Here is a 72,089-nt window from a genome sequence, read left to right on the forward strand (position 1 = left end):
GCTCTCCTATATGGAAGAATTTAACTGAAGTAGAAAGGCTTGATGGTCTAAAGACAACACAGCTAATAGTTTTATTTTTTAAAAAGATTTATTTAACTTTTTTTTTTCATAAATTAATTTTTTTTTCAATGCTGTTTATTCAGGAATATTGAACAATCCTCGGACCCCGGGGAAAGCCAGCCCACAGCTTAAATAGCCTCTGGGTAGCCAACCCAGGCATGCCATGGGGGCAATGCAGATAGGTCCACATACATGGAAGCAAGCCAGATCCTCGGCCTTAGCCAAATGTGGAGTTGTTCGTGACAGAGAGCACTCACCATCAGGAAGGTGGAAGGCGGAAACCAGCTCCATCTTTAAGGCATTTAACTTTTACAGTTATGTTAATATATGTTTATCTGTATCTGGGAGTGTGAGGGTAGGTGTCCATGGCATCTAGAGAAAGGTGTCTGGTCCTTTAAAGTTGGATTTACAAACAATTGTCACACACACATTGTGTGTGCTGGGAACTTACTGGCATCTCCTGAAAGAGCAGCATGGGGTCTTAGCCCCTGAGCTATCTCCAGCCCTCAATGATTTTAATTTTATATATTTAAATTCATATTTTATGTGATTAAGTATAGCTTTTCTAGTTATAGGTTTTCTGTCTATAATATTGACATTTATGTACTTAAGAATTTTATATATTTCAAAACATTCTTCCTCTCATGCACCTCATAGCACATGTAGTTCGTAGTAATGTCCGAGTCTTGCGGCACTCATATAGTGTGTCTCGTGAACACTTTTCCAAATAGCTCACCATAACTCCTTCTTAGTTGTCACAGTTCTCTCTGAGGAGGAAATGATAAGGGCACAAAGTAAAGGACATTTGAATTAATTTCCATAATACACCTAGCAATGGTCACAGTTGGCAATGAAGTCTAGTCAGCAGTGATGCCAGATCTAGAGTCTGAACTTTTGAGCAATGCTGTCATACTTGTCTACCCTAAATGAAGCTGCACTGCCACCTTGTCATCAGTGATAGCACCTGCAGAAATTCAGTCTGTCTGTCAACAGGGGTACCAGTGATGCTTCTCCCACCCCACGCACATCCTGCTACCTTCTAACCACACAATCCTGGGAGCTGTCGGCTTGGGCCAGCAGGCTAGAAGCTTGCTTTTCTAGCAAATGCGCCAGTTCCTGGAGCTGCAGTATTTTCACTGGAAAAACAACAGTAAAAATTCCCAGTTTTTATATTTCTCATAGTTTAGGAATGAAATCAGGAAGAAGGGGCAAAGGCTTTTATAAAGCACAGAACAAGTTGTGCTTGTACAGTTTCAGTTATGCGTGGTGATGCACACCTGCCACTCAGCATCTAAGAGGCTAAGGCAGAAAGATGGGGAATTCAAGGAGAGCCTCGGTGCTTATATACCAACATTCTCCCTTGAAAGAAAAACAGAAAAAAAAGGCACACATTTTCATGTAGTGCTAATTAAATATGTAATGTCCTAAGAAGTTCTTTCAGGCAAGGCTACAGGATGGATCCTATTCCTTCAAACTGCCATCTACTCTAAAAGCATCCTTCAAAGTGAGATGAGTTTCTGAGAGAATGATTGTTAACATTATAACATTTATAATAGAAATGATACCATTTGCCATATGCTTAAAATATCCAGACTTCAGGGACTCAGAGCATTTGCAAACATGGATCCAACAGGAGCCGCCCTAGGCTGTGTTTGGTCTTGGCTGCCTCTCTCTTCTCTCAGCCCTTTCTGGGTATTCCAATTCTCTGAGATCTGGGCTGGCATTTGGTGTGGTGCCCTGATTTGTAATTGTATTAAACTGGTCAGTCTTCAAAATACCCTATGTCACATTCTCAATACTCATTTCATAGCTCATTTCATAACCTGATAAATGTCAAAGATTTAACAAATTGCCCCTATTGAGCTGAACTGAATAAGGCATTCGTGGGAAACCCAACTTTAATGTCATCATTTCCTAATGACACCTGGCACAATTAGAACTTTCAGAACTTTCCCCAGACATGGGAATGGAAAGTCCACAATCTGGCCTACAGATGCTTATAGGTCTTAAAATCTAGTTTAGATATTGATTAATGGTCCACATTTTAAAATATGGAGTTATAAAGTTCTGGACACCCGACTTTGGCTCAAATGTCAGGACCCTGGCTTGCAGCGATTCTGGGTCTTGTGTGGCAATGACAGCAGTGGCCAAGAAATAGCTGGCTCCCTTAAAGAGCAGGCTGTGCTTAGCAGATCAGGGGCCTCACCCCTTCCAGTTCATCTATTTATGTCATCTCTCTGGACTCTGTAAGACGTGGGTTTGCGACTCTTGGTGCATTCACAGAACTCATGCCAGTAAATCTCATCTCACAACCAGTTAGTCCTGGGCGCAGTCATGAACAGATGGTTTAAGGCGAACATATGTTGTTGATCTGTTTCTCTTGTTCCATTAACTGTTTTGCCAGCATTTTAAACAATCTAATCATGTGTCACAACCGGTAAGGAGAGGCATCAGTTTATAAGAAGAGAAGCTAGAGTTTTGTTCAACTGTTTATTTTCAAATGCCAGATGAAAGCTGCTTTGAGGTTTGATCTGCAGCTCAAGGAACACTGTTGCCAACTCAGAAAATGAGGATTTTATAGACATTCCAAATGCTGTGCCTGACATATCTCTATCATGTCAAAATAACAGGAAGGTCATCTCCAACCACATTAATTTACAGAGAGGGAAAGGTCTCCAATAAAATTCCTCAATGAGTGACATAAGAGGAAGGGGACCTGGAGAGGGTAGAACTTTAATGCTTTTAGAGTTTTCTGAAGGCTTTAACCCTTTCCCCCTCATTCTTTATGCTGAATGTAAGGAATGTCTGTATGAATACATTTATGAAAATGAAGTCATTAATAGCTAGGGGCATTTTAACAGAAGGACGATACTATGTACTGTTTAGTCTCAACTCCATCCTTTTCCCTTTTGAATTCTGGAGTTTTTCTTCCATCAAGTGAGAGGGTTAAGTAGAGATGTGAGAGGAAGATCCCCAAGAATGGCCCAAGTAAACATCGTGTACAAAAATTTCACACTTGACACAGAAGATAGTGGAGGTAAGGCCCTTATACCATCTTAGAAAGTGTGGTGTAAATTAGGGAAGCAAAGATGGATAACAGTAACTTTTAGGAGGCCTAGGAAAAGAGGGACTGCATAACATGAGGGAAGTCATCTTTTCTTGACAAACTCGCAGACGAAATACATGGTAAGGTGGCACTCTGTGTCATTCCACCTGCCTGAGCTCAGCATCTCCACACAGTCCTCATGGCCATAGGGGTCACTAGGCTCCCCCTCCTTCCAGTTGCTGTAGTTCTGCAATGGAGTGTTGTCTGTGAACACATACTGCCCCTCCCTCTCAAGGTCGTTAACCCCAATGAACACTCTGAAGAAACCACTCTTGGCGACGTAGTCAGCAATAAGGGTGTTAACGACTTCATCCTTTGGCATGGCCAGCATCCCTCCCCGGATCCTGCAGTGGGTCAGCGATTCCCTGTAGTTCTTCTCCTCCTGCACGATGTAGTAAAATTTCTCTTCAGTTTCCCGGATCCCTGCTATGACTGTAGGGTAGGGAGGAAGAATATCATGATATGTCTCAATACATACCAATATAATATGATCAGATTTCTATGTAGTCACTCAACAGCCAAGAGCTGTTTTGCAAGGTCATAATGAGATAGTTACTCATTTAATTTCTTCAGTGCCTTTCTGTTTATCAGGTAAGAAACGGAAGTCTACCATTTGCTCTCCCTCTCCTTCCCCCTCAGCTTCCCACACATCTGTCCAATAGCAGACCTGGTAACAAGGCCCAGTTAACATGAGTTGCTCCCTGGAGCAGCTCACCATTTTTGTATCAGATAATGAGGCCCCCTTTCTTTCACATCCACACCATTGGGAAGACTCTGCTCATCTTTTTGATGACAGCGAAAATGAATTTTCCCATATGAAGCTTTTCCAATGCCTTTTACTGGACATGGAATCTTCTATGTTCCCATTGTCCCTTCTAGTCTGCATTTATATCACCTAGCAATCCCATTCTGATTGCTTGTGTATATCTTCCCTTGAACTGAATGTCAGTGTTAATGTCTGACAACTCTTCAACCTGGTGCTTAGAACATTCCAAGAAATGCCAACTGCCTATCAAAAACAAATTCAATGAACAATATGGGAATAATAAATAAGTTTGGCTACTTCAGGACAAGTTTCTGGACTATGGACACGTGCAACAATTGAGATTATCCATACAGCTGTAGGGGAAACTTAGCTACTGACTGAGTTTCATGATACAACTAGATATGAAAAATCTTTTTATTTATGATTATTTGTGTATATCTCTCTCTGTATAGGCCATGGTATGTTAGGGTGCCCACAGAAATCAGAAAATGGTGTCAGATCCTCTGGAAGTGGAATTACAGGCAGTACATGCATGCTCAGAACTGAACTGGAATCCTCTGAAGGGGCATTCCAAACTCTCAACTGCTGAGCCATCTCTCCACCCCCACGCTTACAACTAGAACTTAAAACCAATTAAGTTGCTTAGTTAAGCTTTGGTATTTCCTATGCCTCTATCATTACACAGTAACTCTGAACACAAGATGGCATTTGTTTGCCTCCGGTAATGAGTAACACATACATCTGTGTTACACTAGTATCACACTTAAGTGAAAGTTCAGGTAGACGAAATCAGCCATAATAGTCCCTGCATCAGTTCCTTCAGTAAAACTGTCTTAGCAAAGCCCTTTCCAAGTTGAGATTTTTCTACTCATTAATGTGGGAAAATGAACAAAGGGCAAGAAAATTTTTTAATAGCTGAACAACTTAAAGAAACACATAAGACCTATATTGAATGTGTTATTGGAAGAGGAGTCAGGAAAACCCTATTTTACTATTGGTGTGTAAGGGCATTCTATCAGCTGTTGTAACATAATACAATGAAAAACATTAAATGCTATATTGTTCATAAAACCCTAAATGCTGTATTGTACATAGTTATGTGCTATCCCAAGTAGTCAAGGAAGTAACCATTGCTACTATCATATTTTCAGAGTGGCTGTTTCTGTTTGACCCTTGACTCCCTCTATTCTCTTGGCTCAGCTTGCCCAACTCTTCTTTTCTCTCCTTCTGCTTAATGGATCAACCTGACTCCATATTAAGATTAAAAAAGCCACCTTGTTACAAGGTCAAAATAAGTTCATTCCTGTTTCTGTAAAAGTTGAATTTGATCAGGTCTTGACCCATTTTCTGGAATTTTACATGTTCCCCACATTAACTCTTGACTCCTTCCCTGATAAGATGCTCTGAAAAATAATTGTGAAAAGTTCTCCTAACTTCCTAAACAAACAGAAACTCTTGGAAACCGCCTAGTCTTGCAGTTTTGTGGACTACATAAGCCCTACTTTTTCTTATGTTCGATCCTTTTTTCTCAAACCCTTTTAGGGAGATAACTTTGTCTGACAGAAAAAAAAAAAAAACAAAAACAAAAAACAAAAAACAACTTGCCTAATTTGCCTAAAGAATTTGGGTAATGGTCTCTACTCCCATTTGGTGGGATTAACACCTACTTTTAACAAAGTCCCCTTTCCTACTGACACACCACACGCTTATGATTGAATCTGTGTGATGAAATTTAAAAAAATTTGAAATCCGAGATGATAATCAGTATTTGAGAGGTTTTTGATACTTTGACCCAAGGCATTTCTTGCTAAGAAATGTAGTGTTGAAAGACCAGATCAATAGATACGAGCCATGGCAAAGAGGTAACTGTTTACCATTCTTGATGAATTTCATTGATGTCTTAAGACGAGCAACACTAAGATCCAGCTGTCCAACCACTTTCCTGTATCTCCCGCAGTCACAGATGGTACCTTATAAATGACAAAACGAGAGTTCTTGGTGAAGCACACAGAGACCGGTTGGAGCAGACCATTTCTCTCTTTTCAGTACTTTCTATCATTTTTCTACCTTGGTCACATCTCTCTATGAACTGAGATATATTTAACTTTTCATTTAAAACAAAGGTTTCAAATTTCTTTTATCTTAAAAAATAAAGCATCTTTTAGAAATGTTTGAAATTAATTATAGCCAGAATCTCGAAACAACCTAGATATTCCTCAAAGAACAGATAAAGAAACTGTGGTGGTACATTTACACAATAGAATACTACTCAGCTATTAAAAACATGGAAATTTTGATGTGCTGGAGGGTGTTGGTAGGGGTTGTTACTCCTGTTCTGAGGAGTAGGGGAGAGGGTATGGGAGAAGAGACAGGAAGAGATGGGACGGGAGGAGAGGAGGGAGGGGGCTAAGATCAGGATGTCGTATGATCAGGATGTCATATTTATTTATGTGAATAAATAAGTAAATAAATAAACAACAAAACAAAAAACAGCTCTAAATGAGAGTTTTACAAAGAATGAATGAGACGAACCGCTGCACAGACATCGTGAGCCATTTGGCATTTTTGTCGAGTATAGAAATGGCCTGCTCAATTTCAAAAGAAACTTTTTACAGCTTCCTTAAAATGTATTTGCAGCCAGGCCTCTCTTCTCTTACTGCATTATTCACAAGCTTACGCAGCTCTCCCAAGATAGAAGAAGCTTCTCGTGATTAAATCACATGTTAACTCTGATTATCCATATAAAGTACAGCTGTCAAGTTTCAAAGACTATGTTTAAACCTTGTGAATATATGCAGTTTAAATTTTATAAGGCAGCTGTCCGGTTTATGGGTTAACTATTATTTTAATTCGTTATGCAGTTCCCTTTGCTCACCCAGCTTTCTAACTGCCTCCTGTTGTAGTGAGGAGAAGCAGCATCAAAGAAAATCGTGGTAAATTCAAATGACTCTTTTATTTCTGTTTAGTGGTGGATTCCGACAGTTTTCCATTTCTCTACTGCTCGGCAGTATGAAAAGTTAAACTGATTTTATTAGGCAAATGGAAAAATACCCTGTGCTTTAACTGATCCATGTACACAGATAAGCACAGGGACTATAAGGCAATTCTTTGAATGAGTCTTCACTAAATCACTGTGAATAGAAACAGCTGGAATTTTCCCCCTAACAGCCTACTTGCTTCCTCATATCAAACATTAGAAACAGAGTTCTATGAAGACTCCCATAGCTCATGCAGGACAGACTCTGTAGCCAGGTGACCTTAAAGGATCAGCAATGGGGGCCAGTGTGTGGCTCAGATATTCTGGACCAAAGGCATGGCTATGGATACATATTCTGGTGTGGACTTTCCTCTCAGTTCCAGCTCTCCTCCCTGATATGCTGGGCTTGCTTCTCACAATGAGCATTGCAGTGATGGAATGTGCCCTCGCTTCTTCCCCCAGGGCTTGGAAAGTCACCAGCGTGCAGACAGGAAAGTTCTCTTCCTCTCTGTCTTCTATCCCAGAGATATAAAGTTGAATGCATAGAAAGAGATTCTGTTTTCTTCAAAAAGAAAAGTGGAGTTTTGAGCTGGAAAGGTAGAGTAGTGTTAGACATCAATGGAAACACAGTGAGCATATCATTCATACCTGCCTTGCCTTTTTCTCCAGGAATCCCAAGTAGACCCTTTTCCCCTTTGTCACCTAAATAGAACAGAAAAAAAAGCACAATAAATAAATAAACAAACACTAGTGAGTTGTTTGAAGCTGACAACATCCTGTACTTCTAAAACCAGAGAAAACAGCTTCCAAATTTTTATTTTCATTATCTCAAACTAATATCCAGTGGCATTTTACAAACTCATTTGCTTTGGGTTGTTCACAGGCTTAATCAATCAGATGAGCCACAATTTATTTAAATTGATCATTGAAATTCTGCAGGATGTATAAAGAATATTAGAACTTACGGTACTTGTCTCACTGATAATACGGCCTTTGCATTAACAACAAGGCCAATACAATGTGCAGCATGATTTTAATTTAAGAAACACAATTGCTTTGCAAATTTGCATCTGCTAGTTAACATGCTAACCTGCCTGCAGTTACTATTTTTCAGGTCATTGTATGTGGCTTTGACCTTGGCTTCTTTAAAAGAAAGAAAGAAATAAATGCACAGATGAGTTCAACAAATATTTACTTTCTGCAGTCATAACCGCTAGGTTCTTGGAGAAAATATACAGAAAGACAAGATTAAACTTTAGACTTCAAAGCATTTCCAGTTTTTAGAAAAGAAATGACACATGCAAATATCTGCTCTGCAGAGTCTTATCACAGTAGACTGAAATGTCAACCTCAGTAATTTTTCTTTCTGTTCTTCTTTCCATGGAGCCATTATCTTACTCAGTCAGAAGGCTCCAAAAAATAATTCTCAAAGAGGCAGGGTCTTTGAAACAGAGGGAAAGAAACAAAAAAAAATAATAATGCTTTTTTTTTAAAACTTCAAAATAACTCCTGAAGCCCACATCAGACACAATAATTGAAAGGGAAAGCTTTTGATTTACAAGACAAAATGTTTGGCTGAAGTACTTGAGGATCAAAAGAGAAGAAATTGAGAGGAGTGAAATGAAGTTTCATGCTTTAAAGGTGATCTGGCAGTATAAAAGAAAATATGAAGGATATAAACAGGCTGAAGGTCACCCAGGCTGAAGGGGTAGGAGGACTACTCCTATCTGGATTAGAACTAAGGAAAGGCAGGAAGTTGTATAATTCTATAGTTTTGGTTTGATGTCACCTTCCCCCAATCAAGGCCATTGTAGAGCTTCTAGGGTCCCTTGCGTCATTTGCTCTGAGGGTGTCATTCATTATTTTTTTTTCATTTAATTATCTGTATTTAATTTTATAGTCATTAACAAGTAATCTTTTGGTATATTCTACAGAAAAAAATATAGGAATATTAGAAAGTAGATGAGTCACTGATAGTCTTAGTTGTGATGCCTGTTTGTTTCTACCTTTTTTCTTCTTTAAAATCCAACTGTATTTATTGATTTGGAAACAAGAAGCGTTCTGTAAATAAGCTTTTAGATAACATAAGAGGCAGAGAAATGTGGTATAGGAAAAAATTGGTTGTTACCATAGTGGTCAAAAAATAATTTAAAAAAAAATAGAAGAAAGCAGGTTGAACGGAGCTATGCCTAACACGAAATTTTTCTGGGTAAGTATGTAAAATGGAATGATAACTGAAGGCTAGATGGGTAGACTGGATTTGAGAAAAGGCTGGGAGTAGGTTGGTTCCGTGTTTTAATGACTGTCCTCAAGTTCTTTGATGGATATGCTTGACTCAGTCCCAGGTATGCAGATGGTCAGTACAGCCGGAAAGAAGTGGGAAGGTTCCAATGAAACATTTCATTTCCTATGGTTCTAAAATTCCTTGATAAAGAACTTGGTGAGAAAAGGGAAGAGGAGGAATGTTAATGTCAAAACTACAACAGCAATTTTAAAGCTATGTTTGTAAATGCCAAAAAAAAAAAAAAAAAGTTGAACAGCTGTGTCTGCCTTTGGAACTGACACAGCCAGCTCCCAGGGGGAGCTTCCCAGAGAAAGTGGCCCAGCACAACTAAAGGTTTACCAAGTAATCAACTTCAAAGAAGTTACCTTAAGAACTATAGTTTGTCTCTTACAGACGAGCAAAATGAAACAAAATCTTCTCAATTATCCTTTCAAGTATTATATTTAAAAAATGTATTCTGAGTTATCCTTGAGTTTTCAGAGGCACCAGATCAGGCTGTCATGAAAGTCAGAATGAACCAAGAAATATTAGATGCACACAGGAGAGTCTATACACCGAAGGATCTGAAAAATCCTAAATCTCTTCCAAAGAAAACACATTTATATGCCATAACATGGGTGTATAATTTTCCAAAGGACTAATTGAGCAAGTTTGTTTTCATTCTCCAAAGCTAAGAGTCTTCCTCAGTGGAGTGGTGTCATTCATTATTATCACCACTGTCTGCTGAGTGCTTCTCACTAAGAGATTTTCTTAATGAAGAAAGTATGTTTAATGTTTAATGGGATCCCATGGATTTCTCACACCTTTGTAAATCTATCTGTGTGGACACTTTCTTTAGAGTAATGTCAGCCATTCAGGTGCTTGGCTACCAGAAGGAAAAGAAAGAGCCCCTTGAAAGCAGAAGCCTCAAAACTTGTACTTGGATGATCACATGACAAATCAAGCCTGGGAAAGATCCTTCTAACAAAGATGATTAACCTAAGAGGGAGTCAGAAAAGTTGGAACCGTAGTAGTTAAGCCTGCCTACCAAGAACTTCAGCAGTATCAGATAGAAGGGTATGGACAGCATAGAGGTAGTGAGGAAAAAAAAACTGCCTTGCTGAGGAAGATTGCTCACATCTTAGTTGTCCCCTGAAGACTCTTTATTTCCTCTTACTGTAACCTACGGTAAGTTACAGTAAGAATATGTTAGTAGAAGGAAGGGGACATGCATTTACTAAATATAGATAGGTTGCCAAACATTCTTCATGCTTCACTCATGGCATTAAATCTTTATTTTACAACCAAAGGGACTTGAGTTCACAGAGACAAATTACATGCTCAATAGTTTGAGTGGTAGTGTTGGTATGCAAATCCAACCATTTCTGATTCCCCTGTTTATAATGCCTTGCAGATGAGTTGGCTGATGACCTAATGAAGCAAAATAAAGCAAAAATGTTATCAAAGTGAAGTAAGCCAGGTACAAAAAGACGGAAACCCCATGATCCTACTCATATATGGCACTGAAAACAACAACAACAACAAGAAAAACTCACTCCTGTAGATACAGACAGTATCATAATGGTTAGCAGATGCTAGAGAGGGTAGGATCTGGAGAAGCTGGAAAAGGCTGCTCCAGAGGAATAAAGTTAGAATTAGTAGGAGAAAGCCCTGGTGTTCTGTTGCACTGCAGGGGATTATTGTAGGTAGTAATGTATTCCTACTTCCAAATAGCTAGGGGAGATCTTAACTATTTCAGTGCAAAAAAGAAGTAAGTGTTTAAGGGGTAGGTATGTCAACTTCATTGGATCGTTTCATGATGTGCATATGCATCAAAATATTATAGCCTACCCACGAGTCTGATAATGAAGTCAGGTAAGAATCCCTTCACAATAGCCACAAATGACATAAAGTACCTTGGTGTAACCCTAACCAAGCAAGTCAAAGACTTGTATGAAAAAAATTCAGGTCTCTGAAGAAATAATTAGAAGAAGATATCAGAAGATGGAAAGATCACTCATGCTCATGGCTTGGCAGGATTAACATAGTAAAAATGGCCATTTTACCAAAAGCAATCTACAGATTCAATGCAATTCCCATCAAATTACCAACACAATTCTTTACAGACCTGGAAAGAAAAATTCTCAACTTCATATGGAATAACAAGAAACCCAGAATTGCTAAAACAATCCTCTACAATAAAAGATCTTCTGGAGGTATCTCCATCCCTGATCTTAAGTTGTACTATAGAGCAACAGTAATAAAGAATGCATGGTACTGGCATAGAAACAGAATGGTGGATCAATGGAACCGAACTGAAGACCCAGAAATAAACCCACACACTTATGGACACCTGATCTTTGACAAAGATGCCAAAAACGTACAATGGAAAAAAAGATAGCATCTTCAACAAATGGTGCTGGTCTAACTGGATGTAGAAAAATGCAAATAGATCCATACTCATCACCCTGCACAAAACTAAAGTCTAAGTGGATCAGAGAACTCAACATAAAACAAGACACATTAAATTGGTTAGAAGAAAAAGTGGGGAAGACCCTAGAATTCATTGGTACAGGAGACAATTTCCTGAACAGAACACCAACAGCCCAGGCTCTAAGAGCAACAATCAATAAATGGGACCTCATGAAACTGAAAAGCTTCTGTAAAGCAAAGGACACCATCATCAAAACAAAACGACTGCCTACAGATTGGGAAAGAATTTTCCCCAACCCTTTTTCTGACAGAGGGCTAATATCCAGTATATATAAAGAACTAATGAAGTTGAAAAGCAGCAAACCAAGTAATCCAATTAAAAAATGGGGAACAGAGTATTCTCAATAGAGGAAAATCAAATGACAGAGAAACATTTAAAGAAATGTTCGACGTCCTTAGTCATGAGGGAAATGCAAATCAAAATGACCCTAAGATTTCACCTTATACCCATCAGAATGGCCAAGATGAAAAACTCAAGTGACAACACATGCTGGAAAGGCTGTGGAGAAAGGGGAAACCCTCCTCCACTGCTGGTGGGAATGTAAACTTGTACAACCACTCTGGAAATCAATCTGACGCTTTCTCAGACAACTAGGAATAGCGCTTCCTCAAGATCGAGCCATACCACTCCTAGGCACATATCCAAAAGAGGCTCAAGTACGCAATAAGGACATTTGCTCAACCATGTTTGTAGCAGGTTTATTTGTAATAGCCAGAAGCTGGAAACAGCCCAGATGCTCCTCAACTGAAGAATGGATGCAGAAATTATGGTACATCTATACAATGAAATATTACTCAGCAATGAAAAATAAGGAAATCATGAAATTTGCAGATAAATGGTGGGACCTGGAAAGGATCATCCTGAGTCAGCTGTCCCAGAGGCAGAAAGACATACACGGTATATATTCATATATATACGATAAACCTACTAAAATCTGTACATCGAAAGAAACTAATCAAGAGAGAGGACCCTGACTAAAATGTGCAATCCTCATCCTAAAAGGGAAAGCAGAAGGACATCAGAAGAAGAAAACAGGAAACAAGCTAGAAACCTGCCACAGAGGGCCTCTGAAAGGCTCTGACCTGCAAACTATCAAAGCAGATGCTGAGACTTATGGCCAACTGTTGGGCAGAGTGCATGGAATCTTATGTAAGAAGTGGGAAATAGTAAGATCTGGAGAGGACAGGAACTCCACAAGGAGAGCAACAGAACCAGAAATTTGAACACAGGGGTCCTCCCAGAGACTCACACTTCAACCAATTTCCATGCATGGAGATAACCTAGAACCCCTGCACAGATGTAGCCCATGGCAGTTTAGTGTCCAAGTGGGTTACATAGTAATGGGGAGAGGGACTGCCTCTGACATAATCTGATTGTCCTGCTCTTTGATCACCTCCCCCTGAGGGGAGAGCAGCCTTATCAGGCCACAGAAGATGACAATGCAGCCACTCTTGATGTGATCTGATAGACAAATTCAGAAGGAAGGAGAGAAGGACCTCCCCTATCAGTGGACTTGAGGAGGGGCATGCATGAAGAAGGGGGAGGGAGGGTGGGATCGGGAGGGGAGGAGGGAGGGGCTTATAGGGGGATACAAAGTGAATAAAGTGTAATTAATAGAAAAAAATAAATAAATTTGAAAAATTAGGAAAAACATTTGCAGGAATTGTTTTAAATGACCTTGCAAAAGAAAAGATAAATTGCTATAGTCAATTGTTAAATAATATATAAACCAGAATCAAGGAGTGCTTTGGTATCTGAGACTATGCAATATAATTAAATAGTTATCAAGAATTATACAGTAATGAATAAATTCTTGCCTAAGGGAAAAAAATAAAACAAGAAAATTTCTGAAGGAAACAGAAATCTTTGCCATAAAAACTTACTTACATATCATAAATATGTATTCAGAAGATCCAAAGGCACCATCAGTTAGTCCAATAGCTATTCTATGAATGTGGGTTTAATGTTTTATTTTCTTATAATTTATATTTTGATTGCACTTAAATCTCTTTCAAATTGGTATGGATTGAACACGGATTCTAATTCCATTAAAATACCTATTCTGAGTAAGTCTCATAACAGACATAAAATAAATACAGATAACAATAATCTCCCTTACTGGCAGTTTCAATGTCTGGAATTGTAGTTCCTCATGATCATCCATAGTCCAAAATTATTAAATAGAAACTCCAGAAATAAACAATTAATGAGCTTTAAATTACATATAATTTGAGTAACATTTAAAAAGTCTCATTTTAGCTTCCTGGAAAATGAATCATCCACTTGCATTATGTCCACTTTATAAATATTACCTTCATACCCATTAGTTAATTGTTATCTCAGTTATCAGAAGGATTGCCACATTAATATGTTCTAAAATAACACTTATGTAGTATCATGATCTTGAGTTACAATGCCTGTGTATTTGGCTCTTTTAGCTCATGGTTTACATCACATCATCACACATCTTCACAAGAAAGGAGTACATGGTGCCATAAAATATTTTGAGAGAGAGAAAAAAAAAGTGAGACCTCATTCTCAAAACTTTTTCCATAATGTATTGCAATATGGTTACTCATTTAAATTAGTGTTTTAATCTCTTATTTTCCATGATTTACAAATAAAATTCATAATAAGAAGTATGAATTGGGAACAAATTTATAGTAAATAAAGGCTCTGCTTTACTATCTGTAGCTTTGGCATCCATCGCAAATCTTGGATATTTCTGCCAGGAATAAGAAAGGTCTGTATTTACTTTGGAAGAGTGACGGGCTTTTAAGGAAATAAAAACACACAAGAGAACAAGGATATTGACATCATGATGTACTAATATTTCAACATAAACTGAAAGCTTGCTAGGTGGTCAGAAAAGGAAAAGACCCTTGTGAATCACAGCAGAAAAGGCTACATGGTGAGCCCCAGCCTGACCTGATGTTTGTGGGATTTTTGTGGCTTCTTGAATTGATATGTGGCTTCTCTGTTGAGAAGCCATATGTATGCACTGTGGTTACTTTTCAGTGTGTTGACATGGAGCTCTTTCATTTTGTGAGAAGTTGGAAGACAAAGCTGTGAAACTGAGTGTCCGTGGGTTCCAATTCTGTACTCACTGCTGTGTGGACTGGCTGTTGAATTTCCTTAAGTCTGTCCCATTTACATCTTAAAGGGGAATAATGGTACCTGAAATGATGAATTCATTAGGGAAGCATATGAAGTAATCTCATCTCATAATGGAATTAGCACTGGCCTCCTCTCAGAGGCTGTTGAGCCAACCTGAGCCACGGGTCAGAACAAAGCACTGCAGAATGTGTCCTTAGCTTGTTTCCTGAGGATTTATCTTACCCAAACTAATTATGATTTCAAGTCACCCACAAAGCCTTATTTGGACCTGTGAGTGGGAATATGTTTATAATAAGTGTCTGCAGTAAAGAATGAGAGGTCACATTCAGAGGGACAAAAGAAACCAGAATGCTTTCAGTATTAAAGGATTATTGTCCTTAAGTAAAAACATTTGTTTTGCTATGAGATTGGATTTACCTATACTAAATCATTCTTATTTCTTATTCCTAAAATGAAATATTGACATCTGGAAAGCTACCTTAACCTCACAGGTGACAGCATTAAGGTCAACGTAGAGAGAAAGTTGGAATTAATCCAAGCCAGTGGAAAACTTAGGAGAGCCATGGCAAAATGAGGACAATAAATTTCCAAGTACTGATTAAAAATAAAATTAATCTGGGTGAGCCAAAACAATGCATCTCCATTTTTCTTAAGACATGCTCATAAATTTTGATGATACATCTCTAGATGGGAAGGAAATCTCAGCAGCTAATGGTGGAATTAACAGTGCAGAGAAGTGGTACTTAAAAGAAAATAGTAAAAAAAAAAAAAAAAGAAATAGTATGTTTTCTCATTCAATACATGTATGTATGCATGCCTGTGAATATCTATGCATAGCTAAAGGTGTGTGTGTGTTTCTGTGTATGAAACTCGGAGCTTGTGCTAAGCAAGCTCGCTACTCCTCAGCTAGGTCCAGAGCTATACCTGCATTCTTAGTACAACAAATGATTAGAAAGTTTTTACTGTGTTATAGGCATAAAGGCAAAAGTATAGTTCTCAGGTAGTTTATATATAGTACACACACAAATGCACACACATGCACACACACATTTTGTGTGTGTGTGCATGTGTATCTATGTGTGAGCATGGTGCATGTACACCTGCTTGTGAGGGTATACATGCCTGTGCATGTGTGTGCTTGTAGAAGCCGGAGGAGGACATTGAGTGTCCTGTTCTACCATTCTTTGCCTTGTTTCTTTCAGACTGGGTCTCTCACTAGACCTGCAACTTTGCTGGTGACCGGCACCTCTCAGTGATCTTCCTTCCCCTTCCCATGACTACGATGCTGGGGTTACAGGTGCCAGTTGCCACACCATCTTTTAAAATTGTTTTTCAGAATTAGAACCCAGTCCTTGGCTTAATTAGCCAGGACTCTTACCCCATAGCCTCGTGTGTTTGGATGCTTGTCATTTAGAGAGTGGCACTATTAGGAGGTTTGTCTTGTTGGAGCAGGTGTAACCGGTCATGTTGGAGGAACTGTGTCACTGTGGGGGTGGGCTCCGAGGTCTCAGCAGGCTTCCTGCTGCCTGTAGGTCAGGATATGGAACTCTCAGCTCCTGCTCCAGCACCGATGTCTGCCAGGAATGTTTCCCACCGTGATGATAATGGACTAAACCTTTGACACTGTAAGCCAGCCCCAATTCAATGTTTTCCCTATAAGAGTTGCCATGGTCATGGTGTCTCTTCACAGAAAAAGAAACCCTAACAAGACACCGCCAGAAAGGGGCAGATAGGAAAATCAGGCATAGCTCGAGCACAGCGATCAAGATGTACTCTGCGTGCTGAAGTTTATTTAACCCAACATATACAAATTTAATTATGCAACATTTGTGCAAGTCCGTCCACTTTGGGGCTTTGCCAGTCGTACCAAGGATTTGCCACTCCTCCTTTTCTCTGTCATGTACTACTAAGTTTCTTAAATTGTGACTTGTGACCACGTTTTGGGGTTGCTTAAGTAAACGTAGGTGTCAAGGAAAACGTAGCGACGGTATAAGTGTTCTGAAAATGCCAAGAGCAAAAGCCAATTCAAAATTACAGATTGACGCTATGTCTCTGAGGTGTTTGCGGCAGTGCCCACGCAAGCTGCGTCCTGTGACTTCATTGCAGCCTTGGTTCTGAGCATAGCGTGTGCCGTCATACCACAACATGGCTGAACACCGTCTGAAATACCTGGGTTCAGACTTGAGATGACTGTATGTCATGGGTTTTAGCTTTTTTATTGTATATACATAAACACGGGTGTTCAGGTACGGAAAACAAAGACCACACCTTTCGATTGTCATTCCTTAGCGGGAAAATATCAGTTCAGTGTAGCGTTTGATTGTATGGTGTTAGAAAGTTTGATGTTTAAAATTGCTGTTTGACTTTCACAAAAATATCATTGAGTGAACTTTGGCCTGAGGTTTGGACAAAATTCCAAACAATTTCTGAAATGATTCTAGACATACTTCTGCCATTTGTTCCTAATATTTATGCAAATCAAATCAGCAAAGACCATTACCCACAAAACCAACTCACTGGTTCAATTGTTATTTTAAACATGAATATTCAGCTAGCCCAGTACTGTTTAGTGATAGGCTACTGATTTTCCGTTGAAAACACTATCAACCTTATATAAAACAAGGCTGGGTGTTTTTGGATTCTATTCATTTCCATTGATTTATTTCAATATTATCTTAATACTATAATTTCATGATAAATATTTAAATTTAGCAATGCTGTTTTTATATTACAAGAGTATCTTGATATCCTTAGTACTTCTCATTTAAACATAAATTTTGCTTTGGCTTTCTGATTTTCAAGAGAATATGTTTTGAATTTTGATCAAAATGATATTGAATACAAGGAACTTGTTGGGAGGCACAGGCATATAAATAATATAGAGTTTCATTATCTGTATGACTTTACTTCCATTTCCTCAGGGACGCTTTAATTTCATTACTGTGTTGTGTTTGGTATGGAAGGCTTCTATGAGTTCTATTAAATCTATTCCTAAGTACATGATAAGTTTGATGCTATGATAAATGGTATTATTTTAATTTCATTATTTGTTTGTAGAAATAGAATTGATTTTTGTTTATTTGGCACTCTCTATGAGTAGCTTCTCTGCAGCTTATTAGAATTTTCTGATCATGCAATAAATCATCTGCATGAAACAAACCTCAGTCTGTGTTCTACTTTTGTGATTTCTAGTTCTTTTTCTCGAATTCATGTTCTACTGGAAGCTCATAATGGCTGCTTAGAATTAGTGAAAGAGTGTGATGCTAACCTCATTACAATCTCAAGAGACATTCTCAGGTTTTTTTTTTTTTAAATTATTGAATGTGTTTTAAGTATACTTTTTGTTTATATTTCCTTTTTGATCAAGTACTTTCATGCATACTTAGTTTGCTGTGTTAAAAAGTATGCAGAAATTCAAAGAAATACTTTTCAGATTTTCTTTAATTATAACTAAAATATGGAGGTTTTCCCTGGGCCTCTGTTCTTTGGAAATCTTTCAGAATCAATTGAGTCTGAACAACTTTCTAGTCACACATCAGTACAGTACATGGGCCACTGTATATGAACTGGCGAATGTTCTATGGAGAATGAGAATGAGCAACTTAATTTCAGTGTGACTCCTGCTCTAAAGCATGGCTGCCATGCTCCTAATTATTTGGGCCATTCTCTGAATGGTATGTGTATATATATATATATATACACATATATGTATATATGTACAAATATGTATATATCTCTTTATATATATACATATATACCTAGCCTGTCATAATTTCCAGAAAGATTAACTTGATGTAGGCTACAACCTCTTGTCCTATTGCAAAAGTTTTCATTATTGATTCTATTAATGTGCCTCCATCATTGAGACTTGTTATTGATAAGATATTTGTGTTCTGATTATCATCAAGTTTGAGAACACATTCTGGTAAAATAGTTGTCATGTCTGCCTAAGATATCTGATTTGCAAACCTCCAAATTGTCCCAGCCCAATGTTTGTCAAGCATTTTTTTTTTCTTGTCTGTTTCTCCATATTTCTTTTGCTAATGCTCTGGGCAGTCAGAACTACTGTTTCTTGACTTGTAGCATCCTGCACCATAGGTGGTGGGGTTACTCTTGGAGGCCAATCCTATATTGTACTGGTTAGTAATAACTTAACTGTTTATGAGAGTAACTTCAAACTACATAAACATATCGCCTCAAGTCCAAACTAAATGTTTTTCTTCACTTAAGCCTGTCTCAGTTCACTTCCTGAATACTTGTGTCCACTCCCAAACCATCCAACACAAGAAGGATGATAGAGGGAATTTAGAGCTGGAGACAGTGGCCTTGTTATAGCAGTATCAACTTCAGGGTGAAAATGGCTTAGAAGTTGAAAAAGAAACATATATATATATATATATATATATATATATATATATATATATTTAAATATATTAATTTATTTATATGTGTGTGTGCTGTTGGAGAGGCAATCATTTTAAAAATGCATACAATCACTATTTCAGCTGATAGACAGAAAATGTCTTGGTTTCCAAAATTAACAAGACATATGGTTGTGTAAACCCATGATAAGTCTTCTCTCAGGGTTTTGGGAAGGGTCTGTACACATGGAAAGTTCTGAAGCCAATCCTTCCTAGCTTTTTGATAAAACCAGCAGACTCAGTCTACAGCAGCTGCCAGGACTGTGAAGAGCATGTGCAGCTTTCCCCACGTGTGAGGATTTCAGCCAGTAATTATACACGAGGATGCTCATCTGTGTCTCCAAATGCAGTTGAAGCAAACTCCTTAAGGCTCAAGGTGGAAAAGAGAGGGAAGGGCGACAAGAGGGAGTATAGAGCATCCAGACGGCGCTGGAGGCACCAGCCTCAGCTCATACTCCCCTCTGGAAAGCTGCCTATAGGAATCCAGTGCTAGAAATAGTCCTGTTCCCCTTACTTTGGAATACTACTTGGTTACTGAGCTGCCATAGGCCACATCCGAGCAGAAGTTCTAGGTAATATTCATAGATGGTTCTTGCTTGAGTGTCAGTCTCAGAAAAGACCCTGTGCCCGGATATATTTGGTCCTGGTAGAGCTCCTATCCTTTCCATATCATGACCCCCCCCCCCAGGGGAGGAGCAGTCCTGTTAGGCCACAGAGGAGGACTTGGCAGCCAGTCCTGAAGATACCTGATAAAACAGGGTCAAATGAAAGGGGAGGAGGTCCTCCCCAATCTGTGGACTTGGAAAGGGGTAGGGAGGAGACCAGGGAGGGAGTGTGGGGTTGGGGAGGGAATGACGGAGTGGGATACAGCTGGGACACAGAGTTAACAAAATGTAACTAAAAAGAAAAATAAAATTAAAAAAACAAAAAAACAAAAAAACAAAAACAAACAAACAAAAAAAAGAAATCCAGTGCTATACACCACAAGGCGGTTGACCAGTTATGCAAAGGCCCAAATGTTTACAAATGATGCATTCATCATAACGTAAAGCATTAATTATAATACATGGGCATTAAAATAATACTCATGACACTAAGCTTCTTCCAATTTGAATCTTTGTAAAAGTATTCTTTTCCTCAAATATCCTTTATCTGGTGAAAGGAAACATGTTGCCATTCCTTAAGACATATTTCAGTTTCTGCCCATCCCAATCTTGCCTTTCTTTCCTATTTGGTGCTGCTAGTGCTTGGGTTGTTCAGGATTATAATTCTTCTTGAGAAAAACCTTATCTTTCTGAATGATCTCTGAGTTGCTGGCAATGCATTTCAATTCTCCTTCAGCTTCAGATTTCCAACCAAATGGAACAATGCCTGTATATATAAATGAATTGCTGAATATGAGAACAATTCAGACTTGTTACCATTGTGAAGCTTTATGAGATGAGGACAGAAAAGGAGAGATTAGGTAATAAAAAGCAACTATCCGTTTTCTAATACTGAAGCTGCATTTAGAGCCAAATCTCTCCAAAAAGGTGGGCACTTCAGTTTACTATCTTGATAACAAATTATGGAGACAGTATTATAAATTTCTCTACTTTAGAATTGTCTACAGTGTGCTTTGTGAGTAATCATGGCAGTATTTAAATCATGATATCATTGGGTCCTAGCAAGAGTTATGAGCTAGCCATAGATTCAGGGAGAGAGTTCAATATAGAATCTACCAGAACTTTTTGCTTGATTCTGTTCTGAAATCTTGCTTAATTTTGTTCCATTTTATTTTTATTTTTTTACTCTGAACTATGAATATGTTACTTGTATTAGACTTAAGTTAGGGAGACAGAACAAATACCATTTAAAAGAAAGAAAAGCAATCATTTTAATGACATAAAACATTAAAAATGCATTCATCATGTGCTCCCTTGCTTTAATTAGCACTGGCAAATAACATGGCCAACTTACCCTTTTTGCCAATAGGACCAGACTTGCCAATATTGCCCTGGGCTCCCATATCACCCAGCTCTCCTTTAACTCCTAAAAAACAAAGCATGCCATTATTTTAACACAAGGCTTTTTCTTTCCTTAAAGGATGTGACTAACATGATCTTTAATTCAAAGAAAAAGCTATATATATATGCTATATATATATATATATATATATATATATATACGTGTGTGTGTGTGTATACATACATACATACATATTAGGTATTTTAGGTGTATAGGTAGAATATATATTAAGTAGAATATATATCTTATGTGTTGGAATCTTAGAATATTAGGTAGAACATATCGGGTAGTAATATTTGAGCATACTAGGTAGTAATATTCTCAGGTAGAATGTGTGTATATTAGGTAGTAATATCTGTATGTTTTAGGTATATTAGGTAGTAAATATACATACTTATATGTATTTTATATATAAATATAAAATATAATGTCAATATTATAATTATAAACAAGACTTATATATGTTTATAGAATATGTTACATATATAATCATATATTATATCAAATACCTAAGATATCTAATTGTGATAGTGTTTTCTCAGAAGTTAGCTGGCTCTGTGGGCATATCTGTAGAGGTTGTCTTGATTATGTTCATTGAGGTAGGAAGACTCATTCATTGTAGATGGTACCATTCCCTGGGTTTGGGTCTTAGACTATAAACACACGTAGAAAAGAAAAGAGTGCGCTGGGTACACACACACACACACACACACACACACACACACACACTCGCATATTTCGCTTTTTTCTGTTCCTGATTATGGATGTAATGTGATAAGATCCTTCAAGCAGCTGCTGTGGCTTCATGCTTATTATAGACAGTAACTTAGAACGGTGAACAAAAGCACTTTCCCCTTTAGCTTGCTTTTGTCAAGGTATTTTACTGTAGTATCCGGGAATGAACCCAAGATACTAATATGTATTCTATACTGAATATATTATCTTTAAACCGAGTTAGGACGTACCTATTAACTAAAATGTGAGTGATTCTGACAATTCTGGGCATGTGGGTATGACAATACTTTACTGTGGCAACATTCTCAAATGCCCACAGCAGAGGGCCTGTAAAATAAAGTATAGGTTAGTGGCAGAGTGGGGTTCTTGAGCTTTGTCTTAGACGTGTTCACCTCTAGATGTGTTTTGGGTTTTGATTTAGGATTGATTTCTCTTTCCACTTTCAAACAACATTTTATAGTTTTAACTACTTCTGAGCAGTAAGGAGAATATGTATCTATAAAACCGAGTGATGAAAGAGACATCTTAAGTTGTCTTGCTTTATGTCATGTTGCTTATTTTTGTCTTTAGAGGCAACGTCTCAGACTGTCGTCTAGACTGACCTGGAGTTCACAGTGTTTTCCAGGCTATCCTCTAATACAGCAGTTCTGCCCCAAGCCTCCTGGATACTGGGATTGCAGATATGCTTCACCACAGCTCACTTTCCTGTGGAGCTTGTAATCCTAAAACTAGTCATCAGGGTTCCCTACAATATTTTAAAGTCATTGCTTTAAAAAAACGATAATAAGGGATGGGTATGGCCTCACACACCTTTAATCCAGGAACCAGAGGCAGGCAGATCTCTATAAGAGGCTAGCCTAGTCTACATAGCAAATTTAAAACCAGTCAAGGCTCTATTATAAGACCTCCTATATAAAAAGCAAAAAAAAAAAAAAATCTTAAAATACAAAAACCATAAAAACAAAAACCAAACCAAACCAAAACCAAAACCAATACCTAACAATAAAACAGCAAAAGTGATCATATAAACACATTTACTAGTTACAAATCTTTGTCTTGTGAGACTAACTTTGCAACTGATCTAAGAACTTTGATAATGAACTTTAGCTAGTCTTTCTCGGATTAAGGTTCTAATGGCTTTTCTACTCTTCACGTTATTTAAAACTTTAAAATGAGTGCTCCATGGGAACCATTTGGTAAGGGGTGGGGGTCAGTTCAGGTTTTTAGAAGATACATGGTGGCCACCCAGAAAGTCTTTTACTGATTGATTTAATTGTGGTAAGGTTTATTCTCCATGAAAACACCCAATCTTTATGTTCACGAAGACATCCAAATAGCTTTTGTATTACTACTGTCTGCTTTGCTTTCACTTCCTACAGGACCTGTTACAGTTTTCTCTTTTATAAGGAAAGGGGAGTAAAGAGATACAGAGATTTGGAAAAGACAAATATTTCAAAGGACTATACAGTCCTTTCTAAGTCCTTTCTACATTTCTTTTTTCCAACATAATATTTTTATTGATTATTTGGGACCTTAACATCATGCACTCCTATCAAAGTCAAATCTCAGTCCTCTCAGGGCTGCACCCCACCCTTGTGACCCCCAAACAGAAAGAAAGAAAGAAGGAAAGAAAGAAAGAAAGAAAGAAAGAAAGAAAGAAAGAAAGAAAGGAAGAAAGAAAGAAAGAAAGAGAGAATACAAGTCCAACTTGTGTGGTCCATATACTCAGTGCAGCACGGTCAAACTCTGGTGGCCAGCCCCTTAAAGAAAACTGAGTCCTTCTCCAGCTGCACCCACAGAAGCTCTCAAGTGTGATATCTGTGCTTTTGAAAACTCACCATCTCATATTTTCTCATTGACTACTACTCTCTGAGTCACAGAGTGTGAATTGCTCTGACCAGTCTTAATAATACAGCTTGAGAAATAGAGTCTAGCCATCAGGCAAGCCCATAGGAGCCCTTGCCTGGTTAGGAAACTCACATCTGAAACATACTATAGATATCTCTGTTGCAGAAAGCATTGTTAAACTGCTAATTTCTAAGACAAGGGCCAGGAGAGAGAGAGAGAGAGAGAGACAGAGACAGAGACAGAGACAGAGACATAGATATAGAGAGACACAGAGAGAAAACATTTGCACATTAAAGTAGGTTAGCCTACCTTTTGGTCCTCTGCGTCCCAATTTGCCATCCTTGCCTTCTTCTCCAGTGTCTCCTTTTTCACCATCATCTCCTTTTAAAACAAAGCAAGAGAGAGTAGATCATGTCAAATAAGGAGCAAGCTCATTCTTCTCAGGGGAAGGAGACTATGCTCAAAATGCCATTGCAATTTGGATATGACAAGGTACCCAGTCCACAGGGCAGCTGAAATGAAAGAACTTCCATTGCAGTCTCACAGCAGCTGAGGTTACCTACACTGGGCCCCCACAAGACTGATTGTCAACAATATGTCGTGGATGGGAGAGGAGGATCATGTATCCCTGCCACTTATGGGTGAACTGTTGGCTATTGGTACATGCTGGAAATCAGGAACGGGTTATTGTCTTCCCCTTTGAACTCACTACAGAGCCCCCAAGACTCCAATAGATAGCTCCAAGCTCATGGTCACACAGAATTGGTCAAACTCAGTGGGTCACAGAACACAAGAAATAGACAAGAATGTGAAAAATAGATTTGTGAGGATGGGGAGAGGAAGATAGAAGTGGGGAGGGGTCAATAGATGTTAGAGCATTGGAGTCACCATCATTTAATCTGTATATCTATGAAAATTTCAAATAACTAATTACTAAATTAATAAAAAAGAAAAAGTTGCAATGTATTTTCTCCTTTAACTTTTCCCCTATAAATAGTAGATGGATCCCACAACTAGAGGCATGGACTGTGGGGCTAAGAATGGGAGACTAGGAGTAGTAACAGCTGAAAAGCAGTCGTTTTGAACAATTCAACCTGATTGAATTGATGACATATTGAAAAGTGTCAGACTATGAATTAGAAGGCACAGATTATTATATGATTCTCTGATAAGTTTCTGATAGATCTTATTGATTTTGGAGGAAGACAGACCCAGACTCGAATCCCAGCTCCAACATTACCTATCTGGAGAAACCTCAACAAATGACCTTCTTTTCTGAGCCCCACTTTTTTTTCCCTGAAAATTAAAATGATAATACCTATTTGAGTGGGCTCCCGAGAAGTTTCTATGGATTAATAATCACAGAAGAACAGGGCACTAGGGTGTAACAATGGTGGCTACTGTTATTCTCTCTTATGTTCTGTGTTTCTTTATCATTACTGTGGGATATTACCTGCCCTCCCCAACTTGCCCAGTTGTTTTTAGAATCAACAAGGGAAGAATGTGAATGTGCTTTGGAAATAAAGAGCATAACACATACCATGTTGTGACTAGATACCCACATTATCACTACGACAATCTTGGGACAGTGAACGCATGAGGAATGACGGGAAAATTAGATTCAAGGTTTTGAGATTATCCAAGCATTTGGTTATTTTACAAGACTGTCTACAAAATCCTTCTGAAACTGGCTTTTACAAAATAGGCTTACACTTAATTTCTTACACCTAATATGCTTACACCTATTTCTGTCTTCAGACTAGAGGAATTAAGTTTGAACTTGGGTGGTGTTTTCCAGTGCCATGGATGTTTGCTTATCGAGGTTACTGTGTGCTGTGCACTTGAGCTAAGGATTTTGACATGGAATTATGGTAATTCCAGGAGGTGGAAACTATTCTCATTCGATTTCTTAAGTAAAAACAAGCAAAAAGAAACAAACATACAAAACACCCACCAAGATACTGTGTAATTAAGGTACTTATGAATTGTCATAGAACTTCTGGTATCCCATTGAAAAGTCTTCCATGTTTTTTGTTTTTTTTTTTTCCCCTCATGATGTTAATTTGACACTTTCATTGTAAGCTTCACTGACTCCTAGCAGATGGTAGAATTTAGGAAACTTGGCATTTTGTCAAAGTTTTCAGAGAGAAAATGGAAGTTACCAGGAAAAAAAATTGACCATTTCTATTACCTTCTAAACAAGAAAGATAGTAGGGACCATGTTAGTTTCCAATGACTTAATTCATGCAGGATGTACCCTTGAGGTAGATTCATTAAGACCTGGGCTTGCCGTTCAGTAGCTGCAGGATTCTGCATCTAGGGAGCCCCTTTATCTCTCTGAGTATTGTTTTACTCAGTGGTATAATGGAAAAATAATTTTTTTATTTGTGTGTGTGTCTTCCAGAAGTTTTTCCATCCTTCCATCTTTTCCTTTCTTTCTTCCATCATTTTTTCATCCAAAGTGACATTATGTGGAAAATGATTATTTTTTTCCTGCTATTACTAGATTGAGCTAAATTCTTCTGGATTACCTTTGTTGTTAAAAGTACCTTTTTATCCTCAATGTGTCAGCTCATTTCTGCTTAAAACATACCTTCAGTTGCCTGTTTGCTGAGGGATAGGCTGCCATCCTAAACAGTTTTTGCTTACACATACAGAATTAGCATGGCCTGATGCTTGAAATGTGATGTAATTGGATGTTCCTTGTATGGACCATAAGCCACTTTACAAGTGTTATGATAGTGTTATTGACTATTAAGAGCCAAATTGTCCGTGCTACCTGACATGCACTCTGTCATGTGATCCCCATGACAACCTTTCAGAAGAACGCTATTCTCAGCTCCATTTGATAGATGAGGGAACGAGGTCAAGCAGACATGACGCAACAGTGACATGGTCACAACACATGTAATGGCAAAACTGGGATTCAAATTTTGAGGGTCTTTCTTCAAAGCCCAAATTCTGCACACAAGGAGTGATTTTGAACAAAATCTTATTCTCCCATTCCTGGGACTTGGATTGCTGATCCATGTAATGGGACTAAAGACACACTGTTCAGTAAAGGGAAACATCTTAAAGCCGCATGGGTGTGTGAATATTGGTACCATTATTATTTCTCTTTCTTTTTTTTTTTCAATGCAGTTTATTCAGGAACCTTGAACAATCATCTGACCCTGGGTAAAGCCAGCCCACAGCTTAAAATAGCCTCTGGGTAGCCAACCCAGGCGTGCCACGGGGGCAATGCAGATAGGTCCACATACATGGAAGCAAGCCAGATCCTCAGCCTTAGCCAAATGTGGAGTTGTTTGTGACAGAGAGCACTCACCATCGGGAAGATGGAAGGCGGAAACCAGCTCCATCTTTCAGGCGCGGCATTCCGCAGCTCTCTACAGTTCCCCCTTTTTGTTTTGGACGCATCAGGCAAGAGTAGAGGTCTGATCTCTGATATTAGAAATAAATTGGGACTTTGTACTGATGTTCATTTAGGTGTCATCCACCCAAAGAGCATCAGACCCGTCCAATACCTTTTTCTCAGAGGCGGGACCTGGGGCATCAACCCGCATGCAATCAGACATGCTCTTCTCTGGGTCCAAAGCGGCTGACCCTGAGTGCAGTGCTTAGCCTCGCATCCTGAGCGTAACATTTTGGCTTTTTATGGTAGCCAACCATGCTTGGGGAGACTGTCCTGCTTCAATGGCTGTAAAGGCCTGAATGGTCATGGCTGCATTACGCTGTTGTGAGACTCTAACCTTGCATATATACCACAGGCAAACCAAGGAGACCAACACCAGAAGGCCTGCTAACGCTCCCATGCCCGCCCATTCCTTCAGATGATTTATGGCTGCAGCAATCCATGATGATAATCCTGTAGCTCATGCTTTAGATCTACAAAAAGGAATTAATGCTCAACTAAAAGGAGGTTTGATGGTGTTCAATCAGAGGATTGACCTCGTGCAGGAGCAAATTGATACCTTATGGCAAATCGCTCAACTTGGCTGTCAAAGTTTGCTGGACTTTGAGTCACTAGCATACAACATGAGAATTTTCCCTGTGCTGCAAATCTGTCAATTTCTCTTTCTTAATCCCCACCCTGTGATCATTCCCATTCATTTCCAAGCAAGCATCTCACTGGAGGAGGCAAGGTGAGTGATTTAGTCATCTGCTGCTCCCTGGTGGCTCCTGATGAAAGGTCCTGGAGGAAAGAAAACAGCTTGTGGTTTTGGTGACTTATACGACCACCGGCTTATCCTGGTTATTTAATCTTTGAGAGTTACTTTAATGAAAACAGAAGGGAGACATAAATCCAAGCACTAGAAAGGACACCACTTTTCACTGTTTTTCAGTCTTTTTGGAAACATTTCATGGGATTTCTTCACTTAAAAAATAGCCACTTACACACTTATATGCTTTTTTAAAAAGGAAAAACTAAGCTACAATTGATTAATTTCAAGTTTCTAAAAATCATTGCTTGGACCCATCCAGGCCATTAGCATTCTATAGTAATCTCTGCAAAACAATTCCACCAAAGCATGCAGTGGCCCACATTTTCTTAGGTAGGGTTTATTTGAAATTAAATAGCTGAACTCAAGTCTGAATAATGAATTCAAATGGAGTAAGTATGTAAAAACATTATTACATTCATTTTGGAAATGCTGAATAAAATCACTGGAAATTGTGTCATTTCTGTTGTTAAAGGAATCTTGGAGACAGGAGAGAAGTTATCAGCAGTCTTTCTCCTGATAAACACACTCCTCACCTCTCCTTTCATTTTGTTTTAAATTTGCCAAGTCCATCTTCTGTTTTGAGGTTTTCGGTAGAAGGACTGACTGCTTATTCCTGAGATGTCTCCAGTGTCCCTGGCAATAAGGACGTTATAATAGGCTTGCACTTCCCCTTTTCCTGGAACATTGCCGAAATACGTTGGCCTTCTTGGGACCAATGATTATTGTTTTGCTATGTTCATCTATTCACCATTCCCTCCGTGCCTTCATTTGCCTCCTTAACTACCTCAAATTTTTTCAACTCAACCCCTTCTACACAGTTCTCCCTAAGGCAGAAGGACCCCATTGAGTTGTTGAAAATTCTCACCTCACCTTTCTGAGCCTTAGTTTTCTTATCTGTGAAATGGGAAAAATCCCAACTAACCTATAGGACAGTTTCAAACGAAAGGTATCTCAACCAATGGCTGAAGAGTATTTAGCTACTCATTTGGTGCCCTCCACAGTTTATGTTTTAATGAAGAGTTTAAAAGTGATTATCCCTATGTTTTCACTACCTCAACCTCTACCCTGTAGCTTTTATTACATTCTTATTTGAGTAGATGTTCTTTTACTTTTTCACTATGAAAAATTTCCATGCTAAAAGATGAAAAAACAGATATACCAGTATTAAGTTATGACTACTAGTTTGATATTACTGCTTTAACTAATTTTTTTGCTGATTAAAAAAATCCAGTAACAGACATGACAACATCATCCTTATACATGTCAACAAATGTCTAAAGAATAGAAATAATAAGCCGGGCACAGTGGTGCACGCCTGTAATCCCAGCAATCTGGGAGGCAGAGGCATTCGGATCTCTGTGACTTTGAGGCCAGTCTGGTCTACAAAGTGAGTCCAGGACAGCCAAGGCAATACAGAGAAACTCTGTCTTGAAAGAGAGAGAGAGAGAGAGAGAGAGAGAGATAGCCCCCTATGTAAGCACATTACTATTACAATATTGCTTTTTATTCAAGTACTAGATAAGATCACCTTTATAGAATTCTGTGGTTTCATTTATCCTGAGCCTATATCCTGAGCTATAACAGCCTAATCTAGGAAGAAGGACAAATGAACAGTTAGAAAGAGAGGCCAAAACTCACAAAAGTAAACCTGAGAGTTCTTTGAAAGCAAATCCTGAACAATAACCCCAATTTCTTTTCTGTTGAAAGAACTATTAACAGACTAAAAACGGCTTCAGGGAGATAAATTCCTTCTGGTCACTTTTAGAAAGTAGTCCTTAGAAGGTTGGGTATAAACTGATGAAGTCCATAGGATCTAATTTTACACCCGACAAGTTCAAGTTTCCATCAGATTATGTACCAGCTGCTATAGTTTGGATGAAGTGTGGTCTCCTGCAGTCCATGTCTTAATGACACCTTTAGCAGGCAGGACCTGTTTTCTGGTTACCGGGGATAGTCCCTTGCATGAGATCTAGGGCTTTAGCCATCCCCTCTTCTTTTGCTTTCTGTCCAGAAACTAAGCAGTTTGTTCTTCCACAGACTCTGCCATTGTTGTGTTTTTCACTGCTCATAGCCTGTAAGTAACGGGATTTTATCTAAACCTAAACATCAAACTAAACCACCTCTTTATGTGTCAGTTATCTTTGTCATTCTGTTATAGTTTTGGAAACCTGACTAATACTCAGACTTTTTCATCTTATGAATGCTACTTAACTTCCCAAAGTCTTTTTCCAATTTCCATTGATCAGTTGAAATTACTAGAGTAATTTCACATGCAAGACTCTCTCATACTGAGGTAAATCTTATCCATCTACAACATATGACTCTGAATAACTTGAATAGGTTTGAGATGGAAATTGGCAGCAGAGGAAGAAACCAGCCAAATGGTTTCCTATTTTGCCAAATGTATTGCTGAGTAATGGCTGTCCTTCCTGGGTTGCTCTCACTGATTCACTCAAGGAAGGATCCTCCAACTGCATAAAAGGACATGTACTTAATCAGTCACACCTGTCACTCAGCTAATGGGAGCCAACAAAAGAAAGTAATGTATAACATAAAGTATACCTCAAAACCAGGAAACAGGGTTTGCTGGCCTGCAGCAGGAGTAGTGGCTGTACTCCGTGGGAATTATGGGACCATGGTGATGTTTCATCACAGTTTTCTCACTGAGGGGAAGCTTTTCTCCATTCGCTTTCAGAAAAATCATAGAAAAAAGAGCAGGAAGCTCAGAAAAGAAAAGATACCTTGTAGGAGTTTACAGGTCTGTTATCCACATCTCTGTGTGGCAGCTTATGTGTATTAAAAAGAGAAGGCAAACCTTGGCTACTGAATAAACAAACAACAATGTGCTGACCAGAATCAGAACCTGAAATTTCTTTCCAGTGGTGTGGGAGTTCTCTGAGAGATTTTCCCAAGATTCTCATCTAACTCTGAAGTACATTGTCTTACTGAGTGTGCATTCGTACATAGTTCTTTTCATGTGGAACCATTCATGAAGAGTTTTTCTAGCACAGTTAAAGTGTTTCAAAAGTATCGATTCATCTAGTCCTACAGTAAGAAAGAACCAACCGCATCTTAATCAACTGGCACTCTTGTCCTTCAGTATGAAGGCTGTTCCAGAGAGAATCCGACAAGATAGACAGCAACACTTAAAAACATGTGACTTTGTACTATTAATTCATGAAAAGCAACATTCTCAGTATGGACAATGATAAATCCAAAATATTGATGAGCTCTGAAAAATGTCAATTTGCAGACTTTTCGGTATCAGGAAAGAATGGAGGCATGCTAGAACCACATGTTTGACCAACTTGTCCTGGGATCAGTCTTCCTGCCTTGGCTTTGTTCTCTTCTATACTTGGATAGATGATCCCCTGAAAATGCTTGGCATTTTACAGAATTGCGAATTTAACTAATTTTAATTTTCTATGTACAAATAAAACAAGCTTATTTATCTAAAAGATGATATAAATTGTCAAGGGCTCCAGCATGTTTATTAAATCCTGGGATAGTCACTAAAGTCTGTACATATTAATGTACATGTATGTATGCTTTGGATATACATGTACATATACTCTATGTACACATAAAGATAGATTCAACCCTTGAACTTCCCAAATAACAGCTTTTTAAGCATATGACAAATAATGTAAGCATCCACTTCATTAAATCATTGCACTTAATAAATAAGTGAATTATAATAATTTGATAAATAACTTGTCAAATTATTTAATCAATTATTTAAATTTAAATTAAATCTTATATTAAACAATTAACTTCCCGTCTTCAGAGGTTTTCATTGACAATGGTAAAAATGCCTTTTCTATTGAACTATTTGAAGATCATATGAGATTATAGGTGATAAAACTCATAGTGGAGTCCTTCAATCAAATGTGTTCCATTTATAAATATTGTGCATATTGTAAATACTCATCCATTGATTTTACTCAATTGGTAGTTTTTCTTGAGATTCTGGTAACAGCTTCACAATGTTCTGTTGAAATCAACATTCATTCTGATATGGTTTGGACAGTCATGGACTCAGTAAATTGACATGTGACCCACTAAGAAACCATGAGTCTCTGTTTAAGAATTCTAATTAGATTCCCTGCACTCTGCCCAAAGGTTGGCCATAAGTCTCAGCATCTGCTTTGATAGTCTACAGGGCAGAGCCTTTCAGAGGCCCTCTGTGGCTGACTCCCAACTTGTTCTCTGTTTTCTCCTTCTTCTGATGTCCATCCTCTTTGCCTTCATGGATAGGGATTGAGCATTTTATCAAGAGTCCTCCCTCTTGATTAGTTTCTTTAGATGTACAGATTTTTAGTAGGTTTATCCTATATTATGTGTCTATATGAGTGAGTATATACTATGTGTGTCTTTCCACTTCTGGGACAGCTCACTCAGGATGATCTTTTCCATCATATGAAAGAAGTGGGAAATAGTAATATCTGGAGAGGACAGGAACTCCACAAGGAGAGCAACAGAACAAAAAAATCTGAGCACAGAGGTCCTTCCTGAGACTGATACTCCAACCAAATACCATGCATGGAGATAACCTAGAACCCCTGCACAGATGTAACTCATGGCAGTTCAGTGTCCAAGTGGGTTCTATAGTAATGGGAAGAGGGGCTGTCTCTGACATGAACTGATTGGCCTGCTCCTTGATCAATTTCCCCTGAGGGGGGAGCAGCCTTAATAGGCCACAGAGGAAGACAATGTGACCATTCCTGATGAGACCTGATAGACTAGGATCAGAAGGAAGGAAAAGAAGACCTCCCCTATCAGTGGACTTGGAGAGGGCATGAGTACAGAAGGGGGAGGAAGAGAAGGATTGAGAGGTGAGGAGGGAGGAAACTATAGGGGGGATACAAAGTGAACAAAGTATAATTAATAAAAAATAAATAAATAAAAATAAAATTTAAAAAATAATTCTAATTAGAACTTCCAAATACTAGAGGAGAATAATCTGATATTAGGAGGTTCAGAGAAGATTCTGAATATATCCTGACAGCACAAGAAAAAAACAGGATTTATGCTGATGTAATTATAGAGGAGATCAAAGCCAAGGCAAGAAGAGTGAGCCCGGAACAAGCATGTAGCTCTAGCATGGCTCCATTCTTTCCTGATGCCAAACTCTGTAAGTTGGCATTTTCTCCTTTGTCTAGTGTTAGATTCTTTCAGTCATTGATACAATTTTCCCAATAATAAAATTACTAGACAATGATTAAGAAAACATCCTTCTCTGTGGCAAGGGCACAGCCTCAGGAAGCCAAAAATTACTGTAACAAATGAGAAAAAAAACCTGTTATATGGGAACAGAAAAGAGCCACCTGCTTCCATCTGTCCACATCTTCAGCTCTCTCTTGCCTTTGTTTAAAAAAAGTAGAATCTCTGAGAGGAATTCAACTTAGATTTACATCTAAGTCAGGAACTAACAATTTTGTCAATATATTAAGGCAAGCATATGCTAAAGCCTTCTCACCAATTTTTATTGGTGAGAATTTTATTCATGTGAATTTTTACATTCTATTGGGTGATATGTTCCTGACAAGCCAAAGTCAAGAGTCTTCTAGGTAAAGGTATGCATAGATCAGATGTACTACACTGTAGCATAGAGAATTAATGATAGTCCCTGAACGGTATTCTTCTAATACTTTAGAGCTTCCTACCATATGGTGTCATCCTAGGATTAGATATATCTGAATTGACAAATTGTCTTCCTCGCATTGCATTCCTTCCTTCCTTGCACCAAATCTAAGCTGCTCAATAAATGTTCTTGAAATAGAAGGAGTTACATCCCTAAAGACAAGATGGATAAATGTGAGCTTAATGACAATACAGTCAAATGAATTTGTGATTGATTGAAATGTCTTTCTCAGTATGGGCTGATTAATGAATTGGCCTCAGTCTGCGGTAACAGCCTATAAAGCAATAAGGCAGCCCATGAAAATACACAAAACACTACTCTTGCTATGCCCGGCAGTGTTTTTGTTTCTTCCTCTAATTTATTTTCTCTCTCAATATTTCCATCATGCTCAAATTTCCTAGGCTCAACAGTTAAGCCAGGTTTGATAATTTATCTTTTCTCGGATCGATTTTGGTTTTTACTTTTTCTCATTCTCTATTTTCTCTTGTTCTTGTTATCTCTATCTTACCTATTCCTTCTTGGTGTTCCAATTTTTGTATATTGTAGGTGAGCCCCAAATGGTCTTCATGATGCTTAATTAAGTAAGGCATCAAACACAATTAAAATAGCTTCTTTTCAGCAATGAGTTGGAATACCAGTTTACATGAGTCTAAATTTTTCTTTATCAAACTACCTTGCAAATGTATCTTTTTTTTTCACTGTTACTTTCTCATTCAAAATATTCCAGTAGATATCTGTTTGTAGGCTAAGGCCACACTTCGTCTAGTATATAGCTTTTAAAATTAACATCAAAGTAACTTTTCCAATTTATTTTATGGTCTTGACTTGAATAATCTCTCCTTATCCAAGTTTGTTCCCTGATCATCAAAATGCCTTTCAGCTTTTGCCATCACTGAATAGCGCATATGCCTTCTTTCTAAATGAAATTAGTTCACATAAAGAAGAAACCAAAAGTCGTAAGAGATATGCCAGGCATAATGAACTGATGAGTGTTTAAACTAAACATGCTTAATTTTTCAAACTTTATAAACAACCGGAAAAAAGAAAAGTGAATACTCAAAATAAATAAATAATTGTCGTAATATATAAACAACCTAAGAAAATTCATTTGAAGGAAGGCAATGAATGATTTTAAAAGATTTGTTTAAATTACTAATACTTGTTGAGAAATTCAGTGTGTATATATGTATATGTATGTGTATGTATATATACATATTATACCTAATACACCATATACAACATATCATATATCATATATTCCTTCATAATACCTATGCTATATCTTACATCAGATTCAAAGAATATACAAGCAAAGAGAGTTGAAGTTTGTTATTCATAGTTCTTGACAAGGGAAATGCACCTAGAAAATAATCTAAAAGTGAGATTAAAGTGCAGCAAAATGATAGGCCTGCAATTCCAGCTGCTCTGGGGGCCAACAGAGAAAAATTACAAGTTTAAACTCTGCCTAGACTACATAGTGAGTTAACAGTCAGCCTGAACAACATAATGAAAACCTGCAAAAAGATAGGCCAGCAAGATGGCTCACTGAATAAAGGCACCTGCTGCCAAGCTTGAGGACCTGAGTTCCATGCCCTGAACGTATAATGTGAAGGGAGAGAGCAAACTGGCTTCTGAAAGTTGTCCTTTGCCCTGGAACACATGGCACTGATGCATAGACAAATAAATATATAAAAAAACATAAAATAATAATAACAGTAATTGCAATAACAATAATAATCCTCTAAAGTTAAAAAAATCTGAGGATATAGTTAATAGTAGAGTACTTGCCTAGAATGAGTGATGAAATAGGTTCAGTCCCTAGTATTCACAAAGGAAAAGAAATTAAAATATAAAAATACAACACTCCTGTTTACCTCAAGGAACTTCTTTTATCAAATACATATACAGGGATGTATAGAGTTAAAAACCAGAAACTGTAAACATCTAAAAATGTCTCATTATGAGACAGGTTGAAACAAACAATGGTTAATATTATATTCCAATGGTAATGATTGTGTTAAAACACAACACAGTTTTATGTTGATAGTAAAGATGATGGGTTAGAGGTCTGCATCCTAGTATGTGTATCATGTTCCTTACAGAGTATAGTGCAGCACTTCATCGAAGAAGGAAAATAAATAGAATAAATATATAGAAAAGCCTCAGTGAGTGAAATGGACTCAGAGATAGAAGGCAACAGTAAAAGGAAAGACCAATAGCTTTTCTTTCTATATCTTCACCTTGAGATGCCCTCACAATTTGAAAAATATCTTCAAAATACTATAAAAAGATCTACAATTTTCCTTTCCTTTCTAAATCCTCCCTAAAAATTATCTGAGGTTAATTCTTACATTATTCACATTTGTCGGTAACATTGTTTCCTTGGTAATTCACCATTTTGTTCCTTGTTATTATTTTTTCATTGCTGTCTCACCATATTATTTAAGTAATACAATCTTACACAACTACATATTAATGTCCGTTAATTAATTTTAGACTGGACTTTTTTTGTGTGTGAAACACTTGGATATCCAGTGTCATTCACGGTTTCAACTTTTTACTTTCTTATTCATTGAAAAAAAAAACTGTTGCAAAGAAATTGAGCATTGTCTTAAACCGAAACTGATATGCACCTAAGACGTTGATGGAGACTCTCTGAACAATGTCTTTTAAAGCTGTCTAACAAGTGAAACTCTGTAAAAATCAATGACTCTGAAGTTAGGATCCTGCCTCATCCATCTGTGAGAGATCATGGCTGAGTTCAGTGCAGTTGATCTCCTTTCCAAAGACCACTTCTCACTCCACACTCATTTCTTCCTATATGCCTAGAATTAAAATAAGAGGACATTGGGGAATATGCAGTGATGGGATGACTTTGGAGTGACTCTGGCTTAATTAATAAAGACTTGGAGACAGACACAGAGACATTGTGAATGCTGGGCATTAGCTGTGCATTTAATTATGTGCTCAGAGTTAAAATATTAGAAAACCAGAAAGGACAAGTCACAGGAAAGGTCATGCTAGTGCAGTATGGACAGTAATTTCAGAATTGTATTTCTTCACCTGATAATGACAAGGTGATAATACTATAAAAATTATAAACTGAGAGTTTATTTTCCCTACTTTACTTTTATCAAAAATAGATGTTTTTTTCATACAATATATTCCTATTATAATGTCTTCTCCCCTAACTCCTCTTAGAGCCTCCTCACCTTCCCATCTGAATCCACACATTTTCTCTCTCCTTAGAAAACAAACAGTTCTCTCCAGACAGGGAGGCAGGTAGGCTAACTGCAAGCCTTCATCTCTCTTTCAGCTCCTCTAAAACCAAAACCTAAAATCTTCAGCTCTGGAGCAGACCGCCTGCTGCACCCTCCCTTCCACCTCCATCTTGCCCCCTTCTCTAAGGGATCACAAATGTTTTCTCCTAAACCTATCTTGTGTTCACTCATTGCTTTATCCCAGCTCCAGCAGGCACTCCCTGGCAACGCACAGGCCACTTTAACCAGGAAAACAAGTAGGTTAACTGCAAATCTTCACTCCCTCAAATTCAATCCCCCAGTCTCATCCTTAGCTCTGCAGCAGAAAACTTGCTGAGATCTCCAGGGACCTTACCTCCATCACCAGTGGATAGCACAAATCTTCCCCTCCTAACGTCCTTTCCCTGACTCCTTGCTTTATTTTAGTCCTTAGTCCCAGCAGGAATTCTCTGAGAACCCACAGGCCATTCCAACCATGGAAGCAGGAAGGCTAACTGCATATTTTCATTTCTCCTCCAGTCCCCCAAATCTAACTTTCAGTCCCATATCCAGCTCTACAGCAGACCACTTGCTGTGGCCTCCCCTTCCTCTCTGTCTACTTAGTGGATCATGCAGCTCTTCCCCTCCAAACTTCCTTTACCCCATTCTTGGTTTTATCCCAGCCCAGAACTTGAAGCCACAGGAAAGCCACAGGCCACTGGGTCCTGAGAAGCAGGACCTCCTCCTCCGTTTCTCCAAGTCCAAACCCTCAGTATCATCCCCAGCTCTGCAGCAGAGAGATCTGCCCACTTTTCCAGGGAACTAAGCAGATCCTGGTGGAGCGCTCTGCTTTCTTTCTCCAGTGGTCACCCCAGGCTTCCCTAGCCCATCCTCATTCTTTAGTGTTAAGTCCCAATACTTTGACACACATTTTACCTGGAACTCCCAAAAGCCAGACTTACCAGGATCCCAGAAAATTTTTCTGCCAATCACCTCACTCTCCTAAGAACCAGAGAGGGCGACAGAAACTAGGGAATAAAAAACACCACCAATCAAAGACAAGAACAGATACCAGCACCTTGAATTGTGATCTTCCAAACCCCAGATGCCTAGATGCCAGCATAAAAACTCAATGGCATCCAGGACAATATGCCTCCAGTAGAGTCCAGCAACCATACCATGCAGTGGACCCTGAGTATTGCAACATAGCTGAAGCACCACATCAAGGCAAGGGAGCCCCATTAGGGGGGAAGTGACCAAAAAGCAGGTAACTGAGTCCATGTCAGAGGCAGCACTCAACTTCATGTAGGACACCCACATGAAGATACAGCTGCCTATTGGTTACATATATGCAGCGGCTCTAGGTCCAGCCTATGTATACTTTTTGGTTGGTGCTTCTGTCTCTGTATGACCCTATAGGCCTAGGTTAGTTGACTCTGTTGATCTTCTTATGGTGTTCTTGTCTCTTCTAGGTCCCTCTATCCTTCCTCCCTACTATTCCATAGGACTCCCAGAGCTCTGCCTAATTCTTGGGGGTGACTCTCAGTATCTCATTTGATCAGTTGCTGGGTGAAGCCTCTCACAGGGCAGTTATGCTAGGCTCCTGTCTGTAAACATAGCAGACTCTGGTTAATGGTGTCAGGGGTTGGTTCTCTCCCAAGGGGTGGGTGTCGGGTTGGGCCAGACATTGGCTGGATATTTCCTCAGTCTTTGCTCTATCTTTATCTCTACACATCTTATAGGCAAGGTAAATTTTGGGTCAGAGGTTTTGAAGGTGTATTGTTGTTCTCGTCCCACTACTCTAAGTCCTGCGTGGCTAGAATGTGTCCTCCTCAATCTCCATCTCCCCCACTGCTATGAGACTATGACTCTAGCTGTTTCAATTCTTAATGTCTATGCATGAAAGACAAGGACAACCAGCTCATAAAAGAAACATTTCTAAGCCTTAAATCACATACTGACCCTCACACACTGTCTAAGAGGTTCAAAGAGTCATACAAGAGTTCAACAAAGTCTAAGAGGTTCTAAGAGTTCATAGCACTTAGTCTACATAAAAATACTGGAGAGATCTCATACTAGTAACTTGATAGCATACCTGAAAGCTGTAGAACAAAAAGAAGAAATTACTCCAAAAAGGAGTAGCTGGCAAGAAAGAGAAAAAATAAAAATAAAAATAACTCAGGGATGAAAATATTACCAAGCAAGCAACCAACCAAGCGAGCAAACAAACAAATAAACAACACAAAAACAATGAAATCCAGAGAACCAGAAGGGCATTTTATGTCCTCTAATAACTTTACTCCACCAAAGTGTAAAATATAAAAAAAAATGGATGATTTTATCAATACGTCTCATTTACCAAAGTTAAATCAAGATCAGATAAGCCATTGAAATATACCTACATAACTCCTAGTGAAATAGAAACAGTCATTTAAAATTTTCCAAGCAAAAACACCAAAAAACCCTGGGTCAGATGTGCTTAGTGCAGAATATACCAGACTTCCAAAGAAGAGTTAATTCCAATATTTCTCAAACTATTCCACAAAAAGAAACAGAAGGAATACTGCCCAATTTGTTTTACAAGGTCACAAACATATTATACAACAAAGAAAGAGAATTACAGAATTATCAATTTCCTTTGTGAGCATAGATGCAAAAATTCTCACTTGAATCCAAGAACACATCAAAAAGATAGTCCACTATGATCAAGTAGGCTTCATCCCAAAAATGCAGTGACGTATGTAAATAGATAAATGTAATCCATCATATGAACAGGAAAGACAATAACCACATGATCATCTCATTATATTCAGAAAAGGCCTTTGACAAAACCAAAATTTTTTCATCATAAAAGGTCTTGAGATATTAGGGATACAAGGAACACTCCTTAACATAATACAGACAGTTTACAGAAAGTCCACAGCCAACATCAACTAAAATGTAAGTCAAAACAATTTCACTAAAAGGCAAAGTTGTCTACTTTCTCTATGCCTATTAAATATAGTATTTAAAATCTTAGCTAAAACAATAAGACAATTGAAGGAGATCAAGTGTATACAAATTGAAAAGGAAGAAATCAAAGTATCTTATTTTCAGATAATATACATATGTGAACCTAAAATTCTACCAGGAAGGTTCTACACCTTATAAACACTTTCAGCAACATAGCTGGATTAAAAAAATGCAAAAAAATTAGTAGACCTCTTATATACAAATTACAAACAGGCTGAAAAAAAAGGGAAACAATGTCTTTCACAATAATCTCCTCCATCTCTCCCCCCAAACAATTCTGTCTTACCTCTAATCAACCAAACTAAAGATTTGTATGATAAAAATTTTAAGACATCAGAGAAAAAACTGAAGAAGATATCAGATGATAGAAAGGTCTCCCATGCTGGACAGGAGGCTAGTATACCAGTCATCTGAGTGGCTTTCCCCAGGTGCTGATGCAGAAACCCACAGCTAAACATTAGGTGGAGCTTGGAGAATCTTAAGAATCTTATGGAAGAGAGAAAGAAAAGATGGAAAAAAGCCAGAAAGGTCAAGAACACCACAAGAAAACCTACAAAATCAACTAACCTGGACCCATAGGAGCTCACAGAGACTGGACCACCAACCAGAGAGCATCCATGGCATAGTTCTAGATGCCCCAATCCCACGTATAACATATGTACAGGTAGGTCCTCATGTAGGACCTGTAACAGCATGAGCAGGGGCTTCATGGACTCTGTTGTCTGCCCTTGGATCCCTTTCCCCTAACTGGACAGCCTTCTCTAGCCTCAATAGAAGAAGATGGACCCAGCCATACTTGATATGCCAAGGAGAGTTGATACCCATGGAAAAGTCTCCCCTTCTTTGATTAGAAAGTGAGGGGACAAAAAGGGAGGGAAGGAGAGATGAAATGGAGAGAATGGGAGGAGAGTGGAGAGGGAGGGACTAGGAGGAGAGGAGCTTCCTATCGGAATATAAAGTAAATTAATTAATTAATTAATTTAAAAAAGAAAGATCTCTCATGCTCATGGATTGGTAGGATTAACATTGTAAAAAATGAGCATTTTATGTGCAATCTAGTGATTCAATGCAATTCTCATTAAAATTTAAGCTCAATTCTTCATAGACTTTGAAAGGACAATTCTCAACTTCATATGGAAAAACAAAAAACTGAAGATAGCTAAATCAATACTGAAAATTAAAAGACCTGAAAGAATATTCCCTTGATGAGTATGAAGCGTCCTTCCCCATCTCTTTTGATTAATTTTGGTTGAAAGTCTATTTTATCAGATATTAGAATGGCTTCTCCTGCTTGATTCTTGGGTCCATTTGCTTGGAAAGCCATCTTCCAACCCTTTACCCTCAGGTAATGTCTATCTTTGTGACTTAGGTGTGTTTCTTGTATGCAACAGATTGCTGGGTTTTATATATGCATCCATTGTGTTAGTCTGTGTCTTTTTATTGGAGAGTTGAGTCCATTGATGTTGAGAGAGATTAATGACCAGTGGCTGTTAGATCCTTTGATTTTGATGTTGGCTGCGGTCATAAGGTTGTGTGCTTGGTTGCTTTTTGTTTTACTGTAGTGAGGTTAATTATTTCCTGTGTTTTTTTGAAAGTAGATAGTTTTCTTGGGTTGTATTTCCCTTCTAGTGTCTTCTGTAATGCTGCATTTGTTTGTAGGTATTGTTGCCACAGAGGGCCTCTGAAAGGCTCTGCCCTGCAGACTATCAAAGCAGACACTGAGACTTAGGGCCAACTATTGGGCAACGTGCAGGGAATCTTATGAAAGAAGTGGGAAATAGTAAGATCTGGAGAGGACAGGAACTCCACAAGGAGAGCAACAGAACCAGAAATTTGAACACAGGGGTCTTCCCAGAGACTCATACTCCAACCAAGTACCAGGTATGGAGATAACCTAGAACCCCTGCACAGATGTAGTCCATGGCAGCTTAGTGTCCAAGTGGGTTACATAGTAATGGCAAGAGGGACTGCCTCTGACATAATCTGATTGGCCTGCTCTTTGATCACCTCCCCATGAGGGGAGAGCAGCCTTACCAGGCCACAGAAGATGACAATACAGCCATTCCTGATGTGATCTGATAGACTAATATCAGAAGGAAGGAGAGGAGCACCTCCCCTATCAGTGGAATTAGGGAGGAGCATACGTGAAGAAGGGGGAGGGAGCATGGGACTGGGAAGTGAGGAGGGAGGGCCTTATGGTGGGATACAAAGTGAATAAACTGTAATTAATAAAAATAAATAAATTAAAAAAGAAAAAAGACCTGAAAGCAGACATGTTGATTACTAGAATTAAATTGAAGATGCATGTATCTATGGATGCTTGATTATTTATAAAGAAGCCAGAATACACACTGGAAAAAATAATATCTTCAACAAATGATACTGGTCAAACTAGATGGCTGCATGGAGAAGGATTCATATAGATCCATACTCATCACCCTGTACAAAATTCAACTCAAATGGATCAAAGACCTCAACACAAAACCAAGTACACTGAACCAAACAGAAGAGAAAGTGGAAAATAGCCTTAAACTCATTGGTACAGGAGACACCTTTCTGAACAGAACACCAATAGCTCAGGCTCTAAGATCAACAATTAATAAATGGGACCCCATGAAATTGAAAAGATTCTGTAAAGCAAATTACACCATTATTTAGATAAAGTGGCAGTGTACAGAACTATGAAAAAAAATATTTCATCAACTCCACATACTATAGATAACTAATATCCAAAAGTATACAAAGAACTCAAGAAACCAGATATAAAGAAAACCAAATAATCCAATTTAAAAATGGGTTACAGATATAAACAAAAATTCTCAAAACTCACTTGAGTGGAAACTGAAATAGCTGAGTAATACTAAAATAAATGTTCAACCTCCTTAGTCATAAAAGAAATGCAAATCAACACTACTTTGAGAATTTACCTTACACCAGTCAGAATGGCAAGATCAATAAAACTAATGACAAATCATGCAGGTAAGAAAATAAAAAAAGGAGGATACATCCATTGCTGGTGGGAATGCAAACTTGTACATCCTCTATGGAAATCAATGTAGCAGTTTCTCAGAAAGGTGGGAATCGATCTACTTCAAGGTCCAGTGATACCATTCTCGGGCATAAACCCAAAGTATGCTTTATCCTACCACAGAGAAACTTGCTCAATATTGTTGAGTGCTGCTCTGTTCATAATATCCTAATATTGGAAACCAAGTATATATACTTTAACAGAAGAATGGATAAAGAAATATGTGGTACATTTATACAATGAAATATTATTCAGATGATGAAAAAAATGAAATAATGAAATTCAAAGGTAAATAGATGAAAGTAGAAAAAATCATTCTGAATGAGGTAACTCAGATCCAGAAAGACAAATGTATTTGCTTGCTTATCTAGAGATGTTAGCTTTTAGTTGCTTATCTAGAGATGTTAGCTTTTAGGCCTGCAATAGGCAGGCTACAGTGGATGTGCGTCTCAATTTGGAAAAGAAAATGTCATCTTTGTTATACTGCAGTATAGGAAAATAGATTGTGTTCCTTGCATGGTGACTTTCTCGGCTTCCAGACAGTGATTTTGTTCATGTGTTGAGTACTGGCTTTGTAGCACAATCCCTGAAAGATTGTCTACCTTCCTCTGTCTCTTCATACCTTGAAGAATGAACTAAAGAACAAATGACGATGATGAATTACTATTTTCAGAGGTCTGTTTTCTTACATATTCCTATGGCATCTGACATATTCCTATGCCCACATCATTGCATCTCAACTTAGCATAGACATATGAGTCTCTAGTCTTTCATTGCCTTGTCATTTGGTGACCCAGAACATGATCCAAAGACATAGAAATGATTTTTTTTCTGAATGGCATTGCCTTCTCTAGATACTGGTTCATTTTAGGACAGGCGAAACACCACTCCGGATAATATTGTTTTAATTTATCAAATACTTTGTCTTACTATGTCGGCAACTTTGGCTCACAACAAATAAATGAATCTAGATCTTGAGTGCAAGGTGTAGTAGGTGTCACCTCATCAAAGAAGTTGGTATCGGTTGTCCATTACTCCTCTTTATGAAAGAGGAGCTAGGTTTTCCTGATGTGACATGATTCAGTTAATAGATCCGTAGTCTATGGTATCTGTGATGATTACATGTGCAAAACAGATCTCTGTGTTGAGGAAAAATTGTTGTAGAAAGTTTATTAATTCTAGAGGGCTTTTTTAACCCAGCTAGCTCCCAAACAATTCAGATGGAGACCTGCTGATCTATTTTGCAAACTTTAAATACCATAACTGGGCACATATGGTTACGTTAATTTTCTAATAAATCTTGCTACTTCCCAGCCACTGTTCCAAGTTACTTGCCAGTATTTGTTCTGTCTGGGCTGGATCTGCTCCATCAGGTGACATCCTTTATCTCCATATTCCTCTCCTCCTTCCTTCTCCCTTTAGCCTTCTGGTTCCTACCTGAGATCCCAAGCTCAGGAACTGAAGCTCCACCTACCTCTCTTCTGCCCAGTGACAGTTTGTCCAGACTTTCTTTATTCACCAGTCATAGATAATTGGGAAAACAAAGTTTATACAACACCATTTGGTGTACATTATAATGTACATGTCTGCACTGCAATCAGATCTTGGGGTCCAGAATATAGCATTTAGATAGATAGATAGATAGACAGACAGATATAGGTAGAGCTAGAGCTAGAGCTAGAGACAGAGATAGAGATAGAGATATAGCACCAGACCAACCCCCAATAGAAAATAAACTGGGTTTTATTTCTCTTCAAAATACTTGCCCATAGTGGTTCAGTGGAACCATAAGCAAGAGCAGTGTGCCTGAGTTTTCTTCTCTTTAAAACAGGGGCAGTAATCCCCATATGTGTCAACAGTGCTAAATTTGAAATAACAGATGAACTTTTTTGTAACCTCTAAAGTGATGTGCATGTAATTTGCTAAAAAGACACAAGTATTGTCAAGTGGCCACAAGAGACGTAAAATGATGCTTACAGAGTTCTCAAATCAAGCACAATCACAGTAAATAACACAAAAATATGAAATTATTTAGATGTTATTTCACTTGAATATCTGCAGTTCAGGCTTTTGTTGGACTGTATTTACAATCCATTCCTAAAAGAGCAAAGAAAATAGCTATACAATATTATTTAAAAGACTTATATGAAATGATAGAAGATTGCAGATCAAACAGTTGATGCATAAAAACAAGAGGACTCATTAAGATAAAACAGCATGAACTTGAGGGTTGATAAAAGCACTTTAAAAGAGTTACCAGTTATACAAGTTGGGTTTCATAGACTAAAGCAAGAAAAGTGAGGGACAGACACGGTGTCTGGCCTACACCTCCCTACACTGACTGGAGGACAGTGGAATGTGTTGCCTAGGATAGGAAGTAGCTGATTGTGCGTTTCTTAGTGAAGAAAGAAAAAGTAACAAAAAGTAAGAACCAGTTTTATTCTCCTTTGGCTTTTGCTAAAGCTTTTATTTGGTCACATTTACAGATGTCCCTGAGGCTATGTCCAATATTATACTAAGTCTTTTATGTGGCTCAAGTCATTCTTCCTCACCAGGACAGCATGAAGTAGTTAGAAAATTCTCTTCTCTATGTTACAGGTGAGAGAACCAAGGCTTTGACTAGGTGTGTACTGAAGTTCATTTAATCCCCATTACCCACCCAGTATTATTACCACTTTAGTAATAAAAGGATCATAAATCCAACTGGAGAACTACAGAAAGAGGAAAATACAAGTGAATGAAAACTGGAGCCTTGGGTTTTTGTGCCACGAAAGAGTGAAACCGTGTTTGAGGTTGAGACTAGAAGCTAATATGAAGTTTCCAAAGGGGGCAGAAAGCTGTGCTGTTTGTTGTTTTTTTTTTTAATTTTTAAATTTTTTGGGGGGTAGAGGTATAGTTAGAGATACAATTCAACAAACCTATGAATATTTTTTTTTTTAATGGAAGTGAAGAGAAGCTTATGGTGACCAGTATGAGCAATAGAAGAAGACACAGAAATAGTGATAGCTAAGCTGGATGCTAGATTTGGTTTAGTTTTAAAATAAGTATTTAATGTGTATGACATTCTTTTATCTCTTTGAAAGCCCTGGGCACCAAAGGTTTAGGATATCATAGCTAAATAAGTTGAAAAGCTCAAATCACATATATATTTCTCCAAAGCCCATGAGTTTTATCAATATGCAAGAGCCTGTGGTTATGGTCCTAGGAAGTGATTTGTACATAGCCAAATAATTACATAAGAGAATTGGGAAGAAGTACAGAATAAGGGGTATGCCTTATTAAAAGTGAGAGAAATAATTTTTAAAATCACTACCATTCACCACTCCCTGATTCATCTTTACACTTTGATGGATCAGGATTTTCTACTCCCCCTCCTACCCTAGCTTTGAGGCATTTTCTTGGTATCTACACAAAGGCAAGAGAGGAGAAGATGGCTCCAGACCCCCACAGCGTGGAATATAAAAGTTAAAGAAGCCAGGCTACTTGTGGAAGTGCTCTGTGAAAGTCACTTGCAAAGAACTGGCAGCTTATAGGTAGAGGTGACCTAATCAATATGCTCCTATACCGTGTTATACACTGATCTCGTAGATCTGTTTTTCTATTCCTGGCTTGTGAAACCGAACGACCATGGCATGGCATGACTAGATACGGACCAGAGGGCAAGAGGGCAGCTCAAGAAGAACTAACTGTAGCTCTGGCTGAACTTGAGGACTCAACTTGGCCTCCATAAAGATTCTTTTCTCATGTGTATGCTTAGGATATTAATGCTAAATATGGATGCTTTGTAACTCAAACATGACAATGTACTATTTTTTTTCAGTTTGGTAGGCAGCCTCCAAATGCCTCTTATTAATTTAAAAGTCTTTAAAGTTTTTCTTCATTTTTCTCATCCATGCTGTTTTCAACTAAAACCACCAGAGGTCAGAATTTCACCTAAGTTGCTAAAAGAAACTGCCATGGTAGGGATAAAAATCAAAAAAGAACATTTCTTGCCAACCAGTATAAAATGAACGTTTCAGGTAGAAAGAAATACAATGGAGACTTTGAGTAAAGAAGTTTTGGTAACTTGACTCAAAAATTGAAACTCTGTGCACTTGAGAGACAGGTAAAAGAAAGAGAAGCCAGATTTGTTAAAAATGCATTAATGATATCTGTACAAGATTAGTTTATGGTGAGTATTTTATCTTAGAAATAAGAAATATGTATGACAAAGGACCAGTTGTTCTTTTTTTTTTTTTAATAAAAAAGCTGAAGCCTGAGTAGCTCAAATAGAATTTAATGCTTTTCCTCCAGTTGAATGCATTTTGGAAATGATGCAGAAAAGCTTGTCTGTCTGTTGAACAGCATATTCTATATCTGGATAGCATTATTGGTGTTTCATCTGCAAGTCTGAATAATTTATTTAGTTTCCACTCTCCAAAAGAAATTTAGAGTTAAGTTCCTTTAATTGTCTGTTTCTCCAAGAATGCAGAAATTTCTGCGCACAGCACTGCTGTGCTGGTAAACATGGAAATGAGATGATTAGCCATGGAGAAAAGCATGCACTGGTTTGATTATAGGAAAAAAAAAGATTCTGAAGAAAAAAAAAAGTATATTTTGGCTCTTTAAAATGTCTACTTGGCCATCATGCTCCTTCCTCGTGAGGAGCACAGTGGTTAGGCCTGCTTTCCTTGGAGTTGGGGAGGGGCGATTATAGTTCGACCAGGAATGAGATGTGGTTTACATTTGAAAGAAGGTACACTGTGTGTGAATCCACCTCTAATACTGTGCCCAGAGAAGGAAAGACAGTAGTCAACACTCTGAGGTTGCTGCTCTGTGAAGGCAGTTCTTAAAGATGCAAGTCAGCTAGGAGGTCAGCTTGTAATCAGTTCCCAAGCTTGCTGCACAAAGACAAGTGCTAGGACAGGTTCCTTATCTTACATTCAAACTCAAGTCATCTGACATGGTTCCTAGAACTTTGGAAGTGTTCTGGCACCTTCTAGAATCATGGAATCTCTTTACTGAGAAGGAAACTGGCTCTAAAACACTGTGTTCCAACCTGCTCCTCTCAGCTCCTCCTTCAAGGCTCACTCACATCTCCATCCTTCCACAATGGCTTATGATCTGTTCGCAGCTCTCCCTTAGCTCAGGAAGAGTGTCAGGGTTCCACACTTTCAAACTGTACCTGAATCTTTAATGACCAGACTCCACCCTTGCACTAGGTGAAGAAATGACTAGAGAAGGCTCATGGATGGTACTGGTTTTCAATAAACACTGTGTAGAGATTGAAGTGATAAAATGAAATAAAGTGGTTTATGTTTTTAAAAGGTAGTACCTTTTTTTTCTTATAAAGACTTTCAATTTTTCTTAAATTAATTTGATGTCTGTAGGCAGACGAGGGTCACCCTGAGCCTGCAATTTCCCTGTTTCAATCTCCTGAATGCTGTGGTACTTGGCTAATTTGGCAAATATTTAAGATTTTACTATGTATTGCATGCAGCTTTTGAAAAGCAAGAGCTAATGAGTCCTTTCCTCAAACTTACTCTGTAGTCTTGCTCTTGTCTATATGAATTCTGTCCTCATCTGCTCTGCAGAACCTTGTCTGAGAGTAAACTCAATACCTTCTCAGAAAACCTATGCCAAACAATGTATCTCTTTATTGCTCATGACGCTGATATATTACTTAGTGTTCTGCTGTGCCTAAAACAGGGCCTGGCATTATAAAGTCAATGTCCAGTAATTGAAGTAGAAGGAATACAGTTGTTGCATGAGAATACGTTATGTCTAGGGTATTTAATTATGAGCTTCTTGCACTTCCTTATTCCTTTGTGAAAATTGTAGCTTTTCTTCAAGGAGGGAAAAGCTCAACTAGATTCTTTTAGTTGCACAATCGAGAAAACTTTCAATATCCAGTCTTCATGACACCACAGGGAAAACACATTCTCCTTGTATTCTGTGAAAAACCCAGCTATAGATTTAAGTAAATACTATTTCTAACCAAAGCTCTTCTTTCTGAACATTTGCCCTTACATTATTCATTTATTCACCCAAGAAATTATTTGGAAGCCCCAAGGTCTCCCTGTAACTCCTTGCATTTATTTTATGGTATCAAAGGTTATAGAAGTTGGATTGCAATCTTAGGAGAAAATTAATTCACTGATTAAGAAAAGTGCCCTTTAAGGAACACAAATTTAAATAACTGACAAGAATTGAGCATATTTCATTTTTTTTCTTTTAATTTTTTTTTCTACTTGAGATTTTAAGCAGCTACAATTCTTCTACCCAATAGCCTTGGGAAGCATAGCATAAATTACTAATAGGAGAGAACCAGTCTGCAGTGCAGTGACCACTTTCAGAACAAAACAATAAGAGCTGAAACCAGAAAAAAAAAACAGATTTATTTAAAAAAACAAAACAACAACCAGTGCTAGAAGCATATTCAGACCTTAGACCTTGACTCTACTTGGGCGGGGGTTGGGGGTAGCAATATTCTATTATTCTACAGCTGAAGGCAGCTGACCTCAGAGAGTCCACTTTCAAATATATAAAAAAATCATTTATTTATATACTACTTTTGATACTTAATTAAAAAACAATCTTCCTCACTGGGACTTAGGAGACCATTAATTACAAAACATATGCTATACTTCGGGAAAAAATTGTTTTTGACCTCCTAGCTCAATTTCTTTTTAGAATCAATGTGAGTGAGAAAAGAGAGAAGGGTTCTAGCCCTAGAATAAAGAAAGGTGGTTTAATCAAAGTGGCTATGAGTCCTTATCTCCCTCTAGATGTAATGGAGGAGTTTCTCACTGTCCTCAGTGATTGCCATCAGATTCATAACCCAGGGTTCCACCTATTCTCACCTTCTCTTCCCCACCACCAAAGGAAGCCTACAGTAACAGTCCACTCATTTCCAAAATACATGGGAAGTCAGATAACACTGGTGGGGAGAGGGAGAGAAGTCACCTAGCAGCTAGGGTGGATTTGAGGTGAGGGAAGAGGTCTTACATATCATATAAAATATGAGGTTTCTTCCTCACCTTTAGGTCCTGGTGAAATTGTGTGTGTGGCACAGACTTCTGCCGCAGATTGACTGTCCATATCCAGACCCAGACTGTGAAAATGCAAGAGAAATAGCAGCAGCAGGATGAATTGGTTGCTTCGAAGCAAGAGTCTAAAGCCATTCATGACTGTGGTTCTTCAAAAGAGGGCCTCTAAGACATGTGAAATAAACAGCATTATTTTTAAGTAAAACCTTCTGCTACAGAGAAAAAGGAAGTCTCCAGAAAGCACATTCCAGAAATGGCTGCAAAGACAAGCAGGAGCCATTGCCTCCATTGTTTATTTTCTCAGGATCCCAAATGGGCCATACATTGTCCAGACTGTTTCTTTTCAAGTGACAACAGTTTATTGAAAATTATCTCCAAACTAAACACTCAGATGTGCAGGTCAGTAGGAACTCCCCATTAGCACAGAGAATTGGGATTACTGCTTAGACCTCCAGCTGGCTGCTGAGTTTGCAATGAGTTTAAAAACTGCATTTCCAGAGTGTGGGGGAGGTTGTGACCTGAGTTCTCTGCACAGTTTGCGAACACCATGTGTGGTGTTGAGCTTTTCATAATGTGATGCTTGTTACTGAATGTGGCAGTTGACCACAGATGTCCTTAGTATTCCTTATGATATAACTCTTTCTCTTGATACCATAAATTACCCTGAGTATAAGCCCCAAATGAATGAATAACCAGATTTGCTGGAAGTCAATCTGGTAATAAGTATGAAAGCTATTAAAAAAGCTTATAACTTTTGGTCTGGTAATTGTCCTTCTAGCATAATGTCTCAGGGAAATAGTATGAAATGAAGATAGCTTTATTTGAAAATGTGACAAACTAGGAAAGGACATGAGTTGTCTATTTACATAGTAATAGTTGACACATTATGGTAAAATAGAAATGTATGAGTATGATGTTTTTAGCAAGTTCTTTACTTAATTAGGGGGGAAAGTGTCCAATTATATTTCTTAAAAGACAGGTAAGGTTTTTATATAGACTGAATGGATTTGATATAGACAGACATGATTATGGTGGCAGAGGTCTCTGTACTTCTGCATGTATCTCTATTTTCATGTATCTATTTCACTATTAACTACAATTTATTGGAAAATTAGAAATACTCATTTACATTGATAAGACTATGTTCTTTTTTATTCTCTTGGTCTATATCTCTCTGTCTGCATCTCTCTCTCTCTCTCTCTGTCGGTCTCTGTTGGTCTCTGTCTGTCTGTCTCTGTCTCTCTCTCTCTCTCTGTATACACTCATGCAGAAATAATGTTTCTCATTGTACCTGGAACTTGCCAATCTGGCTAGGGTGGCTAGCGAAGAAGCTCCTATCACACCACCCCCTCCCCATTTTCACTCCCCGAACACTGGTATTAGAGATGTATGCAGCTGTACCCAGATTTTTTTTATGTCGTTGTTGAGTATCAAGCTCAGGTCCTCTTATGGCAAGCATTTTACCAACTGATTTGTCTTCCCAGGCTCTTATATTCTTATTAATGAATTACCATATTGATAGATATGCTATCTAGAGTTGAATGAAAGGCATTACAACCCATTCTTCAGTGTGGAAATGAAAGTCCTTACAGGTATGACAGAGGATAGTCCTTAACAGACATCATTACAAATAATGGCTAATCTTAAGAAAAAAACAAAACAAAGCAAAACAAAACAAAAAACGGTATGTGTGTCAAATTCTCAGTGATAGAATAACAAAGCACCTAAAGCTAGTGCTTAAGCAACAGCAATCTGCACTGCAGTGCTTTCAGGGTGAGAGGGGAACAATTCCTCAGAGTAGCAAAAGGTTTATAGTGTGACTGAAATACATGAATGCTTCATGGAAGACAGAGAAGAGGAAGGAAAGGACCTGAAATTGGGGGAAGTCATTATATCTTATATCTTATATATAATTATGAATTATATTATATTAGTCATTTTATACAAGAGATGCTCCATCTCACTAGTTCCTCCTTTCAGTTTCAAGTCTATCCTGAGGAATAGAGAGTAAGCTACCCATTTTGCAGATAAGGCAGCTGATAAGCAAAAAAGCTAAGCAGCTTGTTGATGGGCAACCATTGAAGAAGCCAAACAAACACAAAAGATCAAAGGGAAATTATTTCCAAAAATTCTTGCTTGTAAAATACAATTTGGTTTCCACAAAGGTGAATACTCTCAAGTGTTGAGCCTGCACTGATTTTCATGGTCACTTAGGATGTCCAGAGTGGAAGTACTTATCAGGTTGACAGTGACAGGAAGAGAGTGAGGACAAACACAGTGATGCTAGAAGACTCAAATTCCACATCTGTCACTAGTAGACACATGACAGAAAAAATTTACTCAATTTCAATTGTCATGCAGCACGAAAACGAAGCTTTGACCTTATATCTAATGCTCTTTGAAAACAGATGCTCTTTAAATTATTTAGCCTAATCTGAATCTATTTCACTTCTTTTGTTTCTTTTCAAGGATTCTCAGGAACATAGTGAAAGCATATTTGCTACTATTATGCACAGAGATGCACCGGTTAGCAATCTGAAGGAAAGGCCAGTCCTTAGTGTCCTTGGCATAGCTTAGTTCTTCTATATCCAATCTCCAACTTTTAATAAATAGAGTATAGCAATGTCTTTCTATATACAACCACAGAATATTACATCAGAATTTAATTTGTTACACAGTATTCAAATATTTTACAAATAAAATTGTATCTAACCAATAAAGTATTGGGGACATTTTAGACCTTATTGATGTTATCAGTGCAACACAGTAGCGAACATCTTTCCTATCTTGGCAGCTAGTCTCTGTCTACTCCCTTTGATGCTGAAGACAAATGCATGTGGCTTGTGCTTTACAAACCATACTTAAAAAGAAACAACTTACATGGTATGGCATTAAACTCATCTCTTGCATGCCATTTGTTTTCAGGTTTAGATATTTTTACTTTTTGTTTCAGAAATTATTTTTCTTTCTTTCTCACTGATAAACATGGAAGCTAAAAATATAATATTCAAAGAGAACATTCATGTATCAGAAAGGATCCCATCTTTTAGCGAAAAAGGCTGCCCTCAAAATTTCTTCATGGCTTCAAGTTAGAGTGCTTGAGAACATATTATTTCTACTAAATGAGTCTGGTAAAAAGTTACATATGCATGGAGATAACCTAAGACCCCTACACAGATATAGCCCATGGCAGTTCAGTATCCAAGTGGGTTCAATTGTAATAGGAACAGGGACTGTCTCTGACATGAACTGATTAGCCTGCTCTTTAATTTCCTCCCCCTGAGGGGGAAGCAGCATTACCAGGCCACAGAAGAAGACAATGCAGCCACTCCTGATGAGACCTAATTGACTAGGATCAGAAGGAAGGAAAAGAAGTCCTTCCCTATCAGTGGACTTGGTGAGGGGCATGCAGGCAGAGGGTGGAGGAAGGGAGGGATTGGGATGGGAGGAGGGAGGGAACCACAGGGGGGGGGGAAACAAAGTGAGTAAAGTGTAATTAATAAAGAAAAATTAAAAAAAGTTACTTATGAAGGAAAAACATTTAGGTCTTTGGGTTTAAGGAAATAGCATAGTAGAGATTATAAGTAGAAAGTTTGGAATGCAGGTCTCAAGTTTGTGTGAAAGACTAGAAATGGGCATTTCTTTTGGGGAAACAGATTGTAGATGAAAGCAGTACACTTAAGGAGAAGTTCTAGAATATAAATTCCAGGAGTTATCATTCAGGTACTAGAAAAAACACAAATAAGTAACAGCCTGTGATGGAGATCAAAAGACAAGAACATTTAGACATACCGTCCATGCCAACTAAATCCAAGTGAGATGAAGGCTGAGCACAAACTATGAGTCTTAGGAGTGAGTAATTTACAAAAATAACATGAATGTAATACACCACTCTATTACATTCATGAATGTAACGATGTAGGCAAAAATGTAATGATTTACACAGTGGAACCATTTAGACAAAAAGAAAGGAATGGCAGAGTGAGAGCTGAGCCCCGAGAAAACCACTATCCAACAGAGATGATGGTAACAAAACTAATAATAGAAACACTTATTATTATTGAATTTTTGTCATATGCATGTGACTGCTAATAATTCAATGAACAAATAATTTAATACTTGGGACTAATTTTAAAGGAATGCAAGCATATATTTCACAAAGACAAGAGAAAATCTGTAAGAAACAATTTAGACCTCAATGAACAAAGCGGGATATGTCTTGTTGCCTTAATCACTTACTCTGACCACCTGGAATCCAAGGATTATTTCTTCTTAAGGACTATAAGCAGTGTTTAAAGAAGAACACAGTTAAACCTAAGCAGCATGACAAATGAGTCAATGGAATCTGCACTGATTTTTTTAACAAGTTTGTTGATCAATAGCAAAAACAATACCAGAAAGTATTGATAGGAGTCTACTCATGACACATTTCAGGCCTCAGGTTTGTACATGAAAATTATGTGCATGGAGTCAACCTTCCATAAAAGGGTTATCCAAGCTCCTTGCTGTCCCAATAAATATGGGATGACAGAGCTTTTAAAACAGGAGATTTTTGAAATTGTCAAATTATGTTAAATGTGTTTTCTTTACAGTGCTAAAAATACTTTATGCTGCTTGGGGAAATTTCGACTGGCATTGCTAAGACTTCACTTTCACTTATCCCCGAACTGAAGCAATTGAAAATTTCAAGTCAACACTGGTTTCCTTCTTAACATTGTCTTGAAACAGACAACAAGCCCAACAAGTTTATTGCTGCAATAAAATTGGAAGGAGGTTAGAGCTAGATCCAAAAAGAGAAGAATCCATGGCTGGTTTTCAGAACTATCTCCAGAATGCCACAATTTCTTGGCTCCTTTCTTCTTCCATTCTCCAGGACAACACATTTCAGGTTTAGCATTGCCTAAATACAACTTGCTACTAAAGCGAATAGAATGTAGCTTTTTACCCTTTCATTCTCCTGTACATGGGTTTGAGTAGCAGCATAATCCATATCCTGAACCTCTCAATCTGTGAATGAGATCCTACTTGGCAGAAGTATTTTACAGATGTCATTAAGCAAGAAGTTTTAAAATGAGACTGTGGATTATCTGTATTGTCCTTAAGTCCATGGCAGACATCCTTATAGGAGACACCCAAACACAGAGACAAGCACAAGAGTGGAAACACATGTGAAGACAGAAGTATGAAGTGGAATTAGGCAACCATACACTAAGAACAGCCTTGCATCTGCCAGAAGATATAAAAGGCCAGGAAGGAGTCGCCCTACAAGCCTTCAGCATGAGCTCAGCCCTGCTGACACTCTGAGCTTGAATCTTTGGCCCTTAGAAACATGAGGTAATAAGTTCCCATTGTTTTATTCCACCAAGTTTGTGCTAATTTGTTACAGCAATCGTAGGAATTTGAAATGCCATTCTTGTGATTTGCATGCACAGTTACTGGAAGAAATGACACATGAAAACATTTGCTCAGTGCCTGACTGAGACCTAGAAACATCTGTTTTTGCACATTTTAATTATCATGCATCCAGCTTAGATGGTATCTGGAGGGGAAACCAAATCCAAGGTATGAAATGAGCATTTCCTAAGGCAGACTTTTTTTTCCATCAAAAACAAGTGGGGCAACCACCTCATCTCTACAAGGGGTTTCCTGACAAGCTGATAGAACTTGACTCACAGTTCGTGTTGGCTTTGTCCATTCTAGTAAGTGCCTTGTCGGATTCAAGTTCCCCCTCGTGGGTTGACTTAATTTGATGCAGTTTGGAAGCAACGAAAATCAGTAGAATGACTTTTACAATGCATATTTAGAAGACAGCATGCAAGCATGCTCGTCATTATTTTACTTTTTACATTTCAAATTAAGTATGGATGAAAGCATAATTTAAAAACTCAAATGGTGTTAGCAGACTCATGAAATAAAGACAGAAACTTACAGCTCCACCCTTTTCACTCCTGATTATTATTCCTACAAGAAAACTGTTTTAGTGTCTATTCATTTATCTCCTCTGCAATTTAAATAACAAATAAAATTATGATATTTTAAAAGATAGATACATACAGGCTTCTTAATATGAGCATTACAAATTATTTTCCCTTTTTTTCTTCTATCTGCCCATACATATTTCCCTGATTTTATCTTTAAAACTTAATAGTATAAATATAGAATAATATTCAATGTTTCTATTATATTAGCTCCACAAAAACTACTCACAGTTAAGTCACAAAGTGAATTATAATTATATTTTGCTTCTTGTACTATTTTTTCTGAGTTTAATGATTGTAACATTTCTTTTGGACATATTTCTATTTACCACTCTTAATATACATACAAATTATTTGAGATTTATCACTTCTGTGGAACTGTAAAATGTTCAGTTAGTGTCTATTGCTCTTCTTAGACATATCTCTTCTGGAATCCTGTGGTTTACTGTGTTATTTAGGCTGATGACTCTTTACAGAACTGTTATGTTGCATTTTCTGTTTGTTATTGTCTAGGGCCCTTTTCTAATATTCACATCTTTTTCTCTAGGTTTCAGTTCTCATTTTTATGCACTATGATATACTTTGCTGGTATGAAGTAAACTGCAGATTAAATTTAGAAGCAATATATTTCTGAAATTTTAGTAATTCTACCTTTATACCATGTGACAGTTTTGCTGGGTATAGAATTCCAGAATGAAAATAATTTTTACCCTAATATGTAAAGACATTGCTCTAGCTTTGCATCAATACATTTAATGTTGTTCATGTTCTCTATACTTTGTAGAGAATTTTTATCCTCTTTTTTGAAGGTTTTGAGAGTTTCTTTTTACATCACATGTTCTATAAAGTTAGCAATATGATCTTGATGTTGGCTTTTGTACATCTTCATTAGGTTATCTGGAGTCTCTACATGACTGTTCACCAGTGTTACAAGTTTTCTTGTGCTACTTTTGAGTAATTTCCTTGCCCTTACCATCAGTCACCTTCAACTCCATATTTATTTTTCTTTCTCTCATACAGTTTCATGAATATATTGAGTAATTTAAACTGATACTCTAATTAATATTTCTCACTTCTGACTTTTAATATTTAATATTTTAATCTTCTGATGAATATATCTCTTATATTTTATATAGAAACATTATAAATTAATTTTGTATATACATCCTATGACATTTAAATGGTTTTATCCATTCAATAAATATTTATTGAGTACTTATTACATGCTAGTTATACTGTCTTTTTGCTTCTCTGTGGAACCTGTTTTGTTTGTTTTGTTTTTTGTTTGTTTGTTTTTCTCAGTACAAATGAATGAACACAGAGTCTCATGAATGCTAGTCCAGCACTCCACCACTGAGTTATATCTTCAGCCTTTTTTTACTTTTTATTTTGAGAAATAGTGTTTTTCAGTTTCACAGGCAATCCTTGAGTATATTCGGTAGCTTAGACAGACCTTGAATTTATGATCCTCTTGCCTTAGTCTCCTAAATTACTAGAATTACAGTCTTGTGCCATTAATCTTGGCTGTAACATCTGTCTTTGTTTTAATAATTTGTCATCTTAACTTTCTATAAATCCTAGCCTTCAGAGAAATATTTTCTGTTTCTTAGATTGTCCCTATTTGGTATAAATTTCCTAACTTGTTTGTTTTAATTTATGTATTTCTTATCACTACCTCTGTTAAAATGTCTGGTCACTCCACATTAATCCATCCATAGTTAAGAGCTAATACACATTAGTTGGCTTGGCTGTGATAGTTAGTTACAATTGTCAATGCAACTGGAATCACCTGAAAACAATCTCAGTTAAGGATTGTCTAGATTAGATTGGCTGGTGGGCTTGTTCATGGGTGAGGGGAATGGCTTCAATATGTTCATTGATTTAGGAAAACCTATCACACTATGGATGGCACCATTCCATGGGCTTGTGTCCTGGACTGTATAAGAGTAGAAAACATTATATGAGTAGTACCCTTTCATGCATTATTCATTCTGCTTTTGACTATGAATATGATGTGTTTTAAATTCTTGCTGTTTTAACTTTCATGTTATGAAGACCTATAACCTGGAAATCTGAGCCTACATAGACTGTTCTTACCTTAAGTTGCTTTTTAAGAATGTATTTTATCATAGCAATGGAATCAAAACTAGAACATAAACATGTTACAACTATAGTTATGTAGGGTATAATGATAGTGAGGCCCTAATTTATGAAGAACCATCCATTCTCATTATTTTTAGAGCTTATTCCTGACCTAGACATTTCACTTAGGGTACTCTATTCTTTGGGTAGCCCAGGATGACCTCAGATACCAATGGTGTCCCCTAACATAGACTTTTCCTAGTTTAGTCTTTCTGTATAACAGAACCTCAGTCTATCAAGTATATGGAGAGTATCTTTCCAAACATCCAGAATGAGCTGGGAAGCCCAGAGCAGAAATTACCCTTTAAAGACTTCCCTTATCTTCTAATTTAGCTTTATTTTGCCAGCAAAGTAAATGGCATCTTGTAGCTTAAATACCCAAGCCATCTGCATTTCTGGGGTGTTGCTAACTTAGATCATTCTGTCACTCTTGGTGATAGATAATTTTCATATCTCACTGGTCAGTTAAGATCGTATTTTCAAAATATCAGTGTCATTTTCCCTGTTTCTTCTTCTCATTTTTCTCTCTGTCATTGAGGAATGCTTTAGTCCACGAGTGCTATTTTGAGGACATTCTGTAGGGAGCAGGGAATAAACACGTAGATTCAATCTGCCATATGGACACAGATGTTCCAAAATTACTTTATGATATAATTGGATGGAACTCCTGTGGGAAAGTGTGCTGAAATGAGGTTAAACAACATATTTTTCCCCATAAAAATCTGAACTGGGGAGAACATTCCAACAAAGGCTATGTAAAGTGTTCAGAACATTCTTCCCACAAACATCCATAACACAACATGACATTGTAAAAAAAAAAAAAAAGTCATTCCAGAGCTGTACACATTGGCCAGAGTAGGCAAGTTTGTATGTATTTATTCTTGCAAGCTGCTACTGATTTGTGTAAGAACAGCACAGTTTAAAGCCTTTTTGTATGAAGCAAGTCTACCACTGTGAGCATCTCAGTTGGTGAGAACAGTTATTCAAGGAGCAGGGATGGCCAGAATATACAGCAATTTTGTTCCTGCAGAACAGACTCAATATAAAATATGGTTTGAAAACAAGCCAATGGTTATCATAAGCAATTTGTAAGTATAGAAATAAACACTTTTAGTAAGGACAAATGTGTTGTTAATGAAATGCCTGCTGTGGTTTGAATGGGACTTGCCCTTAGCCTCCTGTGTTTGAGAATCTGGTCTCCTATTGGTGACATTGTTTGGGGAGATTATGGGATTACCAGGGTAGGAAGCATTGCTAGAGGAAGTGTAACACTGGGGACAGACCTAAAGAAAGGTTCACTTTGGCCCCAAAATTTTGTTCCCTGCCTAACACTGTGCTCCCACGGGTTGAAGGTCCCCACCACATGGTAGGGCCATTCCAGCGATGACACTGCCCACTGTAATGGAGTGAATCCATGAATCTGTAAGCCAAAGAAAAAACTCTTTCTCAAAGGAAGTTGTATAAGATAACGGGTCACAATAACTTAAAAGTAACTTTATTTTTTTTTTTTGTATTTTTTTTTTATTTTTTTTTATCAGTTACATTTTATTAACTCTGTATCCCAGCCGTGTCCCGATCCCTCATTCCCTCCCAGTCACTCCCTCCCTCCCTCCCTCCCTCATCTCCACCGTGCCCCTTTCCAAGTCCACTGATGGGGGGGACCTCCTCCCCATTCATCTGATCCTGTTTTATCAGGTATCTTCAGGACTGGCTGCAAAGCCCTCCTCTGTGGCCTAACAGGACTGCTCCTCCCTTCGGGGGTGGGGAGACCAAAGAGCCAGTCATCGAGTTCCTGTTAGAAATAGTCCCTGTTCCCCTCACTTTGGGAAACCAATTGGTTACTGAGCTACCACAGGCTACATCTGAGTGGAGGTTCTAGGTTATATCCATACATGGTCCTTGGTTGAATGTCAGTCTCAGAAAAGACCCTGTGCCCAGATATATTTGGTCCTTGTGGAGCTCCTATCCTTTCCCCATCAGACTAACTCCCCTTCTTTCTTATGATTCCCTGTACTCTGCCAAAGGTTTGGTCATGAGTCTTTGCTTTGAAAACACTGCTAGTTAGAGTCTTTCAGATGCGCTCAGTAGACTCCTGTCATACATTCAATAAAAGTTAAAATAAGTTCAACGGAGTTAGTGACAATCCTGTTAACAATTGGTACTGCAAAATTATCCACATAAAATTAAATGAATCTAGAACTTTATCACACACACGCAGAAAGTATACTCAAAATTATAGAATAAAACAAAATCTTCATGATCTTTACTTATGTACAAGATTTTTACTGCACAAAAACCAAATTTATGAAAAGTTATAAATTCTACTACATCCAAACTAGAAGCCTTAGGGCTAGAGATATGCTTCAGGAGTTAAAGCACTTGCTGCTCTAGAGAGGACATGGGCTTGCTTCTCAGCACCAATATTGGGTATTTCACAGCAGGTTAGACTTCCAATTTCAGGAGATCCAATGCATTCTTCTGGCCACTGTGTGTACACGTAAGCATCTAGTACACATACATACACTCAACACACATGTATATACCTAAAATACATATTTTAAAATTTGAAACATTATTATAAAAATACCACTTAAACATGAATGGATAAGACACACATTGAAAGAAAGTATTTGTGATTATATATCTATTACAGGACTTGTATCCAACTATATAAGGAAAATATTTACAAATTACATAGTCAACAGAGGACTTGCGCTCGGCTAAACAATAACACATATGGCCAACTAAAATCAGCAAAATACTTGTACAGACAGGTCAAAAAAAAATAAATAGCTAATATGTAAGAAAATGGACAACATATTCATTAAATTCCAAAGAGAGATTATTACAAATAGAGTAAAGTTTGCATCAACAAAATCTATCTGATATTACTCAATGTTTTCAGGATGGGGCAGCATGAAGTGATCATTGATTGGCTGTTGTGATGGGTAGTAACAGAGTCCCTTTGGAAAGCAGTTGGTTAGCTTCTTTGGAAAGTCAAATGTAAAGTTCAGCCACAGAGGCAAGCAATTCAAATCTAGATATCTATTTAAAAGAAAAAAAATGTGAATATACCTATTTTTGTAGATGAAGGTTCATGACAATATTGTTAACAACAACAACAACAACAATAACAACTGGCCAAAATTGCAAGGATACATCAAGCAGTTAATAGATAAAAAAGTCTCATTTCCTTCTAGCAGAATGTGAATTAACAGTTATATAAGCTCGTTAGTAATTAACTGTGCAAAGTAAAAAATGGCACAAATATATATTGTAGATTAATTTTTAATTTTTATTTTTTATATTAATTGCAGTTTATTTATTTTTCATCCCAGCTGTAGCTCCCTCCTTCATTCTCTCCCAATCCCACCTTCCCTCCCTCATCTCCTCCCCTCCCCCTCCCCCATTCTACTGATAGGGGAAGTCCTCCTCCCCTTCCATCTGACACTAGCCTATCAGGTCTCATCAGGACTGGCTCCATTGTCTTTCTCTGTGGCCTGGTAAGGCTGCCCTCCCCTGAGGGGGAGGTTATCAAAGAGCCAGTCACTGAGTTCATGTCAGAGACAGTTCCTGTTCCTATTACTAGGGTACCCACTTGGACACTGAGCTGCTATGGGCTATGTCTATTCAGGGGTTCTAGGTTATCTCCATGAATAGTCCTTGGTTGGAGTATCAGTCTCAGAAAAGATCCCTGTGCCCATATTTCTTGGTTCTGTTGCTCTCCTTGTGGAGCTCCTATCATTTCTCGGTCTTTCTATTTCCCTCTTCTTTTGTAAGATTCCTTGCACTCTGCCCAAAGTTTGGTTATGAACCTCACCATATGCTTTGATATCCTGCTGGGTAGAGTCTTTCAGTGGCCCTCTGTGGTAGGCTCCTGTCCTGTTCCCTGTTCTCTCCTTCTTCTGATGTCCATCCCATTTACCTTTATGAGTGAGGATTGATCATCTTACCCAAGGTCCTCCTTCTTACTCAGCTTAAATTCTTTTTAAGAAGAAATTTATTTTAAAAAACAAGGATGTACAGTTGCCTAAAAGGAGAGCAGCAGTTGATTGCAAATGAACACAACTTTTAGAACTAAGGGTTCTATTATAAAATTGGATTATAGCCAGGCTTACACAACTATATAAATGTACTAAAATCAAACTCTTCTCTGAAAATCAGTTAATTGTAAAATATATAATTCATACCACCATAAAACTGTAAAATAACTGTCATGAAAATTGCATTTAATGTTTTTGGAATGATTATGAGTTCTGAGTAGTATTTATTAGACCAGGATGGGTCAATTAGGCAAATTCCTGTATTTATGAAATGTCCTTGTAGAGTCAGTAAGTCAGAAAACTTAACTTTGTTTTCGGTTCTCTATAATCTGACTCAGTACACGTAAAACTTGTGTATAAAGAAATTTTCGGTTACACTGATTGATCTGAAATAGATAAAAGACAAACATTACCATGGACACACAACTCAAAATGTATGATTTATATCTAATTATAACATTAATTACAAATTAATTATATTAAAGATCACAGGAATCCCAACCAGCTTTACTTCCAGAGAGATCAATATCTTCTTCTGGTGCTAATGGAGTTGGAGGTAAGTCATTGATTTTCATTATTGTTGTTAAGTGATTAATTACATAGCAGCATTTTGACTTATATTGGTTAAATTAGCATAGATAATTATATGGACACATAATGAGAGTTTGATCTTGAATGATAGTTATATGTAATGATAATGCCTTCTTCCATCCACATAATATTACTTATTAGATACTATGATAAGTTATGTGGATTTTATTCATAACAGTGAATAAAAGTGTCTTTTCCACGGAGATTCATCTTCATCTTATTGAGGGTCCAGAGAAAGATAAAAGCAATTGCCAATTAATATGAGGCTTATTTTATACCAATATAGTGTAATATATAATACATTCTATATATTGAAGATAAATAATAGGCCTTTAGTTGTCATAGAGTAGAAGTGAAGTACCTTATCTAGGTTTGGTGGATCAGGACACATTTTCTATGGGATTACGGAAAGCCTATTGGAGTTTGCTGATATGATGGAGATGCGCTAAACTACTGATAGAAGGGTAAGTCATTAACACTCCTTTAGATACTATGTCATTTATCAGAGTAATAATAGTAATTACTTCCCTGGGGTCATTGACCTGTTAACTACAGGTTCTTAGCACTGATAATGTGCCATAGATGAGTTTCCATTTGTGGGGTGGGTCTTAGATCCAATCAGAAAGTGGTTGTTTACTGCCATGTCGTCCATGCTGCTATTGTACCAATGTGCTTGTGTAGCCACGTGGATCTTTTCTGTAGCCCACGGGGTTCACAGCTCTAAAACTGATGATTACTTTTATCATTTGGTAAGACAGATAATTTTTAGCACTAGGAAATCAAGGATGCTTTCGGCAGCATGGAAAAGGAAATTGATGCTTTATAACATCATTTTATCCGCATCTTTCAAGGCATTTATTATTATTGTTATTGTTTTTACTCAGCCTCAACACATGATAACTTCTAAATTGCTTTATACTCTCCAGGACAAAAAGATGATTAATTTGGATTTATTTAATAGAAATTATGTTTAACAATAGATGTGACTTGACATCATAGAGACCTGGGGCTGGTTTCCAGTTCTGTCACAAAGTGTGCTTTTTGGTTGATGCAACCTTAACTTTGCATTTTGCTTGCAAATACGGAGACTGAGGCCCATGCTACAGAGAGAGTTTAAATAAAGCTCCATTTTGCTGGTCTCAGGACAAACGGGCAGATAAAAGCTGAGTGCTAATGAGCATCCTTGCCTTTTTGCTGGCTGTGCATGGGGGTCAAGGATGAATGTCCTCCCAGACAGTAGCTGTGACACTCTTTTCACCCATAGTTTCTGAGAAGCCACAGACAGTGGTGCTTTCACACATTCCAGACAGTGTGAGGCTGACCTGCTCTGTTTGATATTCAACACAGTGGAGTAAAGAGGCCATCAGGCATTTCCTGAGCTGATAAAATGCAGGGTATGACTGATTCCTGGGAAAATATTTTCTGCCTTAAGGAGATAAATATTTATCTCAGCTCTTCTGGGAAGCATGTGCTTAATAAATGATGTTTCTTTTTCTAATGGTCTGTTTATTTTTTAGAGACTTCACATCACAAATTAGAGTATCTTTCATCATATATATCTCTCAAAATGTATTTTTGTAAAATATTTTCAAGAAGATTGGAATTTACTTATCAAGAAAACATTCTTCAGTTTCTAAATTCCCATAAATGGATCAAATTTTGACTTGATAATAGGCCTAAATGCCAACTCATGTAATTACTTTTTATTTCAAAGGACCCCAAAGCTTTCAAGGGCATATTACAATTTATTTAATACCAAGGGAAAGATTTAATTTAAAAAGAGACATTTTGTTGCAAAAGCTTTTTTTTTGTTCCCTTTTTCAATGTTGAAGATTTAACCCAGAGACTCACAGATACTAGGCAAGTGGATTAAATCCCGAGCCCCTTCTCTCTTTGCTATTTTTAAAGTTTTTGAGACAGAGTGTCACTAATTTTTCCCAAACTGAACTTGAATTCACTGCCCACACATGACTTGAACTTGCAATCCTCCTGCTTTGGCCTCTTAAGTCAGTGGGATGACAGCTGAATCATCAGACCTGGCTACAAAAATATTTCTAACATCTTTCATACATGCTGATTTCAGAAGCAAGAATGTATCCTAGAAAATGGAAGCTAACATCTATGAATGATGACTAAAGACCCTGAGTGCTTCTAGGAGAGCCTGTATTTTAGGATTATAACACTGACCTGAACTCAGTTTTGGTTTTGTGTTCCCTTCTTCAAATACATCCCAGATCCCCATTGCTGGCTAGGTAACTTTGTTGCAGTCTGGTTACACAAAGCACCCTCAGTACCCACCTTTCAAAATATAAACATCTTGTGTGCAATCTGTTGATATGGAATAGTTTCCCTAGTGAATCATTACATCCACAAGCCACATTCTTGAAATAATTTTTCAAATAGATTAATTAGATTTAGACAAAAAGAAAAACTAGATGCCATTTTCTAAGTTCTGTGGTGTATAAGCCTTCATACTAGGGGCCTTTGTTTCTATTTTTATTGCCTGTAATCCTGAGAGCCAGGTGTTAATCTGCATTTTACAGGTGGGGAACTGACTTCACGAAAGTGTAGTAACTTCCTTGCAGCTACAGGGGAAAGAAAACTCCTGGATCCAGCACTGAGTTATAAGTTGCAAAGCATCTGTTAAGAATAATTGCACACCACCTTAGACAAGACTCCTTAACACTGTAGATGGCTGATGAGTTTGGCCTTTCAAATCTTGGGATTTCCTCTTTGTGGAAACATCATGCTTGTTAGTTACCACATAAAGCTTTTTTGAGCCTTCCTGGTCTAAATTTGTCTGGCCCAGTGCCCACTGCCCTGAGTTTTGTCAGTCTCATGGTCAGCTTAATTGCTTGCTGCTGTCCTTTGCTTCAAGTCTCTAGTCTAGTGGTTCTCAGTGGACCTAATGTTGAAACCCTTTAATACAATTCTTCCTGTTGTGGTGACCTCCAACCACAAAATCATTCTCGTTGATACTTCATAACTGCAGTTTTGCTACTGCTATGTGTCATGATGTAAACACTGATATTGAGATGGGCTTGGGTGAACCCTATGAAAGGATCGCTTGACCCCCACAAATGGGTCATGAGCCACAGGTTGAGAACTGCTCTCCAGTCTCTGTCTTCTATCCTTCTTTTTGGCTCTCTAAGCTGCTCTGAGGTAGAATACACTCCATGACTTCAGTTTTTCTGGGACACCACCAGTGCCAGGAAAGCACCTTGCTTTCTTTTCTCACTGAGGTGGTGGAAAGAGCAGAAATGGATGATCTCAGAACACATCTAAGAACATACACTGGGGTTTGGACACTCTCCCCTGCAAAGTTCCCAAGATAGAGTTACCACTGTGCATCTTGTCACAGATTTTCTCTCTCCGCTTTTACAGTGGAATGTTGCCTCTTCCCTGCTCCTCTTGATACTCACGTCTCCTCTCCATCCTCTCTTGTAAGCGTTACACATGGTTGTTGGGCTTGGGCGGTGGCACTCTCTTACATTACTGTGCCGCTGAGAGTGCTTTCACTTGAGACTTTCATTTGCTCCACTGAGAAATAGATGCTGTAGACCTTCAAAGGACATAACAAATTTGTATAACTAATGAAGTCTGTATATTGGCTCACAGTTTCAGAAGGCCGTCCACAGTTGGCCAGCTCCATTGTTTCATGCCTGTGGCAAGGCAGAAACATCATGCAGAGAAATACAGCTTCCTTCATGGCAGCAAGGGAACAGAGACAACTGGAGAGGAAGAGGCCAGGAACAAGATACGCCCTTTTAGAGCTTGTTCTTTTCCAATGCCTACTTGTTCCAACCAGGCCTCACCTGAATTCTACCACCTACCAACAATACCATCAAATTATGACTTCACCACTTGATTGAATTAAAAGCCCCATTATCACTTTCTCAAAACCCCACTTCTGAGCATGCTCTGCGGATCAACGCATGAACATGATCTCACTCACAAGTTCCTACTAACTTTTGTAAATTGTCATAAAACTTAGAGATTGTTCAATGAGATGTAATCTTTGAACTCTCTTAACAAAAAACATTTAAAAAGAAATAAAAACTTTAAAAATTATGATACTATTCTGCTTTATTAAATAAATATGTTAAAAATAATTTCTTTCTTTGGTGGTTGAGCACCTGAGTTTTGTGGATAATTGTGCAGAATGATGGCTCTTACTTGATGGTGGTTCACAAGGGGATGTAGAAGAGGACGGATTAAACTTGTTCAAACTAGAATTTATCCTGAAAATCAATTTTTCTAATAATGAGAAAATCTCATTTTACTGGTCTCTCTAAATAAAAAGGCAACTCAGACTTCATTTATTTTTATTATTGCTGAAAGCTATGGTTTTATTAATTAGTTTTTTACAGTAATTGGCATGACACCCTTGACAACAAACACTCAATTTGTTTTATCCTATTAGCTTTTAGTTCCTTTTTCACAGTAAGATGCAAAAAAAAAAAGGGAGGTTTAATAATAGAAAACAACAATGCTTTTTAGCTAGTGCACAGAATATCTTATATTTGCACATAAACATTTTCCAGAGAGAAAACTCATTATTTCAACTGATGGAAAAGTGGTTTCAGGAAATGTTACACACACACACACACACACACACACACACACACACACTTTAGTTCTAAATGATGACAAAGTTGGAGAGCCTGAAAGTGAAACACCCAAATTGATCTTAAATCTCTCTGTGTTTCTATCTTGTAATTGTTATAATCTACTTGGAGTTCATTCTCTGGTACACCTAAGGAGAGAAAGACTTTTTTTTAATTGTTCTTAAGAGAATAGCTCAGTATGGCACACTATCTATTATAATTTACCAATGCCTAGTGAATGCACACAAAGGCCGCAGACAGCTGGACACGGCCATGCTTTTTCTTTGTGATTGTGCTCTGAATCTCTACAGTTGAAGTGTACAGTTGAAGTCCGTGATTTTCTAGATGTCTGATCCATTACTTGTGTGGCAAGATAGAAACAGTGGCAGCCCATTTCCACCAATGCTCCATTACACCTAAGTTTCTTCCTAGGCACATGATACAAATAAACTTTTGTGTGGAAGTGTCTCCTCTTGTTGAATGTTGCATTATCTTTTGGATATGGTAGCCATTTGTGTCCATTTGACTACTTTTCAACAATAATGATAATAACAAATTTTGAATAATGTTGATAGGAAGAGTGCTTGATTACTTAGGAGAGATAAGCCAGCACGCAGGGGTTTTCCAAAGCTCTCCAATTCCTAACACTTCATAACCTTCTCAGCTGAGTTCTATGCATGAACATTTGTTTCATATGAAAACCCAAACTATTTGATTCTTAAATAGATGGTAACAAGCTGGTATCCATTTTTGTTTTATCCTCCAATCTGTTAATCAAAGCACGTATCATATTTTAAAAGAATCATAAGTTATTAAAATTACAATCATTTGGATATGCAAGTCATCTTCTTTCACATTTGGAAAAATTCTGACACCTCTAGCTTCAGCACCGAGAGTAGATATATGGGATGTAACATTCAAACTTTGTATTGTTTCTGTAAGAGGCAACACAGGAGGAGATAGTTTGGCACTATAAAATATGGGCAAAGCAAGTGTTGAAAAATACTTATTTGGATGATAAATTTATGTCAAGAAATTTCAATTTACTACATCTATGGACTTCTGATCCCCAGCATTAATCATGTTCTTCTTGCAAGAGCCCATTATAACCTGCCCAGAACAACCAATGTGACAGAAGCAAGGCTCAAAGACAGGTTGCTAGGATGAATGTTGCAGATTCCAAACAAAGATGAGTGACACACTATTGGGCAGGATAAATCTACAAATAGCCTAGAGCCAGACATCAGACATTAGTGGAGGTGACAAACCTCACATTAACTAAAAACGACAGAAAAAAAGAGAGAGATGGAGACAGACATAATGTTAACACTGTATGACTGGATGAATCATTTCCAGAGAAATCAATGTGCAGATGGCATTTTTCCTTCTTCAGAACCAGTAACGAGCCTCCTGTAATTAAGCAGACTTTCTCTTTCCCACCAAAACAAACTGTTAAGCCACAGAGTAGCTTCTGACACATCTACCTGTCAACCAGCTATAGTATTTTAATCTAACTACAATGCAAAGATGTGTGAGTCAGTCTACCGTACAGTTTCAGCAAATACTATGTGTCATTGGAAATAACTTCGGCTTTTCCAAAGACCATAGATTTATTCTGTAGGAGTTTTAGAAACAAGCAACAATAATTTTAGCTAAAGCAATTCCCGAGTTCACTAAACCATAACCGTCTGAAACTAGTTATTTCTAGAATTACACAGAACTAAAATAGCAAACATGTAAACAGAGCTATGGGTTAGAATTCATCAAATGAGAGGAAAAATGTTTAGAATCTTAAGGTATAAAATATCACATCTGTTAAGTATTTATAGATTCCAATTTAAGTGCATACTTCAAACACTAATTAAAAACATTCTCTATAAATAGAAATCCAATTTGCTGTGTGTGCAGATTGAGTAATACAAGCAACTTTCCTTAGATATCAGTTTTCTCTCCTTGCAAGCAGTCAAAAGTAATTGACCTTTGGACTTCTCATTAAAACTCAGCAATGGAGGCTGAAGAAAAAGAAGCTGAGTCTATGCAAGCCATCAAGCAAGGTTATAGGTAATCTAATCTCCTTGTTTTGGTGTTCACTGGTGTCAACATGACCTGATGGATTTACTCTTTCAACTAGCTGGACAGAAAGCAGAGTTAAATTCAATGCTCATGACATACTTTATATATTGTCTCTATTTAGGTAGAATTTTTGTTTGCATTTAACTGACAAAATAGAGGATAAATGACAATGGCTTCTGCTGAACGTTAAAAAAGCAAGATGGTTCTCTTTGTTCTAGTTTATGTCATGGGATTATAATAATGCCAGAAACAAATTTCAGGAGTTTACATTTTCTGTGTTGTCGCTTTTGTCCTCTGAAAATTTCTCAGGAAATATTTATGTTACCAAGAAGTTGGGACTAATTTGTGGCTGCTATGTAAATAATTTTTCTTTGGAATGCAGAAAATGGTGGAAGTCAACATGGATTGCTGCAGCCATGAATCATCTGAAGGAATGGGCGGGCATGGGAGTGTTAGCAGGCCTTCTGGTGTTGGTCTCCTTGGTTTGCCTGTGGTATATATGCAAGATTAGAGTCTCACAACAGTGTGATGCAGCCATGATCATTCAGGCCTTTACAGCCATTGAAGCAGGACATTTTCCCCAAGCATGGTTGGATACCATAAAAAGCTAAAATGATACGCTCAGGATGCGAGGCTAAGCACTGCACTCAGGGTCAGCCGCTTTGGACCCAGGTCTGATTGCATGCGGGTTGATGCCCCAGGTCCCGCCTCTGAGAAAAAGGTATCAGACGGGTCTGATGCTCTTTGGGTGGATGACACCTAAATGAACATCTGTACAAAGTCCCAATTTATTTCTAATATCAGAGATCAGACCTCTACTCTTGCCTGATGCGTCTAAAACAAAAAGGGGGAACTGTAGAGAGCTGCGGAATGCTATGCCTTAAAGATGGAGCTGGTTTCCGCCTTCCACCTTCCCGATGGTGAGTGCTCTCTGTCACGAACAACTCCACATTTGGCTAAGGCCGAGGATCTGGCTTGCTTCCATGTATGTGGACCTATCTGCATTGCCCCCGTGGCACGCCTGGGTTGGCTACCCAGAGGCTACTTAAGCTGTGGGCTGGCTTTCCCCGGGGTCCGAGGATTGTTCAATGTTCCTGAATAAACTGCATTGAAAAAAAAATAGAATTATGTTAATTTCGTATGAATCTGAAACAGAGAAATTAATTTATCTTATTTTATAAATGATAGAAAAGAAAAGGGGGTGAGGATGGAGAGATGGCTTAGCAGGTTACAGCATTTGCTGCAGCATAAGGACCTGATTTTAAATTTCCAGTACCATGTCAAAAGTGAGGCTTGGCTGCACTCATCTATAACCCCAGCACTGTAGGGAGTAGAGGCCACAGGACTGTTATGACTTGCTGGGGCTTGCTGGGACACCAACCTCATTTCAGGTTCAGTGAGAAACCCTGTCTCAAAGGAATACAGTGAAGAGTAATAGACACTCAGCATCCCTCCTAGTCTCTATATGCACACATAGGGGTACACATTTGCAAGCACATACATGACACTCAAACAGATAAATGATAAATTCAAAAAATAAAATAGAAGAAAGATAAGGCCATCAACATAAAACAACTAGCTTTGAGGCATGCTGGAACTGAGCTATAGAGCCTGAATACCTCAGCTGTGTTTTCTTAGTTAAGAGAGCTTTATTGTTCTCTCATGTAATTCATACAGTTTACTAAAAACAGAGTAAACTTCACTCTGTCCAAAGTTAGGCTAAGAGTCTCAGCATCTGTTTTAATACCCTCCTGGGTAGAGGCTTTCAGGAGCCCCCTGTGGTATGCTCCTGTCCTATTCCCTGTTTTCTCCATCTTTGAAAGTTTAACCTGTTTGCCCTTCTAAATGAGGACTGAGTATCTTACCCATGGTCCTCCTTTCTTAGCTTCTTTAGGTGTACAAATTTCAATATGATTATCCTATATTATATGTCTAATATCCACGTATATGAGTATATACCATGTGTGTCTTTCTGCTTCCGGGATACCTCACTCAGGATGATCTTTTATAGTTACCACCATTTGCCTGCAAATTTCATGATATCCTTGTTTTTATTTGCTGAGTAGTATTCCACTGTGTAAATGTACCACAATTTCTGTATCCATTCCTCAATTGAGGGACTTCTGTGTTGTTTCCATACTCTGACTATTATGAATAAAGTTGCTACGAACATGGTTGAGCAAACATCCTTGTATACTTGAGCATATTTTGGATATATGCCTAGCTGTATGTATGTATATATATATATATATATATATATATATATATATATATATGCCTAGCTGGATAATATATAGCTGGATCTTGAGGTAGCACTAGTACTAATTGTCTGAGAAAGTGCCACATTGATTTCCAAAGTAGTTTTACTAGTTTGAACTCCCTCCAGCAATGAAAGAGGGTTCCCCTTTTTTCATATCCTCTCCAGCATGATTTATCACTTAAGTTTTTTATCTTAGTCATTCTGATGGGTGTGAAATGAAATCTCAGGGTCGCATTGATTTGCATTTCCCTGATGACTAAGAATGTTGAGCATTTCTCTAAGTGTTTCTCTGCCATTTGATATTCCTCTATTGAGTTTTCTCTGTTTAGCTCTGTACCCCATTTTTAAATTGGATTACTTGATTTGTTGCTTTTTAACTTCTTGAGTTCTTTATATATGCTGGATATTAGTCCTCTGTCAGATATAG

The 72,089-nt window shown here is 37.8% G+C and overlaps 1 protein-coding gene across 1 annotated transcript; it reads right to left on the reverse strand.

The window, feature by feature from the left end:
- Positions 1-2,536: 2,536 nt before the first annotated feature.
- On the reverse strand, positions 2,537-50,224 carry Colec10 (collectin subfamily member 10). Its single transcript, XM_060389415.1, has 6 exons — positions 49,960-50,224; positions 24,104-24,175; positions 21,164-21,235; positions 7,558-7,611; positions 5,807-5,902; positions 2,537-3,598 (listed from the first exon to the last, which is right to left on the reverse strand). The coding sequence occupies exons 1-6, from the start codon at positions 50,105-50,107 to the stop codon at positions 3,210-3,212; spliced, it is 831 nt and encodes a 276-aa protein (XP_060245398.1). The 5' UTR covers positions 50,108-50,224; the 3' UTR covers positions 2,537-3,209.
- Between the last annotated feature and the right edge of the window lie 21,865 nt (positions 50,225-72,089).

The sequence above is a fragment of the Meriones unguiculatus genome, chromosome 8 (genome assembly GCF_030254825.1).
Source record: "Meriones unguiculatus strain TT.TT164.6M chromosome 8, Bangor_MerUng_6.1, whole genome shotgun sequence".
NCBI classification, from domain to species: Eukaryota; Metazoa; Chordata; class Mammalia; order Rodentia; family Muridae; genus Meriones; species Meriones unguiculatus.

Coding starts and splice junctions, on each gene's coding strand:
- Colec10 (XM_060389415.1), bottom strand. CDS start 50,107: ATGAATGGCTTTAGACTCTTGCTTCGAAGCAACCAATTCATCCTGCTG. Junction 21,236..24,103: donor GGGACGCAGAGGACCAAAAG/GTAGGCTAACCT, acceptor TTTGTTTTTTAG/GAGTTAAAGGAGAGCTGGGT. Junction 3,599..5,806: donor AATGAAATTCATCAAGAATG/GTAAACAGTTAC, acceptor CCTACCCTACAG/TCATAGCAGGGATCCGGGAA.